General features: G+C 32.2%; 7 protein-coding genes and 1 pseudogene across 7 annotated transcripts; 5 read left to right on the forward strand and 3 right to left on the reverse strand.

Annotated features, from left to right (window-relative positions):
• Window positions 1–6,219: 6,219 nt before the first annotated feature.
• Window positions 6,220–7,343, reverse strand: LOC139882778 (uncharacterized). Its single transcript, XM_071867053.1, has 4 exons — window positions 7,014–7,343; window positions 6,877–6,897; window positions 6,374–6,522; window positions 6,220–6,289 (listed from the first exon to the last, which is right to left on the reverse strand). Exons 1-4 carry the CDS (start codon window positions 7,341–7,343, stop codon window positions 6,220–6,222), a joined length of 570 nt encoding a protein of 189 aa, XP_071723154.1.
• Window positions 7,344–24,814: 17,471 nt separating this feature from the next.
• On the forward strand, window positions 24,815–27,775 carry LOC139882771 (methionine aminopeptidase 1D, chloroplastic/mitochondrial-like). The gene is made up of 10 exons (XM_071867046.1): window positions 24,815–24,950; window positions 25,124–25,193; window positions 25,305–25,533; window positions 25,712–25,873; window positions 25,999–26,040; window positions 26,136–26,207; window positions 26,809–26,888; window positions 26,990–27,087; window positions 27,445–27,492; window positions 27,630–27,775. Exons 1-10 carry the CDS (start codon window positions 24,815–24,817, stop codon window positions 27,773–27,775), a joined length of 1,083 nt encoding a protein of 360 aa, XP_071723147.1.
• A 224-nt stretch (window positions 27,776–27,999) lies between these two features.
• Window positions 28,000–32,808, forward strand: LOC139882772 (uncharacterized). Its single transcript, XM_071867047.1, has 13 exons — window positions 28,000–28,022; window positions 28,683–29,022; window positions 29,126–29,227; window positions 29,586–29,666; window positions 29,858–29,967; window positions 30,052–30,187; window positions 30,365–30,463; window positions 30,748–30,853; window positions 30,957–31,390; window positions 31,464–31,640; window positions 31,742–31,939; window positions 32,314–32,637; window positions 32,716–32,808. Exons 1-13 carry the CDS (start codon window positions 28,000–28,002, stop codon window positions 32,806–32,808), a joined length of 2,223 nt encoding a protein of 740 aa, XP_071723148.1.
• Window positions 32,809–37,220: 4,412 nt separating this feature from the next.
• Window positions 37,221–38,378, reverse strand: LOC139882773 (F-box protein SKIP23-like). The gene has a single exon (XM_071867049.1). The coding sequence runs from the start codon at window positions 38,376–38,378 to the stop codon at window positions 37,221–37,223; it is 1,158 nt and encodes a 385-aa protein (XP_071723150.1).
• A 251-nt stretch (window positions 38,379–38,629) lies between these two features.
• LOC139882774 (uncharacterized) lies at window positions 38,630–41,424 on the forward strand. The gene is made up of 10 exons (XM_071867050.1): window positions 38,630–38,656; window positions 38,782–38,928; window positions 39,032–39,133; window positions 39,492–39,572; window positions 39,764–39,873; window positions 39,958–40,093; window positions 40,271–40,369; window positions 40,654–40,759; window positions 40,863–41,298; window positions 41,370–41,424. The coding sequence occupies exons 1-10, from the start codon at window positions 38,630–38,632 to the stop codon at window positions 41,422–41,424; spliced, it is 1,299 nt and encodes a 432-aa protein (XP_071723151.1).
• A 709-nt stretch (window positions 41,425–42,133) lies between these two features.
• Window positions 42,134–45,828, reverse strand: LOC139882775 (F-box protein SKIP23-like). Its single transcript, XM_071867051.1, has 2 exons — window positions 45,739–45,828; window positions 42,134–42,856 (listed from the first exon to the last, which is right to left on the reverse strand). Exons 1-2 carry the CDS (start codon window positions 45,826–45,828, stop codon window positions 42,134–42,136), a joined length of 813 nt encoding a protein of 270 aa, XP_071723152.1.
• Window positions 45,829–46,657: 829 nt separating this feature from the next.
• On the forward strand, window positions 46,658–49,136 carry LOC139882776 (uncharacterized). Its single transcript, XM_071867052.1, has 7 exons — window positions 46,658–46,883; window positions 46,939–46,995; window positions 47,086–47,331; window positions 47,440–47,558; window positions 47,665–47,901; window positions 48,030–48,633; window positions 48,733–49,136. Exons 1-7 carry the CDS (start codon window positions 46,658–46,660, stop codon window positions 49,134–49,136), a joined length of 1,893 nt encoding a protein of 630 aa, XP_071723153.1.
• A 176-nt stretch (window positions 49,137–49,312) lies between these two features.
• On the forward strand, window positions 49,313–50,384 carry LOC139882777 (uncharacterized; annotated as a pseudogene).
• Window positions 50,385–72,089: the final 21,705 nt, after the last annotated feature.

The following is a 72,089-nucleotide window of genomic DNA, read 5'->3' on the forward strand; positions in this document are numbered from 1 at the left end:
GGAACATTGTAATTAATAATTTAATATGAATAGAATAGGTTTTGGATGCATTTATGAAGGATTTGTATAGGATAAGGGTTATGTCTAAAATGATCTAATTACCGTCGAGTAAGACAGTTCAAGCGAGTTCCGATCAAAGTCTCATCGAGCTTTCTCCAGTCGGGCTCATTTGGCTTGGCCGCTGAAGGCCGATGGGACTACGTTAATCATGAAACCCATTTCCATATCAAATACAAAAATCAAACTAAAAAAAATATAATTGTGACCAAAAGAGATTTAGGTTTTTTTTAGTAGTTCTTGGTCTAAACTTTTGTGTAAACGCATGAGGCCCAAAAACCATTTATTCAAAATTTATAACTTTAACGGTAGGTGTATTGGTTTTGTAGTTAAGATGTTTTATTAATAATTTATTGAAATAACAATTTTTACGGAAAAATTTTATTGATTGAATAACTTTTCATACGATCTATCTATACTAATATGTTAATAGTGAACTCATTGATTGAATTAAAAAAAATAGTGAACCCATTGACTAAAGGTGCTATTTTTTTTATAAGTGGTTTATTTTGCAATTCAAAAAATAAAAAACAGTTCGTGCAATGCACGGGTCTTAAAAATTAGCGAAAGTTATTTATTGATTCTAAATAATTGTATATCAACAAATAACAAATTAATAATGAAATAAAACTTCAACAATGAAGCGATTACAACTCGAGTGCTCAAAGCACAATACAACAAAAATTAAAATGATAAAGACTAGTGGAGATTGCGAGAAACTTGTTTTGAATTCGTTGTTGCAATAATATATTCTAAACACCCTTAGAAAAATTGCGTAATCAGCAAGGCTTTGGAACTACGAGATTGCTCTCACAAGAACACCTTCTTCTAGAGTGGATCACAATCAAACTCCACATTTTACAATTTTGTCTGATGAATGTTGAAAGCGGATACATCCACCTATCGAAGATTGTGTCAACAACACGAATTTGAGATCTAACTATCTCTCGTTACAACACTACCCCTCAATTTTAGGAATGCATTCTAAGATTTTCTCTCTAGCATATCTCTTTAATTGACATCCAAACAATTCTACACTCGCACTTCTCTCAACTTTACACTCCAATAGTAGTTACTCACAATAATTGACTATATATGTGAATGAGTTGTGAGAGAATAAGTTTGGTTGGGAGACAAAAAAAAAAGAGGTTTCCAAGTACTTCGTTCAATAGAGTTTTCGCTCTAACTATGTTCTGTTCTGCAATTTGTAAATAAGGAGAAAAGTTCTATTTATAGGTAGAAAATATTTGGAGCTCGCACAATCTGCATCTTGGTGATACATTATGCTTGCTCAATGCTCAACCATGAATTGAGGAGTCAATATATATCATAAATAAATATGCAAATATTGGGTAAAGATTTTTCCTCAGAGAGAACTCGTTTGTTCGATCTTAATATGAATACTTTAAGTCCGTTGATCTTATGAAATGACAGGTTCTAGAATTTTCGGTGTATGTTGATGATGGTGCACACACATATCTCTAGTAATTTATTTATTATTAACACATTACTAGTTAAATTAAAGAATGAAAGTTTTTCATAAGTTGATCTTACAATATCTTTGATGTAAAATATTTCCAATGATATGAACTTAACTATACAAGATAATATTCTGAATGTGAAGTCAATTCTAATTGAACTGAAAACCAATCCTAAATCGAAACCTTCCAAAGTGGGAATCAAACTTGAACTGGAAATCAAACCCGATTTTTAAAATCAATTACCGAAATCTTAATTATTTCTAAGTTTTATAATCAAGAGCAGGGACGGATCCAGGAATGTAAAGTTGGGGGATCCAAGAAAATTATTAACGAATTTTAAGACCGAACAAGATAATATCTAATTTCAAATTTATCATATTTGTATGCTAGATTTTGGATGTAAACAACATATCGTTTATATTTTAATATTTTTAGATTTAATTTTTGAGATACAAAGTATGTAACGTATCGACGCAACTTTAGACGATGACAACCCCATTAGTTTAAGGAAAAAAAATATTAATTTTACCTAGAAATTTTTGACAATTATACAATCAAAATTTTAACTATTTATTTAAAAAATATATAAATTATTGAAATTTGAAATATTTAATATACATAAATAATACTCCCTCCGTCCGAAAATACATACATTTTTATTTATGTAAGCATGTATTTTCATACCGAAATAGTATTTAATAATTTTATACGTCTACACTAATGTAAAAATCTTTCTAAATTTATTAAATTTTGATATTTCAAAGGCTATATTAGTATGAAAAAATTAATTATTAAATATTAAAAAAAATTAGAAATGAAAAAAATATTTGTTCAAGTTTACACAATGAAAATAATATCAATAATAAAAAATAAATGATGTGTGAGGGACAAAAACCGAACCAGAATTATTAATTATAGGAACTATTTATTAACTAATAATAAAGATATTAAAGTTTGGGAAAAAATTAAATATGAATTGTTAGGGTCAGCAAGAATTGAACTCGTGAGCTGTTGGAAGAGTGACATGCACAAAACCACTAGTGTAAAAATATATTAATTTATTTATAATATGTTATCCTCTACATTTTCCCGACAAAATTAGCTCCGGCGATCGGAGATGGAGTACCATGGCCCCTGCGATACCTCTCTAAATCCGTCCCTGATCAAGAGTGACACTAATGCACACCATTTACCTAGATTTGTGCACTTACAACTTTTATCAGTTCAATCTTTCCTCTTTTATTTCTTAAATTTTGAGGATAATGAAAAACTATGGTTAGTGTCTTAGTGGAAGATATCCTTATCTATATTAAACTAGTAAGTTGTCGCTATATATATATACTTCTTCCGTTCCAAAATAGATGTAAATTTTTCAATACAAATTACATATAAAAATTTGTATTTATTTTGAAACGGAAATAGTATTTGTTATAACATATATTATGCATAGCATATCATCAAAAAAAAGGCATGACCGGGGGAAAAAGTTCCCCATATCACCACCTTATGAATATCTTACTTGAAGCAAAACATTATATAAGAATCTCAGACGAAAGTAGAGACTCATTAAGTCAGTATCTTTTTTTTTTTTATATATATAATATTAAGTCAGTATCTCAACCATATGAATTCTTTGTCTCACTCTACTCGATTTAGGAACTTGAATTCGTGAAAGAGCTTTAATTCTGAGCGAATAATTCATTAGTAATGGAAAATCTTTCCATTCCCAACCTTCAATAATCATAAGCAGGTTGTAAAATATAGCTTCTAACTTCTAAGACTTGAACTAAATTTCATGCAAAAGTTGTCATACCTTAAGCCTTTTAACTAAGTTTCATGCAAAAGTAAGTTCTACTTTCTCTGCTTTTTTTTTTTTTTTTTTTCCTCAATCAAATCCATTTCAAAGTAACAAATTTCATAAATTGATTGGAGTCAGAAACAATTAATTGAATAAAAGGTAGAGCTATTCAATGATAATTTTCTTCACTATCGAGAGTTAATAATTAATTTGTGATATATAATTGAAAAGATCAACCTTCAAATTACTAGAACTAATTGAGGCCTGATTTTTAACTGATGATTTTATGGATTTATTGAATTTTTTAGGTAAATAAATTCCTACTTATAGAGATTTTACTTGATGGATTCGATTAGTCAACGGGAGGATTCGAACCAATCATTCTATGGTAGGTGCTCTTAGACATGTATTATTATGTGAATTATTTGATCCATAAAAAAATATTGCTCCTACTACTATGCTAAGTTTAAGGCTATAACAATAATAATAATTAATCAATAAATAAAGAAGGCTATAGTAAGTGATTATTCCTCTCTTTATTTTCACTGCTTTATAGGTCGTTCGTACCCATCATTTTCTCTCGAGGAATCTTTAGTAGTAATTTAAATAAATATATATATATATGGGTCTTTAGCATAAAAAAGAAAGTTTAAATGCCACTTTCCCATAGCTTTTGGCAAAAGCATTTCTTTCATATACTATTCTCTTTTACGTGAAGTAATTTTTTCTTTCACAGTAGGATTGACGAGTTCTGAAATAAAGCTGGAATATTATAGACTATGTATGAGTAAGCATACATGCAAATAGCAAATGGAGTGAAACGATGGTAAATATTTTCTTGTTGGAAATACAATCTGTTAGTTTTGATCTTTTCGCTAACGGATTTGCACTTGCAAATATATACAACTAATTTTCTCTCTCTCTGTTCTGGCTACCTAACTATTATGACTACCATAACTCTTTGTATTAAATCACCATAACATGCATTTTTCCTTTACAAATTACAATCCTACATGACTATATATAACCAAAAAAGAAAAAGCCTTATGATAATGAGTTGACAACAACCTAGTACTATGTAATTAACTATATATTCACTTGTTAATTTTCTCTCTAGCATTGTTATTAATTAATTTGTTAAACAATGTTAGTTAATTCACAAATTACCCTCTCTTGACCCTAAATAAGGAAATTCTAACTTGAGATAACAAAGGAAGGAAATTTCTTTCATATACTTACCATTTACTAACATCTTTAATTGAGACTAGCTAGCTATTTTACCAACTTAAATAAAAATAGACTAGAAGTTAGTATTGCTAAGAAACTGAAAGTTAATAAATAGATTGGCATTAAACTATGTATATATACATATCATTCACCACCAAAACTGAAAGTCAAATACTTCAAGGCTACGAATAGATCAGATTGATATATGTAGCTTAAAAATCAATGAACAAGAATTGCTTAAGAATTGAGGATCAAATTAATATGAGTTTGTTATTATTCGTTCATTCATCCATCCATGTTCTACCTCAAAACATTCACATGGGGTGAAAGAAAGATAAGAGGCCTATAGCTATATATCTCGTTCGAGATGAAGACACGTGTCCCCTTTACTTTATAAAACGGCTTTGGTGCGTGTACCTGCACCCAAAAACCCAATCCTATTCGCAACAAAAACGGCAACAAGCCAACAACAACCCCACACACTACTACTACTACTCATTCACTCACTCAATTTATCACCACTTGTATATTTAATTTCCAGAATATCCAAAACGAATATTTTTGTAACAAATTAGCCAGCCAAAAAGACAAGCGAAAAAACAAAAAAGAAACTCTTTTATTCGAAATTAATTAATGCAAGTGAAAAATGAAAAATAAAGAAAGGATTAGTTATTATTACTGAATTGCGTGTATTTAAGTACACTGTACCAGAAAGAAGAGAATAGAAGAGTCTTTCGTTGGGTGCGCCAATTTATTATTTATCAAACGATAAACATGCGATATATATTTTGAAAATAATATTTTTAGACACTTAATCATAATTAATTAAAAAAATAATTAAATACAAGAGTATTTTGGGAATGTACATTCGGATATTCTTAATCGTATAATTAATACATATGTTTTTAGAATGGTACATCCGAAATATATTTAATTAAAAATATATTTAATTTTAATTAATTATATAATTAAATTAATTGTTCCAAAAATATCATATCAAAAACATGTATATATTTCGTTAAAAAGTTTTTATTTCATGTACACCTTTTAATTTTGAAATGTATTTTTATAATTTCCTGATCTTGTGTTTGTAGCCATTGCAGGCTTATTTTAGAGAAACAGACACGAATGTTTTGGGGATTTTTTTTTCCTTTTCTTTTCTGAAAAATCCCCACGACCGAATTGTAATTACTAGTAGTTAAATCAAATTCAAGCATAACCCATGAGAAATTAATACAACTATGGAAGTTAAAGTGTAGAAAATTAACAAAGTCGACAAAGAAAAAATCGTTTTCGATGAAGACAATTCTATGTTTTGCACTTTCGATTTGCAGAGTATGACGCGTACTAAAGAACAAAGTCTTTCATCTTCTTCTTCTTCAGCTAAGCTAAAAAGTAAGCTGTACTGTACAATAGTAAATTAATATTTAAGATAAACTAAAATATTGCAGTTTGTTTCTTACTTAAATAGAAAGGGGACCTAGTGGAAATTAACTGTGAACGAAGGAGAATGAAGAACTAGCTATATCTCTAATTAAAATTATTAATTAGTACCTAAAATGATAAATATCTTTGCAGAAGAGAGGCCATTGTTAGATTAATCTTCTTCATCTTCTTCGTTGCTAGCTTGTTAGATTTTTTATTTCTTCAATATTTTCATGGCCTCATTCTAACCCATTGGTAGCGTCCTTGTAATGGCTCGTCCTTAGCTATGTCGAAATTATACCTGCAAATGCAATTTTCAGTTGATTTTTCATTTTTGCATGGCTAAATAGAAATAGAAAAATTTAATTTGATTTCTGAAACTTACTTTTCAGCGAATCCTTTCTGAATGTTCTTCTCAGCTTCAGCGAAGAACTCTTCGATCTCCAATTTTGAAGGCATATTCATCTTCTCCGCCCCCACCACCGTTGATTTCCGACGGCAGGAATCTGTCTCCGCCATTGATTCCATCTTCTTCTTTTTTGATGAAGTTTTTGAATTGTTGTTATGAAGAATGTACGATTCTAATTCTCTGCTACTCCTATTTATAGAAGGAGAGAAAAAAAAGACACATGCGAGAATTGGCGTTTTAGTTAGTTATAGAGAGAGAAATTAAGTATCTGAGAGAGTGGAATCGAAATTTTAAAACCGAAAATTGAATTTTCGTTTTGAAATTCGAAATTTTCAATTAATTAAAGACGTGACAAATATAGTGCTATAAAATTAATATTAAATATATATATTCATTTATTAATTATTTATTTAATATTCAAACCTTTCTTCTTCCTCCTCTTCTTCTTCTCTGCAGTTATAATTTGTGGAGGTTTCAACTTCAACACAGTCATCATTGACCTGCAAAAAGTAACAGCAAAATTAAATTAATGCTTGTTCATAAATGCACACAGTTTAATTCAAGCAAAAAACAAAACGGAAATTCAATAAATTCAGCTTCGTACTCCATTAATTACCATCTCCAGATCTAGAAATTCAGTTCTCTCTTTCACTCGCTCGCTCGATCCGTTACTTGAGCAGCAAGAAACCGAAACAAGTTCGTCGCGATTATCCAACGTAGAGCAGCACGGCCACAATTTTTCCTCAGAATTGTGGTTCTTAACACCTATACCGCCGTTTCTCAGCTCAATACGCGACGGCGCTGCGACGGAGATACTCAATTCTTCGTCGCCGCCGTTTAATTTCCTCTTTTTAACTACTGGAGCCTGAGATTCTTCGGAAATCGGCGCCATAGCTAAAGCTTGTGACGACTTCGTCCTTGATTTGACGGTTAGCTGATGAGCCATCATCTCTGTCTCTTTCACTGAATAGCCGCCAAATCATATATACACTACGTCGCCATTGTTTTGGTAGCTTCTGAGCTCTTTTATGTCTGATCAGAGAGAGAGAGTGTGTGGATTTTTGTGTGCTAATTAAATCAGGATGACGATCGTAACGATGAAGAAGATGAGAGAGAGAATGCTGATGGACGGTGGAGATTGGATTTGGGTGAAATTTCGGTGTGGTCCCAGGGGCCGTTAAAACGGTGACGGAGGAGAATCTGTAACGGGGGAATTTGACGGCGCCGTTATGCAGATCGAGAGTGGGTAGTGCGGAATGATGTGCTAATTATTGAATGACACGTAGGACTTTGTTAAACGGTAGTAGTAGGCAGTAACTAACCTTGCAGTTAATTGTAAGAGTTTTTTATTTTATTTTATTATTTTAACCGATTATTATTATACCGTACAGCTGTACAGAAGAATGGTGGCTCAAACTAAATTGTTAGTTTAAGGAGTCAACTGATTTTCATTTGGCAACGCCGACTGGCGACTACTACTCCAGAATATTAAAAATCAGATTATGAATTTTATTCTTTATTCCTCTCGAACCTAAAAAATTTATGTATTTTTCATGGTTAATGTTTATTTACTTTCAATTTTAAATGGTGATCAATACATTATTTTTCACGTTAGTCCATTAATCAATTGGTTCTTGTGGAAAAATAAGCCTAGTTGTGAGATACAAGTACCTGCGACATTCCAATTTATATTCATTTATTTATTTTAGTCGTGGAATCTAGTTATAAAATATATCTCACATTATATTTATAATATTTTTTTCTATCCTATATTTTAACATATATTTGTATACTTTTATTAATATTTCAATATTATTTTTATATTTGAATAGATGTTATTTTTAGACTTTTCACGTTTACTAATATCATTAATTTCAATGTATAAATTATTTTTATTTTATAATTTTTATTTTTTTAAAAAAATTAAATTAACTAATTGTATATGGTGTAAAGTTAATGGAAAAAAAAATGCATCGATATTCTCAAAACGTCAACTATTTAAAGACAAAAAGAATCACCAAATACGTCATCTATTTATATATGAAAGACATAATATTTATCTTAAAGAATTATAGTTCATGTTATATCTTGTACAGATGGGTTATTAGGAGAGTGTTTCCTCAAGGATGTTCGCTCTAATTGTACGACGGTGATTGGAGTTGATTTCGATCGTGGAGGGTCGGAGGTCAGCAAAAACGGTTACAACCATGAGTAAATAAACTCAGTCTTTTATTAGTGTAAAAGTATGATGTCTGTACAATTACGAGTTTGTTAATATAAAGTAATAATATGTACAAATATATCTATTCTGCCCCTTAGACTTTTATAACATCTATTTACATCCTTTATACCAACACTCATAATACATGAATTGAACGATCTAAATACGAACTATTAACGCTTAAAAGAGCTATGGGAAAGTAGGCTTGTCTCGGACCCCTAACCTTGTTTAAGAGAATTGAGTTCCCTTGCCAACTAGCTAGCTCAAGCAACACCCGTTGGATATAAATTTATATTTTAACATTAAGCTAAAGAACACATAAGAAATAAAAATGAAGGTTAAATATTGAAGAACAGCTGGGTACCCCGTACACGATCGATTTAGGTAGGATGTTCGACCAAGTGAAATTATCGGTGTGCGACTTGAAGACATCAAAGATCCTCTCCACGACTAGGTGACTCTACCTAGCTATGTCAAAATTCATGTCATTACATTTGGTTTACCAACTTTTGGGATTGAAAGTTTCTAGTTTGAGCATTTAACCATATAATTTTTTGAATAGCGAGCGATGTATTAATTTGTTCTAATTGCACATTTAATTATAAATTTTATTGTCAAATCAACATCCGACACATGTCGGTTTATAAACGAATAGTAATTTGACCCATATATTTTAGAACTTTGATTTAATTATGTTTCAAGTTATAAATTTTAGTCAATGCTATTATTTTTTTATCCTATTCTAATCCGGAAATCAAAACACAATAATAATATAATGATTTCTAATAAAATTCTACCAATTACTTTTTCTTAATATAATAATTTTACTCATAATCAATTTCCTATCTAATACACATGTATTTTAAAATTTTGAGTTGAATAAGGTTTCAAATTATAATTTTAAATGAATGATATTATTATTTTTTTCTTATTCTTATTAGAAAATCAAAACACAATAAAAATATAATGATTTCTAATAAAATTCTACCAATTAATTTTTTCTAATATAATAATTTTATTCTTAATCGATTCCTATCTATTATTTAAAACTTATTCCTAATAAATTATAATACATTATATATATTTTGAAATTTCTTATTAAATAATTTTTTCTAATTAAAATTAATCATATTTTTTTCCTATTCTTAATTAAATGAGCATGTATTCTTTTTTCCTATTCAAACGTGCATATTATTAAAAGAAATTATTCCTAATCAAATTATAATATATATATTATTTTTTCTATTTTTTTTATTAAACTATTATTCCTAATAAAAAATCATTATATTCTTTTCTTATTCTTAATTAAAATGGACGATCTTATTTTTCAAACAATTAATAATTTTTTTAATTAAAATTCATTATATTTTTCTTTTTTCCTATTCCAAAATAAAATGGATAAATCTTCTTTTTTTCCTATTTAAACGGATATATTATTAAAAAAAATTATTTCTAATCAAAATATAATATATATATTATTTTTTCTAATTTTTTTATTAAACTAATATTTTTTTTATAAAAATAATTTATATTTTTTTCTATTCTTAATTAAAATGGACATGTCTTATTTTTCAAACAATAGGAACAACTAAATTGATTCTATACAATTATAAATTTTATTATGAAATCAAATCTTGATATGTAAATTTTATTTTTTTTCTATGTTTATTATTTTTGACAACAAAATAAATTTTTAATTTAAAATTATAGATTGTGAAATAAAATCAAAATAATTATAAATAATATAGCTTTAAAATAACTACATTCTATAAAATATTTGATATATATTTAATAATATTAATACAAATAATTATTATATAATTTATTATATGATATAATTAAATTATTAATTTTTAAAGGTTCCGTCCAACGTACGAACTCTCTGACTTGTTATAGACAATAGCAAGACTTAAATTTTAAATTTAATCCAATTGCAAATTTAATTACAAATTTTATTGTCAAATCAATATCTGACACATGGCGTTTTATTAACGAATAGTAATTTGACATATGTATTTTAGAATTTTGAGTTTAATTAGGTTTCAAGTTATAATTTTAAGTCAATGATATTTTTTTTTCTATTCTAATTAGTAAATCATAACACAATAATATCATAATGATTTCTAATAAAATTCTACCAATTAACTTTTCCTAATAAAGCTTTTGTTGTTGTTGTACTTTTTCCTAATATAATAATTTTATTCCTAATCAATTTCCTATTTATTATTTAAAAAATTATTCCTAATAAAATTATAATACACTATATTCTTTTTCTAATTTTCTTATTAAACAATTATTCCGAACTAAAATTCATTATATCAGTTTTTTCTATTCCTAATTAAAACGGACATGTCTTTTTTTCCTTTCAAATGGACATATTATTAAAAAAAATTATTCTTAATCAAATTATAGTGTTTATTTTTTTCTATTTTTTTATTAAATTATTATTTCTAATAAAAATCTACTATATTTTTTTTCTTATTCTTAATTAAAACGGACATATCTTATTTTTCAAACAATTAATATTTTTTTCTAATTAAAATTTATTATTTTTTCTTTTTTCTATTCTTAATTAAAAAATTTAGCTCTTCTTTTTTTTTATTCAAACGGTTATATTATTAAAAATATTATTTCTAATCAAAGTATAATATATATTATATTTTTATATTTTTTTATTAAACTATTAAACCTAATAAAAATCCGCTTTTTTTTTTCTATTCTTAATCAAAATGAGAATATTTTATTTTTCTGGTAATAGAAACAATTAAATTGATTAGATATAATTATAAATTTATATGAAATCAAATCTTGATATGTAATTTTTACTTTTCACTATGTTTATTATTTTTTAAAACAAAAGAAATTTTTAATTTTAAAATTTTTAATTTTAAAATAAAATCAAAATCAAAATAATTATAATTGATATAAATTTAAAATAATTATTTTTTATATAATATTTGACATAAATTTAATAATGTTTAATACGAATAATTATTATATAATTTTTCATATGGTATATTTAATTTGTTAATTTTCAAAAGTACCCACTAATTTGTATATGTTAATTATTACTATATTAAAGTAGACGTTAACTAATGAACAGAGAGATTTTTTTTTAGAAGTTAATGAACAGAGAGATTATATGAATGAGTAGTATTGGGGTGTATTAAGAGCATCCGCGTCTCGATTTATGTCACATCAGTATTACGTAAGTGATAAGAGAAAAAAATTGAGACTCACATATAATTGGAATCCTTCGCTCCACTGTATAATTTCAATAATTCAAAATTTAACATAAAATCTATTAATATTTAATATAATTAATGACATAAAAGATAATTTTATTGTTATTGCTCTATAGATAAAAATATAGTACAATAACATACACTAAAATTTAACCTCAATTTCAACAACAACAAGCCTCAATTTCACCACGTGGAGTCGGCTATATGAATCTTCCACTTTTAAGCGTAAGGACTATATGTATCTCACATGTCGTGTTCCGAAATATATATAATTTATGTAATACGATATATATAGGATATCATCTAATGAAATATACAAACATATATAACTAATATTAATCTATAACTAAAATATATAGCCTACAAATACTACAAATAAATCTAAACATAAACCTATCATCCCTAATTAAACTATATATGAAAAATCTACTATATGAATACTACGGTTCTACTCTCCTCTCTCCTCTATTAAATCTTCTAAAATATCAAATACCTCTAAATCTTTTTTAATTATCCTCTCTCACACGAATCTTTATCTCCCTTCTTCTTCTCTTTGTTCCTATATCTATATCTCACACTTTTTAATCCAAACATCTATAAATATAAATGATTTTAATTAATCTGGAATTAAGAAAAAAAATTGGTATCACGTCATTTGGAAAAGTTGTTTCGAACTGTATATGAATTAAAAGTGTGTATACAACTTTAAAAAAAAAAGTTGCATAGGATAATGTGTTTTTTTGTTAAATGAATTCAGAGATTAGTTTTGATGGGGTAAATAATTTCTTGGGAGGTCTCTGTTTCGAGGGATGGATTGAGAAATTATTGGAACTATCATATCAAAGTCTCTTAATTTTAGAGCAACTTCTTTATAGGTCTTAATCGTTTTATATCATAATTATCAGATTAAATGTGCAGTGGAGGAAAATAATTGGGACCTGATATGGTATTAAATTTCCACAATTTCTCTTTTCAAATCCCTGTTTCGAGAGACTAAAAAGTGAGTCCCAACTTTACCTTTTCCAATTTTAACCAATAAAAAAATAGTATAATATCACATAAATGTCAATCATATTTTTTTAATAATATTTTATAAATAAATAATTAAAATTGTATTTAAAAGATTGGGATCATGTAATGGAAAATATGGTCCCAAATTTTTTTTCTATTCATATTTGTGTGTAGTTAACTTGTCATAAATCGAAATTTTAAATCGAGATTAACGATAAGAATGCTCTTACTCCACTACAACTTTAATCCCAATTTTCATGAAATGAAAAGATTGGACCAATAGAAGAATTGCACTAAAGAAATGATCGTCGGTTAAAGTCCAGACCAATTTATCATAAAAAAAAAAAAGTCCAGACCAATTTATCTGTTGTTACTCTCGGAAACTACGAAATTAACAAATTGGCAAACTTTTGTGCCAGTCCAACAAAAGAATCCAGATCGGGATACTTTAAATATATTCCTTTTCATGCTTTTACTAATTGATTAATCAAATTAGGTACACGTATTATTTCTTTAAGTACATTTTATCGGATCTATATAAGTTAAATAACTTGTACATCGTCTTGACTCTGAGGTCGGGTCGGGTGTACTAACCGATCTGTTGATCGTCGGTGATGATCTGTACTCTGCATTATTGATTTGAAATCCATGATAGTAAGACAAGAACAAATAAATTCTTCTATCAGATTAAATGTATTCCCACTTTGGTGATTAGGGGTAAAATTTATTCTTACTTCAATCAAATTATAAGTTGAAACTCCATAATAAATAAAGGACTCTATAGAATTTAGTTCTAAACTCGGGATTTTGAATACTAAATTAAATGTGAAATCACTTGAATATTAACTATCGTTACTGTTTGTAGTTGATATAACTCAAAATATCGACTAGCCCTAAAGAGTTCAAAATCCCCCGGTTACACCTCATGCCAGAAAAGGAGCATTATCGCACAAAACACACATGCACACAAGTTGTCCAAAACTGGCCGGAAAGCTCACTGGAGTGTTACGTCCGTTCTATCCAAGATCTTTTGATAGATAAGAATACAGAAATATGGATTCACTAGTACACTTTGTACTCATACACTCACTCTAGCAATATTATCTTGTAATTAATCATCGTCTTGCGCTGAATAAAAAGCTACCATTTGACAACTTTTGTATTATCAGTGGTAAATATGGTTATATATTGATTGCCAGAGTTTTCACCATGATCATATATGCAATATTGCATGGAAGTGAAATGGAGACCGATCGAAAAATATCGAAAGGGGAGGAGACAAAGGACACATGGTCATTAAATTTAGGGCCATAACATGGAGTAGGTAACTTAATAACAAAATGAATGCTGTTTTCTATGTATATCTTATTTGCTCGAATCGATTTTGATATATATTTTGTCTCTCTTATCCCACCCGTGGGGCTATATATATATATATATATATATATATATATATATTCACAGAAATGGACCGCCACCCTTTAATTTCACCTCATCCATAACAACGGTTCTTAATTAAATACTAAAACAATTAATTAAGCTCTAAATTAATTTAAACAAAAGCTAGCTAGGTTCAAAATAGTAATACATATCCATCATTAGTAAGGGGATTTAAATGAAACTTGTAGCCATTAATTGATCACTGAATCAATTTCAGTGAAAGTATATACTTAGTTGTTTTAAAAATTCTAATTAAATATTCTCTCCGGTTCACTCAAGTGTCTCGTAATGAAATTTGCTTTGGTCCATTTCAAGTGTCGTTTTATGAAATCCATGTATATTTGAGCTATTTTTTTCAGTCTTATCCTTGCATTTATTTCAACAAATACTCAATTTTAGATAAATATTTATGATTTTTGAATAATAAATAATGGACAGACTAGTAATTTTTTTTATCATTAATTATTTTCTAAAAATTCGCAACCTTCATTACGAGATACTTGAAGTGGACTAGAGAGACTACAACATTAAATATTTATTGAGAATGATCTTTTTATGCTTATTATTTAGAGACAATAATATAGAAAAAAAGAATAATAATACGTATGATCTACAAAGCAAAATTTATTGGAGTCATGCTAAACACTCACCAATTTTGAACGTGTAATCGTCAGGTGTGTACGGTGTATATTAAAATTGGTGTGTATTTAGTTTCAGTGAATTTATTATCGAGTTGTATCTGGCCTCTGATATTTCATTTTTTGTAGGATATTTTTGTAGTACTAGTTTTGAGTGGAGAATTTGAGAAACGTACACTTTGTTTGTTCGACGCAAATCTCACTCACAGTCCAGGTTTGATCCAGATCCGAATAGAAACCGATTGGTCAAAGTCAGACCCAGAACCGGTCAAAATGTGAACGAGTGATATAGAACGATGACATTGACATGTTCCAAAATTCGACCCATATTCACGTCACGACCCGACCCAAATTTATTAAGGTTTGAACCCGACATTGACGGTTTGAACCCGAACCCGGAGCCGAACTGGCCCTTTGAGCACCACTTTCCCACGCACGCACGCACTACATGGACTTATGAACTTTTTTGCCTTTCTAAGCTTTGCTGTTAGAGATTTATCAAAAATAAAAAAACTTTTGTCACATATACAAACAAATTTATTCACAATTTTTTTCTTTAATATTCTCTCCGTTCTAAAATAGATGATAATATAAACATAATTTTTTTATCTTAAATTAGATATAAATTTTGACAAATTTAAGGAACATTAATTATGTTTTTCCATTATATCCTTACCACCTTCACCATTTTCACCCTTCCATGTACTCTCCCTCACTAACTTCATTCATATATTTTTATGAAAATTTTTTAATCCATATAATCATAATTATATTAAAAAATTAACTAAAAAATATATTTTATTAATTTAGAAATTAACATCTAATTTAAAACGAAAAGAATAATAAATTAAAGATTTGCCTATAGAGTGCAATAATATTGCACAATTTAAGCATTTAATATCACATCAACTATCCTTAAACAACTACAAAAGTTGATATACATCAATATTTTAACGCATATCTCACTAATTATAATCAAATATTTTACTCACCTATTAAATAATATAATAAAAAATAAGTTTAGTAATATAGTAATTGGTTCAGTTTAGATGGTCAATATAGAAAATTTAATTATACCTTGTACAAATAAAATAAAGTTATTGTATTTTAATTTAATTCCTTTATTTTTGTGTATAACAATTAAAATATAATAATTGAAGTAATATATGAAAATATTTAAATAATTTCAATTAACGTATAAATTGATGTTAGAAAAATTGAAAAGTACTTTAAAAGTGAACTTGTGAACATATATACATATATATGTTATTATCAGGCTAAAATATTTATTTAGTAAGACAAAATAATAAAATTGCTAAATTAATTAGAATTGGCTATACTAATTAGAGATGGATTAAAATTACTAATTTTTACATTATAGCTTGTACTAAATATATCCTAGTCGGATGATATTTAATGCTTAAAGGGTGTAATATTGTATTTTATAGAAAAATTCATAAATTTATAATTATTTAAAGAAGTAAATAACGTGAAAAATAATTTGTTGCTCTTGTAGAAGCAGCATTTTACTAATGTTGTTATCACCATTTAAAAGTTGCCACGTAGAAAAAATAAAAAATTTATAAAATTTTTAGTTAAGGGTTTGTTTGTTTCATTTTTACTTACGAGATTCATATTTAAATTTTATGATATATAATTTTATTACTTTATAACATCCATAATTTGATAGAGATAAAAATCATAGAATACGTGTAGTAATTTGATACGTTTCATAATATTAGATAATTCACGTAATGAGGTAGAATAATTTAATTCGATAATCCAATATCGCTCCAAACTAAATTACACAATAACATGAATAAATTTCATATACCCAAATAAAGATAAATCAACGTGATTAGAATTTAGGTTTCATATAAGAACCCTCATAATTTAAATTAATTTGTCTAAATTACATTTTCAGTTCCAAAATTTACATACCAAAAGCTCTCTCCGCAACTAAAAATTACACAAACCAATTCAAATTTACGGAAGCATAAATTACTCAGAAAGCTAAGAGAAGTTCTAAAGCTAAAAACCTACCCATAAACCATATTGTCACTAGAAAACCTTTGTCCGTCGCCGTGACTGAGCCGAGCCACCCAAACTGACGGACCCAGAACCATTGCTCGACGAGAAGAAGAAAAGGGAGCACCTGTTACCTTAAATCAAGTAACGACACCGTGAACGAGACTCTCTGCCGCCGTAAACCAGAGACGTCAACTGTGCCAATTGAGTCCGTAATCGAGGCCGAGACGAGGAGAGTTGCTGAGCCGAGTCAACCCCATCGACATCCACCCCTTTTCGCCGTGAACCGCCACCACCGAACCTTTGTAAGCGAATTTCGGCCATTTTACCTTTGCAAATTTAAAATAAAACACATGATAAGACTTAGAATTTAACGTAGAACATCATATATTAAAAGTAGAGTGAAATGAGTCGTTTTTAAAAATCGAAAACCGAACCTTTAGAGCTCAGATCCGGCCAAACGACCGTGATTTTGGACAAACCGACCCCACATTCATAATCACAACGTAAAAAGCTTTAAAAACATGTCGGAATTTCTCGAAAACGACGACGGAGGAGGGCAGTGGCCCCGTCGGTTTCTGAAAAATTCCAGCGAGTCCAGAGAGAGATTATGAACAGGAGAGAGAGAGGTGAGATGGAGAAGAAATGAAGTGCACCGATCCATTTCGTCTCTTTTATAATCGGTTTTTCGTAAAATGACTATTTTGCCCTCAAGTCTTTAAAGTAATTACAAAAATACATTCTGTCTTTGAAATAGTATAAGGGTAATTTTGTTTTTTCCGTGTACCGAACCTGTTTAAAGTCTGTCCGAACCTAGTTTTTATTCCAAACCTAATAAAATCATGTTTTGCTAGTCCCAAACCTACCAAATTTTTACAGTAGATAAAATAAATTTTCTTGAACATAAACATGTGAAATTTGAATTTAATGAAGATCAGATTTATTTTATTTTGATTTCTGAATTAATTAAAGTTAAAAGAAATGATTTAAATGTAACTAAGTGTTTTAAAAATTATTTAAAGTAATAATTCTGTTTAGAAAATTATGAAAAGATGATAGTATATTATTTTAAATGATGTGGAATATTATATAAATTTTTTTAAAATATTTTTCTATTATAAAAATATTTAATTGAATAATTGAATTAAAGAAATTAATTATAGATTATAATAAAAGAAATTATTTTAAGATAAAAATTAATATATAATGAAATAGATAAATGTTTTAAATTTAAATTAGGGTTATTACGACGAGTGTGACGCGTATAATTTAATTCGTGTAATTTCTTTCAATAAATGTAAGTATGTATGAAATTAATAATCGTTTTTCGATATGTTGATAAATTGCGACGATATTAGTACAGAGACAAATCGAGAAGCTATTTAAGGTGAGTGTTATTTTGATTTGCTCTATAAATATATTTTAATGATTTACGAGAAATATTTATTACTATGTCATATAAATTATTTTCCGATTATATCATCGCTTTATGATTTATTTAAATATATGACATAGATATGTAATATAGATTTAAAAACTGGAGAAAACCTTCATAAACCCAAAAAGCAAAGTTTTCTTTGCTTCTTAATGATTTAAAAGCAAGTTTTTGCTTTACGATAAATAATTAATGAAAAATAAGTTTTTGCTTTATTATACATATTATATATATACGAACCCAATAAACTAATGTTTTATTTAACGGTGGGATTCGGTCGACTTTGTGGCGACCCAATCCTTAATGAGTACTAGGTCCTTGTGATCCCGTTGTTGAAGGTCTGATAAGATGGTACGACTCCCATAGTATATCTACAATATTAGCTGGAGTTATATATGCGGCCGTGTTGAAGCGTTGACGGTAGATTAGGATACTACAGTAGGTCGCTCCTATTGTCAGTCATTCCATTATTTTCATTGATGGGTTCGACGAATTCTAAAAATGTATTATAATGATTTCTGTCTTCAAAAATGCTATTAACGATGCTATGCTTATTAATGATAAAATGATTTAAGGATAAAATGATTTAAGATGTTTATGATCCAAATGTACCCAACGTTTTATCTTGACCAATCTTACAATTAAATGTTTTTCAATGTAAAACTTCACTAAATATTATAGCTTACCATTTTCGAAAAATATATGTTCTTTCTCTTCAGGTTGAATTAATAACTTGGAAAGCGAAGTTTAGCGGTAATCATCATTGCACAATATCGAATAAGGTGGGTTCCGCAGCATTATGACTCTTTCTCGCTACCTTATAAGTATTGTGATATATTTAAATAATCTGTATTATGTTTTCCGCAAAAGACGTAACTTGTACAGTCATGTGTGTGGTCGACTTGACTTGGCTAAATGCGACTTGAGCTAATAAAATATTATGTTATAAAATAAGGTTAAGTTAAAGATACGGATAGCCGGCACCATTTCCGATAGGAGGAGGTGGTCGGGAGCAGGATTCGCAACTTTTTCTCTTAGGGTTCACAATTTCTCTATAGAATATAGTAATATATCTTTATTTTTATGAATCTCGAAAATCGATGAGTAAAAAATGTACAAACAAACATGACATTATAATAATCTTTTCTCTCTCCTAATTATCCAATTTTTATTTGTGGGTGCGGTAAAATGCTTCATAACGTAATAAATTGCTCACAATATTACTAACTAAAAATAATTCTCCAATTTGCAAAGATATAGTCTAATTTCTTTAAATTAAGAAAAAAATTGATTCGTTAGCGGAAAGCTCTACAACCAATAACTAAAAGTAAAAAGATATTTAATAATTATTATTTTTATGATTAAAGACATGTTTGGTCTATAATTTTTATATGTTTAATAATAGTTTTAATATAACATTATAAAATAATAAAATATAATTTTTTTTATTATTCTCTCCTAAAATAGATTGATGAACATTTAGTTGAAATATCTATATAAAAAAAAAAAAACTGAAAGCTAAACACATTTTTAGACATAAAAATTACAGATATTAAAAATTACTTCACTTCTTTTTCTTATTAACTAGTCAGTGAGTCCGTCCGTTGGACGGAAAAGTTCGTACCTTCAAAAATTAATAATTTAAATATATATCATATGAAAAATTATATAATAATTATTTGTTTTAAACATTATTAAATCTATATCAAATATTATATTCAAATAGAATTATTTTAACTTTATAGCCGTTATAGTTATTTTCATTTGATTTTAAAATCTACGATCCTATTAAATTTAAAATTTATTTTATTTTCAAAATTAATAAACATAGCAATACGTAAAAGGTATATATCAAGATTGACTTCATAATAAAATTTATAGTTACATCTAATCAATTTAGTTGTTCTTATTGTTTGAAAAAATAATATATGCACGTTTTATTAAAAATAGAAACAAAAATATAACGGGTTTTTACGAGGAATAATAGTTTAATAAAAAAAATTAAAAAATAATAATATATATTATAATTTAATTAGGAAGAAATTTTTCAATAATATGCGCGTTTGAATAGGAAAAAAAAGATGTGTCCGTTTTAATTTGGAATAAAAAAAAGAATATATAAATTTTATTATGAATAATTTTTTAAATAATAGATAGGAAATAGATTAGGATTAAAATTATTATATTTTTTCTTATTAAGAAAAATTAATTGGTGGAATTTATTAGGAATCAATATATTTTTATTACACTTTGCCTTCCAAATTAGAATAGGAAAAAAATATCATTGATTTAAAATTATAACTTGCTTCCTAATTAAACTCAAAGTTTTTAAATATATATGTAAAATTATTATTCGTTAATTAAACGCCATGTGTCAGATATTTATTTGACAATAAAATTTACAATTGAATTTACAATTGAAATAAATTGAAAAAATCTCTCTATTTTCTATAAGATTTTTTGACGAAAACTAATACACCATCGCAACGCTAAAATTTATTACTTAAATAATATTATTAATTTATGTATATATATTTGATTACCTTTATAATCATATTTTGGGATGAAAAAATTTATTAATTAAGCGAGAATATTAATTAATGGGATACTATATTATGATGTTCGCGTTTTCTTTATATATCTATTCTAATCAATATACTAGCAATTTATATACATATTTTATGAATAATTAATAGAGAACCGACGTACGTGTCAATGTCAACAAATTTAATATTCCTTTATTCTCGATATAAACCAAGCGATATTTCTTGCTTGTTGTTCATCAGTAGTCCTAGCCATGATCTATAACCTATTTGTCGCAAAAATGAATCAATCAATTTGTGAATTTCATTTTCACCTCCATCATTTTCTCTTTGTGTTTCCACACATTAGTAATCAAAATGGAATCCACAGCATTTTGTTTGCCATCTAGTCTTGCATTGCATTGATCACATTTACAAGAGTGAGTAATATTTTTTCCAATGAAACTGTTCTTCTTGCGTGAAAGAGATAGGAATATATTAAGACCTATCAACTAAAAAGCAGGCGAAAGTAAAGCAATCAATCTCTCCCAAAGTGATTGCAACCTTGTTGGTAAATTATACGAAAAAAGAAAATAAAAATAATTAGTGAATCAACAAATGTCCGCTGTGCCGATCAAGACGTGGTACAATGGTTAAAACGTTTTATTTTTCGAAAGATTATGGGTTCGATTCCTGAGAGAATGTGATGGATAGATTATTGTATTATTCATATAAAAAAATAATGTCCTCTTTAAAATGTGTTAAAAGATGTGAAACCTTATTAGTGAAACTTGCTTATCAATATTGTCAATATAATAAAATGTGTCATGTCAATATAATAAAATGTATTTGAATAAAATTATAAATGAAAAATACGTTTAAAATGTATTCTAATTTCTAACAACATCCTCAGAACTTATGTGTACTATTCATATTTTTTTAAATAATACTTAGATAGTTTAACTTAAAAATTTTTGGGATGCGAATAGAAAGAAATTTTTTTTAATGATGAGTTTCTAATAATTAATTACGGAAAGTTCTAGCGCTGATAATGACCAATTTTATTTTCAAATTAAAGGACCTAACATAATTATGAACCCATCCATGCTTTTAATTAACTAAAGATAAATTATAGACAACTTCACGTGGACCTTAGGTAGTGTGACACAGAAAACTATATAATATATAAAGTTTATAACATATGTAGTTTTCCTTCATTCCATTAATTTACACTTTTCTATTTGCATGGCAAACGTACGTTTCTAGCTTTAGTCTGAAAGTGTTTTTGCCTCTCATACTTTGTTTGAACCTTTTCTGCATATTATTTTCGGTCATTAATTAACTGTCATATTTTTTATATAAAATATTATTTTCGTTTTAAAATATATGTAAATTTTTGTAATATAATTTATATTAAAAAATTTATATCTATTTTAAGACGAAAATAATATATAAAAATTATGATATTTAATTAGAGATGAAGGTAGTATATATTAACTAAAAAAAGTTTCAAATGGGTGATCCATAGCTAATTAATACTTTCCTATCTAACAATACATGCTACTTTTCATATTATATCAAAATAAATTATTTTTATGTCTAATTTAAATTAAAATATGTTAAATTTTTTTCACCATCTAACTTTTCATATCAATTATTTAAAAAATATATTTTGAGAGACGGAATGAATAAATAACTTATATACGTTTATAAAAAGTTACATTTGGGTAAATTTGTGAGCATATATAGAATTAATTCAACGGAAAAAAATGGGTCGGATGCAAATTAGATGAGATTATGCCATCAAACTTGTTTAATTATTCCTAAGCCTTGGCCTGATCTTGCGGTTGTGGCTCACTACCTTCACTGATTTTTTTATTTTCTTTTTGAATATCTCTTTCACTGATATTATTTGAATATTTCTTCCGTTTTAGAAACTTGTCGCCCTCAAAAATCCTTTTTTCTTCGAGTTTGCCCTTAAAAACCTAATATAATCAGATAAATACTTTATTAAATTTTTTTGACCCAACTATTGAAAATGCTAATTCATAAGGAATCACTAAAATTCTATATATTTAAACTAAAATTCTATAATATAATTAGATAAATACTTTACTTGAAGGATTTAAAATTTCTCAGACATTTATAATAAAGTAATTTTATTTTTTATGAATCTAAAAATAACATATATCGAAAGGTATTAGCATGTGAAAAATACATACATACAAATATCATGTTATAGTAGCATTCGATCCCTACTAATGGACTTATTGAAGTCCATTATTGGTGGGTGCAACAAAAATGATGAATACATAATTAAAGAAATACATATATATTTTTTTTTCAATCACAATTTGATCAAATGGCTAAGACATTCTTCTTTCTCTTTAAAGTTGAAGGTTCGAATTTCGCTGAAAATATGTAAAAATATTAGTTCTTTTTTTTATATACGATCACATAATTAATTTGAATATGTATATATATATATATATTTTTGGAAGTACTTATGTAAGAAAATGGATTATTAACTGTTTCAATAAAAATAAGATTTAAGCATCAAGTTAGTGGTCGGGGGAATATTTCTTACAAGGTTACAAAAATACAATAACAATGATTGTCGACCCAAACTCCTAGAATTGCTAATTCAATTGTTAAAAGTTCAAATTAAAAAAGGCCAGAATTATTAATAGTATAGTTGTAAATTTGTAGTGTAGGGATAAATATATTATACATCTATGAACTTTTTATTTTTTTAACACTCGGCCAAAATTGAAAAAAAGAGCTTTAGATTTTGGTCTCTCTTTTAGGATAAGCAGTGCAGACTGCAGTGGTAAGGGGGAAGGAATTTCTTAAAGTTCTACGACTCTCCTCAAAAGGGAATGGGGGAAAAGAAAAAAAGATACTCAAAAAGAAAAAGAAAGGTTGAATGAAAAAAGACAAAAAAACAAACACAAATGAGGAATCTCGCTATATATATATATATATATTGCGGAGCAAGAAAAAATATTTCATGGGGTTAAAATTTTAAGTGGAAAAAGTAAAATATTTTTTGACGATTTTTTATCGTTCTTTTAGGGTTTGTCTTTATAATTGCACGACTGTTTTATTATAAAGGTGCAATTATATAATTACATAATTATACATTCGAATTATTTATGTCAAGTTTGGTTGTACACTTGATAAATTTATGAAGTTAAAATAAATTAATAGTATTATAAAAAACTATAAATTTATGTTTTGTTAATTTTTTAAACGTGAAGCCTCTGAGAGAAAGATATAATGCAGGGAAGCGGTATCTTTTGTCTTAATTTCATCCTGAAATATATAAAGATGCTTGAAGAAAATGTCACCAACATGTAAAAATGTCAACAACCTATAAAAATTGGTAAAAAAAAGTGTAGATGTACGTAGAACCATGTACGAATCCAACCACCATAATCGATGGTCCCATAAAAAGGAACAAAAGTCGAATCCAACCGAGTTATTTTGATTTCTTTTCGGTTGCAATATTTAAGAATGGGAGTAATGTTATTCTTGCAAAATTTTATAGTCAAATTTAACGTCACAATCTAAGTGTCAATAAACACATCAATTTATAAATGTGTTGAAAATTATATCGATCAATAATAACATTATACCTAAATTACAATATAGAATGTTGTATAAAGAATTTTATAAGAAGCACACCCAAAAAATTCGAACCGAACCGAATGGGCTGATAATATATTTAATTTGATTTCAGGCCCATATTTGGATATAGACTAGTAATAAAAAGGTTTGAAGCCCAAGGTCCACGAAATTTTCTGTAGATTTGATGAGAGAAAAATCTAGCGATAAACAACGGCCGGCACAGAAAGAGAGAGCTTGCTGAGTGAAAATGGCGACCGCTGCTTCGTCTTTGGAACCGAAACTATTGAATTCATTTGTAGGCTGCAGCGGCGGCGGAGGAGGAAGAAGCCACTTCATGAACACGGCTGCTCAGCCTCTTCACCAGCTCTTTCGTCACAATCCAGGTCCATTATTAACTTCCTTCAAGTGTAAATGTTCATATTTGAATTATAATGATTAATCATATTAGCTTAGCTAAGTTGAATAAGCTTTAGTATGATTGAGCAAGCGAGTTATCTGTTGTCATTTATTTATTATTATCTTGTTCGTTTGGTTGGTGGTTTCTCTCTACATACAGGAACCAAGCATTTGTCGATGCAATTATTGCGAACTTTCTCTGGTTTAACCGACCTCTTTTTCAATAGAAGGTATTCCAAATATGGCATGTTTGAGAATATAAATACTTGATTTATATGATATTATTGTGTAATCATGTCATATGGACTTCCATTTGATAGTTTTTGTGTTGAAATGAGCAGAGATGAGAATGAATCGCTAAACGGCAACCGTAAACGTTTAAAGCCTGGAAAATTGTCTCCTCGCCGTCCTGTTCCAGCTCATATAAAAAGACCTCCTTATGTAAATAACCCGATATCGCCTGGAATCGCAAGCGGACATGAAGTGCATGATTTGAAAGGGATTGAATGTATGAGAGCTTCTGGAAAACTTGCAGCACAGGTTCTTCAATATGCTGGGACTTTAGTTAAGGTAACCACGTGATGCTTATTTTTTATATAACTCTTAAGTGAAGTAAGCTAGATTTTTGCTATTCTGGATATTCTACTCATAACAGGGCATAGTCTAGTTAGCTTCCTTGAATAACTTATGTTATTGAGTTGATATAAGCTTGAGCTATAAAAAGTTTTGATTTTTCTTTTCTTGGCAGCCAGGTGTAAAGACAGATGAAATTGATGAAGCAGTTCATCAGATGATTATTGATAATGGGGCATATCCCTCTCCTCTTGGCTACGGTGGGTTTCCAAAGAGTGTATGCACATCAGTTAATGAATGCATTTGCCATGGAATACCTGATTCTCGTGCACTTGAGGTCCTTTTTAATGATAGTTTATTATTATTTTTTTTTATAAAAATTAATTCTTAGTTTTTTCTTTTTAATTTATGAAGTTGTTTACTTAATGCCTAAAGTCACTTGTGTTTCGTTTTCTTTTGCAGGATGGTGACATAATCAACATTGATGTCACTGTTTATCTAAATGTATGCACTTTTCATGGTTGTTTGTTACCTATTTCTGTAGTTTTCTAATAATCATTCTTTGTGGTCACTTATATAATACTACTCATGATGTGCAGGGTTATCACGGTGACACATCAGCGACTTTCTTTTGCGGGAATGTTGATGATGAAGCCAGAAACTTGGTGAAGGTATGTTAAACTTATTCTAATTGTGAAGTTCGTTCTACTCATCTGCGGAAGTCATGAGGCCAATTATCATAAGTTTTACAAATGTATTCGTAATTTCTATGTCTTTAGGCTAATTATCATAAGTTTTACAAATGTATTCGTAATTTATATGTCTTTAGTTTTATCATTTTTAGGTGGTCTATATGTTCCTTGCTTCTTCTAGAGCTAGAATTTTTTTCTTTGTCGTGAATATTTAATGAATGAAGTTTGTTTCTTTAATAAACGGAGGGTATGAAATTTAAATAGGAGGAGGTTAAAGATCAAAATAAACACTTATATTTTAGCTTTCCTTTGGTTTCAGTAAGGCTCGTCTCCGCTGAACATAACATTTTGTTTAGAAGGAAAGACAATTTTTGACAACTCAATGATAGCTATTGTCTTGTGTTGCATACTCACTTTAACATTCTTTTCTTTCATCTTGTGAACTTTGAGAAATTGTCTCATAAATTATAAATATTAGATGCAAGTGTTTTGTTTCATGATCATGTTACTGAATGATCTGTTCTGGTAGGCTTCTTGTTATTTTTCATGTGTAGAAGAATCATTTTGATATATACTCCAGGTAACTAAAGAATGCCTTGATAAAGCAATATCTATATGTGCGCCAGGAGTGGAGTACAAGAAAATTGGCAAAACAATTCAGTAAGGTTCTGTATGGTAGAACTTGAATTCTCCCATCTTATTCCCAGTTATTGTTTGACTACGACAGAATCCATGCTCACCCAAGATTATGCTTTCTGAAGTGACCATGCAGATAAACATCGTTATGGTGTAGTCCAACAGTTTGTTGGCCATGGGGTCGGACGCGTGTTTCATGCCGATCCAGTTGTACTGCATTACAGTAATTACTCTGCACCTATCTTTTTCTGCATTGATATATAAAGCTTACATGACTATTTGTTAGTCTTTCTGTGTTACTTTCGCATCTGTTTTTTTCTATGTACTTATGTCACCATTGAACATTCCAAAAACTGACTTTAATTTATCGAACTCAACATATGCAAGTATACATAATCCATCTCTGGATTATATATCTGCATTTTGTCCTACGAGTTGGACTTCAAGAATCCTGTATTCTGTTCATTCTTTTCCCAAGCTTTATACTCTTTGAGTCATCATCAACGGAGGACTTTGCTATATATTTTCCGAAATGTATTTCTTTATTTCAAGCTGATACTTGTAAATTCTGTTTTTTCAGGGAACAATGAGAGGGGTCGCATGCTTTTGAACCAAACTTTCACTATCGGTAATGTTTTGTCTCATATTTCTATGATATATGCATATGTTTTACTATAATTGTTCCAATGGTTGCATTCTTCTTGTTCATACCATAAATGGGTCGATTTTCAATATATATATATTCCCTTTTATTGAAATGTGCAGAGCCAATGCTGACAATAGGGAGCTTTAACCCGATCATGTGGGATGATAACTGGACAGTTGTTACGGAGGACGGAAGCTTATCGGCCCAGTTCGAACACACAATTCTTATTACGAAGGATGGGGCTGAGATATTGACGCAATGCTAAAATGTATCATTAGATTCCTCAAATTCATCATAACTGTAAAAGTAATATTTTTAGCCTTTAAAACTTGTTACTTCTTCTTCTTATTTTTTGTTTCTATTGAAAATTACTGTATTATTATTATCTTTTCATCAAGAGTCTTTGGGACAAATATTCCAATGAATTGAGTTTTCTAAAACCGCACGGGATAAGTCGACAACGACTTTATTCTATTATTGTTACAAAACATGGAGAAGATCGAAGAACAAACGTAATTATAGTTGGTAACTTGTTGTAATCAGTCTGTCATTCAATGTCTACTACTGACTGGTTAAAATACCATAAAATCAGATTTTATTATTTAGCTAAATTTCGTTTCAATTAAATTTTTATTTTTCTTAGTAGAAATTAAAAATTAAATTATAATACTGTAATTTATAAATTAAAATAGTTAGATTTAATTTTTAAAATATATATTTTGCATAAAAGAAAAGGAGTGGAATCATTCAACAAAGATTGAAAAACATTACTAAAATTATATGGAGAAATTTTTACATGCACCTTGTAACACGTCATCTTTATCCACTCTATAATATTTTAAAATAAATTCCTCTCTCAAATGAATTACCATATCACATATGTTTGTAGTAAGAAGATAAAAGTAAAAATCTAGAGTAGGGTTCAAAGAGAAACATGCAAGTTCTTTATTGTTTGTTTGTACGGTGATGTAAACGAAATTACCTAACACGTGGCGGAAATATGAGCGTCCTAGATAACTTTTGTTTCTTTCTCATTTTGACCGCTCATCGCCGCTTTTCCTGGGCTTCGAACAAAAGATCTCAACACGTCTCTTCTTCTCCAACCAAACAAACAAATAAAGTAAATATATATATATATATACACATATTATTAAAACAATCTTTTTCCCGAGAAAATCAAAAATGGACTCTACGCCTGTGAACTGGGAAGCTCTGGATGCTTTAATAATCGATTTCGTCAAATCAGAGCGTCTCATAGAAGACTCCTCATTAGCTTCATCATCTCCACCGTTATCTTCTTCTTGTTCCAATTCATCTTCGTCTCCTTCAATCACTTCTCCTCCTTCTGCTTCTTCATCATCATTATCGTCTTCTTATCATTCGAGGCTCATCATTCGCCATATTAGACGGTCCTTAGAGGCTGGCGACATTGACGCCGCCGTTGATCTCCTCCGGTCACACGCTCCTGTCATCCTCGACGATCACAGAATCCTCTTCCGACTGCAGAAACAGGTGATTATAAACCCAATACATGAAATTGAACTGATTATATGGGTACCGTTAGTTTTTGATTGGTGAATTGAGATTTTTTTCGCCGTTGTCTGGTTTTTTCTAGAAATTTATCGAGCTGCTGAGGAAAGGAAGTATAGATGATCGTCACTCGGCGATCAATTTCTTGAGGACGGCACTTGCTCCATGTGCTCTTGATGCTTATCCGGTATGCCACTATTCTCATTTTCCAGTTTACTTTTATCATCTTGTATTGAAATACAGTGAGCTAAATTACCTGGGTTATTACTAGTTCTATACTTGTTTGAATGATATTGTTGAAATTTGGTGGCACCCATATCCTTTAATTGGGAAATGCCCCGGCTGGGGAGAATGGGGATTTATCTTTATTTTCCACATGGCGAAAACCAAACGCAATGGAGTTTATATAGTAGTATTTTTATTTCTTAACTTGAAGTTGTTTGCTGTTTCATTGTTTCAAGAGCTCTATCATCTTTCTTCTAATATCTGAAGTTACCGTCTTCTTGTTTTGGTTTTAACTCTCTTTTTTTTGTCTTGTCTTCAAGGAAGCATATGAGGAATTCAAGCATGTTCTTCTTGCTTTCATATATGACAAAAATGATCCTACATCTCCAGTGGCAAATGAGGTACTATGCCACCTTTATCTTTGTTTATATAAATAATCAATTGAGAATGTGGATATAAATCCGTCCTCATTCATGGCATTCAGCGAACTAAAAAGTTGACAGTTGTCATGAGCATGTATAACGTGAGACGTTCTATGAGTAGAGTGCTTTGTCCTTTTTCTAAAATAGATAGCGTGTTGTATATTTTTCAGTGGGCTGAAAAAAGGAGGTTTGACCTCGCTGGCTTGTTGTCCTCCGTCTTAAGAGCTCGTTTACATGCATATGATCCAGTCTTTTCCATGACGTTACGTTATTTGATAAGGTAATCATCTTTCAACATAAGTCATTTTGTGAATGTATAGTTGTGTGCGCTTATTTCTCACTTTGGTCTGCCTGATCTGTGCAGCATACACAAATGGTATTGCCTTCGTCAAGGGATTTGCTCACCCATTTCTGATCTTACTGAAAGATTGCTCCTGGAAGAACGTGATCCTCCTGCTACACCCGAGGAAAGTTTGTATGAAGCACCTCCATTTGATGAGGTAAATCCCTGGAAAGAAGGAGAAAATGAGATTTCTCGATATAGTATTTTTATTATCAACGGGTATCATGTGAAAATAATGCCACTGAACTTACCTTCATCCGATGATGCCAAGCACAAAAGAGTCTACTGCTTTTTATTGTTTGAAGAATTTAATCTCTCCTGTGTAATGTTTCAGGTGGATGTACAAGCCCTCGTACAAGCTGTAGAACTTACAAGACAGGGGGCAATAGATAGCTTGAGATTTGCCAAGGGAGATTTGTTTCAGGCATTTCAGGTTATTAAATATTTTCCATTTGGGCTTTTACTTAATAATTCTTTCTGTGATGTTTTGTCGAGGAGGCTTGAGGCTCTTATGATATAAATGTGGTGCCTTTGATGTCCACTGTTTAAAATTACAGAAAGTAATCCAAATTCATTTGTGAACCAACTCCAACCTAGAGTTGCATCCTTGGTTTGGCTCGTCTTTCCTCCTTTTCCCTGGGAATATGTGCTTGTGTGGCAGCTGCAGCAGTATGTTTTCCAACAAAATATTTACCCACGTATTTTACATTTTTGCAGAATGAACTGTGTCGAATGAGACTGAATGTTCCCATGCTTGACGAGCTTGTTCATGAATACTGTGTTTATAGGGGAATCGTGGACTTTGGTTTTACAACCTCTTCTGGTAATTATTGTATATGTTCTCATCATTCTTGATTGCTCCCCCCCACATTTTTCAATGGTGTCTAAGCTAGTTGTAAATTTGATTGTCTTGTTAACCTTTTCAGCATCTGCAGCACATATTTATTCTGAAAATCCGAAAGCTACCCAGCCAGATATTGCGGTTTGCTCGTCAATTAATAGCACCATTGATTTGGATCTCGGAATTAATAAACATTCCGACGGTGAAGCTTCTATCTGTAACACCCATCTGAATGGGTCACATGGATGTAACGCAGATGTGACTAGCACACAGGGCACCGATGTTGTTCGATATGCCTGTGAGTCCACAGAAAACCATGAAGATTGTAGCACGAGCTGGTCCCATTGGCGTGTAGATCCAAGCATTCTCCAAAGAAACCGGAGCCATGGATCTGGGGAAAGGAACAAACGCAAGAGATGGAGGGGGAGAGACGACGACCTTGGTACTCCTGACCATTCTTTTCCTGGATACAACAACGGGGAGATTATGTCGAATACAAATGTAGCAAAAGAACAAGAGGTGTTTGTTATTTGCTAGCCATTCAATATTATTTCTATTGGTATTTGATAACTAAAGGTGGAGTGTTATACAGGATTATGGAAAACAATGCCCTCTTGACATCAACAAGAAGGCGGATAAATATGAATTGCTGCTTTGGATGAAGGATTTAGCTAGTAGAGGTATGGCTGCAGAGGTAGTCGAAGAAGTTAATGCTTTAGATCCAAACTTCTTTGCCCAGAATCCTACTCTGCTTTTCCAACTTAAGCAGGTAAATGCCAGCATCGTCATACTTCACATGGATTGGAAAGTCTGGAAGTTAGTTTTCATGCTGAGTTCTGATGATTGCACAACTTATTTTTAATGGTTCAGGTTGAATTCCTTAAGTTGATGAGCTCCGGTGATCATTCGGGTGCTCTAAAGGTTGCATCCTCCCATTTGGGTCCATTGGCAGCTGGTGATCCTAACTTGCTAAAGCCCTTAAAGGAGACTTTATTGACGTTGCTCCAACCAAATGAATACGATTTGGACAGAAGCTTGCCATTACATGCACTAGCTACTTCCCTCCAGGTTACAATTTTGTACTTTAAAAAGATTTTGATGCTCGTCTCTTTCCATTCATTTTATGAAGTTGAAAGTTTTTGCAAAAGTATGACAATCAATAGATCTCTATAGGTAGCAATGAGTGACGCTATAGTATCATGATTGACGTCACTTGTATAATATATGTATTGTAACATAGTTTGTGGTGGTTGTGGAAAATAATGCACGTGCCTGATGTACTCTGAACTGTCGACTTTACGAATTGAGCCAATTTTCTCTGTCGGCTTTTGGTTTGCACATACTTGAGCATGTTTATTCAGATATTTGAGATTCTCTCTACATATAGCATCCTGTTTTAAACTTAAATCCATAGATTCTTATATATGCTATCTTTGTTATAGGTTGCAATTGGTAAAAAGCTTGGTATCGAAGAACCGCAGCTCATAAAGATTGTGAGAGCTACCCTTCACACACACAATGAGTGTTTTAAACTTCATATGTGCAAAGATAGCTTTCAAAGTATGTTGCAGATTGATTCATTGAGAGAAGGAAATGCAACTTTGCTTTCCTCCATGTCAAAGTCGATCACAGATAGTAGCACTATTAATGCTTCTTCCCAAGTTACAATATCTTCAAGCACAAGGACACCAGAAGATGGTAGTAGCCCTACTCAAGTGTCTTCTGGAGATCTCGGCTGTGATGAAACTGCAATACTCAAAGTCATGGTCAGTTTAGCATATTTTCACTTTTATTAACACAATCCGGTCAAGTCTTGATATATTTCGACTTTGGGATGATTGCAGGAATTTCTTGCTTTGCCAAGAGCTGATGCCATCCATCTTCTGGCTCAGTATAACGGAAATGCTGAAACTGTCATCCAACAAATCTTTGCATAGGCTTGTGAACTGAAAACTGATTTATTTGTTTATTTTATCCCTGAACAATTTTTTCATTCAATTTACGTCCCATTGTACATTCCCATTCGCACCTAAGTACATACCAATACTACCTTCTCCTGTAAATTTAAATGGCCAGAGTGTGGACATCTCTGTTGAGTTTTGTTGGTATGTAATCGAAACGATAGCCGAATAGCTAATACGACAAGTTGTGGCAAACTATAGAAAATACCAATAGTATGAATTAGTTAGGTACTAAGGTTGTCGTTTGAAGCTTAATTCTTTGTCGAAATAATTACTGTATGTAGCTTAAACTTGAAGCTACATTCATGCTATGGAGATTTATATGGTGTTTAATTTTGGAAAATGAGCGTACGTGTTATATTCTATTTGTTAGGCACGGCATGGTCTTGAGAGAAATCGATCCAACAATTAAAACCAATACCAACTAATCTACTTCATAACTTAAAAAAAACAAAAAAAAAAACTAATCTATTTCATGTAATAGTGGCCCATTTTGTTTTATGATAATAATAATTTATAGTTACTAAATTTAAAATGAACAATTAATATGTGCCATACTAGATGTTTTGGTCACAAAATGATTGTGAAGCTAACCTCCTCTAAATTCACAAAATATTTGTCTTCATCTTCTATAAATAACAACTAGTTTTTTTCATATCATACGATTTTCAATTCAATTAATTACAAGGCATATAGAGCTAGCTATAATGAATAATCGAGCACAAGCACCTCCTGCCGTGGAGATGGTGGTTTGCAATATTTGCAACCACAGCTATCCCAAGGACAAATTGAAGACCCACAAACTAGAGAATCATCTTTTCAAGTCTAAGTGTGGAAAGGAGAAATTCAATTCCCTAAAAGAGTGCAATGAGCGCTCATTTGGCTGCAAGGAGTGCCAGAATATCAAGTGAAGTGATCAAGTGAAAGAATGAGAAGATCTTTGCAATATTTCCCTTCCTAATTTTTTTTCCCTAGTATCTATGAAGTTAAAGTTAAAATTAACTTAATAAAATTACAAAGGTTTGATGAAACTGAGTTATGATAATATGTAACATTATATAGTTGGTACCTACTATGGAATGTTTGTGTGGTCAGTGTTATTTAGTTTAATGATCAAAGTGTAAGTTTTTATAGTTGAAGGACCTATATGTATCCATTATTTTTATAGTTACGATGTGATCAACAAGACAAGACGAGAACAATGAATGGTACGGATTCGAACCCACGTCTAAAAAGTTAAAACGAACTCAGTCTATGACTGACAGTAAATAAATAATTGACTCGTCACATGCAGTTTTTTTAACAACAAATTCAATGTTTCAGGTGCTATATTGGGGTCATTGAATTTTAATGCTATATGTGAGTCATTGAAGTTCAGGGTTTTAATGGAAATCAAGAAACAGACTAAACTTCTAGCATATTCAACAATTGGTCCTCCAACTTAACAAGTCAAGGCTGACGTCCTGACCATGAACAAGTAGAAGCATTTTTATGTTTTGGTCCTTCAACTTCTGTTCCTTTTATATTGACGACCTTGACATTATTTACCAAGCAACCTAATAAATTCAAATGATACTTCCGAACAAGATAGCCTTCTTAGAATCCCTGCAACCTACTTTCAAAAAAAAAAAAGAATCCCTGGAACCTCGAGTCAATAATTCCGGCATTGACCGGTGATGTTGGACTTTGACCGGCATTGACCCACGAGGTTTGACATTGACCATTCTCACCACAAATTCTTCATTTTCCTGTTTTAAGGACATTTCCAAAATGAAACCAAATTTAAATAGCCATGGGATCATCATACTAATTAAGGTAATGATAGATTCGGAAATTGGCGGTGATGGTCCGCCGTGAGACCCCTTTTCAATGGATGCAATTAATGGTCACGTTTTGACTAGCAAGAAAAATATATAATAGGAACGGAAAACAATATATAGCATAGATCATTCCAAGCAAAGGGCCGTAAATATTCATGAAGATTGAAGTTAGAGGGCAAATTAAAAATTTAAACATCTTCTATTTTCTTCATATTAATAATATAAATAATAATGGTTTATGTAGCGCCCACTTTCTAACCCCATGTGTCGGGAAGGAAGTTGGTGCCACTTGTGCTACGTGCTGATAAATAAAGTACATATTAACAATAAAGTATTCATATTATTACAATATGACACACATAACATGGTATCTGTTTAGCGGAAACATAAAACATAATATATTACAACACACTATTATGAAAACGACGTGATAGAGCCCTATATGTCAGAAAATGCCACGAGCCCCACCTTATTCGGATAGTAGGATAACACCTGAGATAGCTGCTACGTACTAGATAGTACTACTGATCAACCTGGAAAAATTAAATTTTCGTGGAAAACGTAAGCTTACGCTTAGTGAGAAGTACTATAAGTTCATTTAGTTTTTATACGAAAATATACTGAAATTACTGTAAATTAATAAACATACTGATTTAAGAAAACATAAATTATAACTATGCACGAGATGTTCGAAAATACTAAAATAATATCTGAAAATATCTATGAACCCATATCAGTGAAAAACGATAGGAATTACTGATGTAGACGCGTTCTACATAGTAATCCCTTGCCTACCATGTGGTATTCAAACGCATACCGAAACCAATCTAGACATGAGGCCAACATCTAAACTGGCGTACCATCTACGCAGACCTATAAACGAGGAATCACCTGAGAGGACCTAGTACTATTGATAATAAAAACGTGTGTAGCTGGGTTCGTATATATACTTATATAATAAATCTGTAATTATATATATATAAAACATGAACATTAATTACTGAATGCATGAGTTTTTTTTTTAAAAATCTGAATTTTATTTTGAAAGTCTCCAGGCCATCTACGACTATATAGTTTTCAAAATAATTATGTCAAATATTTAGAAATCGTAAAATCATAAAACATGCAATAAAGGGTTTGGCATAGTAATGAAAAACATTATATATATATATACTTGCAACATACTGAAATGAAACTATAATACAACTCACAGTTTTTATCGTAACCGTATTCCTTGTCTCGATCCTCGCGAACTATCGACCTAACGATATCAATAATTTCATTAATTCTAATGGTTAACGTATAAATAAAATTATATATATACTATCATACGTCTAACGTTAATATTTTCTATATACTGAATTATTTAGATTATTTATTTATTTATTAACATGAGTTATATTTCAATTTAATTTAATCTAATCTTTATTAAATTAATTCCTTATGATTTATTAAAATACTTATGCAATAGAAAAATATTTTTCAAATGTTACAAAATATCCCAAATATTAAATAATAATATTATGTCATTTTATATAATTTTATAAATTAAAACGGAGCTTAAATATTTTTAAAAAATATTTAATTACATTTTTATCATTCTTATTAATCCAAAATTGTAAATAAAATAAATCTGTTTTCCAAAAATTCTGAATTTTTGATATGTTGTTCAAAATAATATAATAAACTTACTTTAAAACTTCCATAATTTTTGGATGAATAAAAATGATTTTATTTGGTTCGGAAAATAATTATATTACTTTAATATTAATATAATAGCTGTTGTGGCAGATTGGTATTGTATGTTTTCTCTACTGTTTTAAGTCAATTAGATAAGCTTGGTTGACTTGTTTTATTGTGTTGTAGGAGATGTCAAAAAGAGATGAAGCTTAGTTAGCTTTCATGGACTGTTTGTGGGACATTTTGGAGAGGATGAGGCTGCCGGCTGGTAAGGCTGCCAATGGAGATATTAGGTGTAGGTGTTATTAGGAATTAGTCATGTGTAGTATTAGGGTATAGTACATATGGTATGTAGTAGTAGTTTTAAGGTATTTTGACAAGTATGTTGTATGTAGTATGTAATAGTAGTATAGGTATTTATATACATGTATATGTAAAAGATTTCATATTTGTATATAGTATGTATTATTCATATATATAGTTGTATGTATAAGAGACTTGTGATGGCTATTGAAATTGTACCAATGGACTTGTAATTATTTTTCAATAGAACAATTCCTAAGTGAACATCTATAGTATATATGTAATTCCAACACAAATTTCTATTTAAATTTCGTTATTTAAAACCGAAACTTGACACGTAAGTAACGAAATCAAAAATAACATTTGACGTGGAAGTCAAATGGAAACGTGCGTTAAAACGATAGTATTATTCATTCGAAAATCGATTACACGTCGACATCAAGGCGCGATTATCAAAAGGCGCGATTATCAAAGTCGAAATTTTCTAAGTCGTTACAGTTTATTACAAGTTCCTTAATAAAAAAAAGGTACTAATTAATTACTCCATATAAATCAACTTACAAAATCTACTCAAATTAATTTGGACTAAATATACCAAATTGGACTAGAAAAATAAGAAAGAGATTGACCACTATAAAAAGGTTCTATCTTTTTATCTTCAAAGTTGTATACACCCATGTCCGAACCACTACCTCTTTTTTCAGTGTAATTCAGACTATAATCATCGGTAAAATAAATGCAATTGCCTTCGCATCCGTTCATATTTGATGCGGATAAAGAGAAGGAAGCGCTCTGGCCGACGAACAATGCATGATCATCCAAACTCTCAATCTTCACGAACTCATACCCAGTTTCTTCATCCTTTATCAATTTCAGTACTTCAAAAGATCTTGTCATTGTCTCTGGATGAATGGTTCGATCATAACTATAACTACGACATATCATGAGTAGTTCTCCAGATAACTCGACAAGGTATTTTGTAGATAACATATCTAGGTAGCTTGGAATATATGCCACATGTGTAACTATCGAAACATCCCGATCATCAATACTGCAAGCAATAACATCATAATGAGCGTTAACAGCATAAAATCTGTTCCTACAGTAAATAATGTCTGAAAATGGACATCGCCGTACATATGATGGCATTACAACATCAATCCAAGCTTCGTGCCCCGATCTAGTGAAAGTCAAGAAACCGTATTCACCGTATATCATCATAACAACACAATTTGGATTATAATGCTGAGCTTCTGAATTCCAAGGATTTGAAGAAACAACAGCCTTATGGATTGCAATTCTGCGAATCTTCTTCGGCTTACAATGATATGGATACATCGGTTCAACAAACGCGGTTTCAGGAGGGAGATTTACTAGACGTTTAGAGAATGGATTTATGAGCTTAATTTGCAAGTCAAGACCTAACGTCAAAATCCAACCGAAACCGACACCGTGACATCTTTGGCGATTAGTTTGCGGCAAATTCATGTAATAAGTTTTTCTATCTAATAAACTGAAAAAACCTCGTTTATTGTTACCTTTATTACTATAGAGACCAAATTTACTTCTCTCGGCAAGCATAAGCAAAGGAATATCGGGGGAAGTTTTAACGTTACGGAATAAATGAACAGTAGATCGCCACGACTTGCAGACAGCCGCAGCTGCAACGAGATCGTTAGCTAATATCAACCGTTTCACTATGCTTAGAAGAATGTCCGACGGAATATTTGCCCACATTTCCATCTATAATATGGATCGACGACGCGATACACAATGTGCATATACAAATTTATCAAGAAATTAAAATATATACCGATAGTGATTGTGAAGTTTGATTGATATAAAGAAGATTGAAGCATGAATTTATATCGAAGAATTATATAGAAATAGGAATTTGACTGTTGCCAAATACTATTAGGAATCTAGAATATGGCTAATACTATCCAAATCCTAATATGAATAAGATTTTTAATTAATACTATCCAAATCCTAATATGAATAAGATTTTTAATTACTGCTCCGTAATTAACAAACCTAATTAATTGTCGGAAGATTCGATTTTTATTATTAGTTCAAAAAAAAAAATTGCGTCTTCAGAGTGTCCGTTAGAAGACTCGTTAACTTTTGGAGACGATATCTCTAATAGGCGTCTTCTTATCATTCAAGGCTCATCATTCGCCATATTAGACGGTCCTTAGAGGCTGGCGACATTGACGCCGCCGTTGATCTCCTCCGGTCACACGCTCCTGTCATCCTCGACGATCACAGAATCCTCTTCCGACTGCAGAAACAGGTGATTATAAACCCAATACATGAAATTGAACTGATTATATGCGTACCGTTAGTTTTTGATTGGTAAATTGAGATTTTTTTGGCCGTTGTCTGGTTTTTTCTAGAAATTTATCGAGCTGCTGAGGAAAGGAAGTATAGATGATCGTCACTCGGCGATCAATTTCTTGAGGACGGCACTTGCTCCATGTGCTCTTGATGCTTATCCGGTATGCCACTATTCTCATTTTCCAGTTTACTTTTACCATCTTGTATTGAAATGCAGTGAGCTAAATTACCTGGGTTATTACTAGTTCTATACTTGTTTGAATGATATTGTTGAAATTTGGTGGCACCCATATCCTTTAATTGGGAAATGCCCCGGCTGGGGAGAATGGGGATTTATCTTTATTTTCCACACGGCGAAAACCAAACGCAATGGAGTTTATATAGTAGTATTTTTATTTCTTAACTTGAAGTTGTTTGCTGTTTCATTGTTTCAAGAGCTCTATCATCTTTCTTCTAATATCTGAAGTTACCGTCTTCTTGTTTTGGTTTTAACTCTCTTTTTTTTGTCTTGTCTTCAAGGAAGCATATGAGGAATTCAAGCATGTTCTTCTTGCTTTCATATATGACAAAAATGATCCTACATCTCCAGTGGCAAATGAGGTACTATGCCACCTTTATCTTTGTTTATATAAATAATCAATTGAGAATGTGGATATAAATCCGTCCTCATTCATGGCATTCAGCGAACTAAAAAGTTGACAGTTGTCATGAGCATGTATAACGTGAGACGTTCTATGAGTAGAGTGCTTTGTCCTTTTTCTAAAATAGATAGCGTGTTGTATATTTTTCAGTGGGCTGAAAAAAGGAGGTTTGACCTCGCTGGCTTGTTGTCCTCCGTCTTAAGAGCTCGTTTACATGCATATGATCCAGTCTTTTCCATGACGTTACGTTATTTGATAAGGTAATCATCTTTCAACATAAGTCATTTTGTGAATGTATAGTTGTGTGTGCTTATTTCTCACTTTGGTCTGCCTGATCTGTGCAGCATACACAAATGGTATTGCCTTCGTCAAGGGATTTGCTCACCCATTTCTGATCTTACTGAAAGATTGCTCCTGGAAGAACGTGATCCTCCTGCTACACCCGAGGAAAGTTTGTATGAAGCACCTCCATTTGATGAGGTAAATCCCTGGAAAGAAGGAGAAAATGAGATTTCTCGATATAGTATTTTTATTATCAACGGGTATCATGTGAAAATAATGCCACTGAACTTACCTTCATCCGATGATGCCAAGCACAAAAGAGTCTACTGCTTTTTATTGTTTGAAGAATTTAATCTCTCCTGTGTAATGTTTCAGGTGGATGTACAAGCCCTCGTACAAGCTGTAGAACTTACAAGACAGGGGGCAATAGATAGCTTGAGATTTGCCAAGGGAGATTTGTTTCAGGCATTTCAGGTTATTAAATATTTTCCATTTGGGCTTTTACTTAATAATTCTTTCTGTGATGTTTTGTCGAGGAGGCTTGAGGCTCTTATGATATAAATGTGGTGCCTTTGATGTCCACTGTTTAAAATTACAGAAAGTAATCCAAACTCATTTGTGAACCAACTCCAACCTAGAGTTGCATCCTTGGTTTGGCTCGTCTTTCCTCCTTTTCCCTGGGAATATGTGCTTGTGTGGCAGCTGCAGCAGTATGTTTTCCAACAAAATATTTACCCACGTATTTTACATTTTTGCAGAATGAACTGTGTCGAATGAGACTGAATGTTCCCATGCTTGACGAGCTTGTTCATGAATACTGTGTTTATAGGGGAATCGTGGACTTTGGTTTTACAACCTCTTCTGGTAATTATTGTATATGTTCTCATCATTCTTGATTGCTCCCCCCCACATTTTTCAATGGTGTCTAAGCTAGTTGTAAATTTGATTGTCTTGTTAACCTTTTCAGCATCTGCAGCACATATTTATTCTGAAAATCCGAAAGCTACCCAGCCAGATATTGCGGTTTGCTCGTCAATTAATAGCACCATTGATTGGGATCTGGGAATTAATAAACATTCCGACGGTGAAGCTTCTATCTGTAACACCCATCTGAATGGGTCACATGGATGTAACGCAGATGTGACTAGCACACAGGGCACCGATGTTGTTCGATATGCCTGTGAGTCCACAGAAAACCATGAAGATTGTAGCACGAGCTGGTCCCATTGGCGTGTAGATCCAAGCATTCTCCAAAGAAACCGGAGCCATGGATCTGGGGAAAGGAACAAACGCAAGAGATGGAGGGGGAGAGACGACGACCGTGGTACTCCTGACCATTCTTTTCCTGGATACAACAAGGGGGAGATTATGTCGAATACAAATGTAGCAAAAGAACAAGTGGTGTTTGTTATTTGCTAGCCATTCAATATTATTTCTATCGGTATTTGATAACTAAATGTGGAGTGTTATACAGGATTGTAAAAAAACAATGCCCTCTTGACATCAACAAGAAGGCGGATAAATATTAAATCAAGAAACAGACTAAACTTCTAGCATATTCAACAATTGGTCCTCCAACTTAACAAGTCAAGGCTGACGTCCTGACCATAAACAAGTAGCAGCGTTTTTATGTTTTGGTCTTTCAACTTCTGTTCCTTTTATATTGACGACCTTGACATTATTTAACAAGATATTCTTAGAATCCCTGGAACCTACTTTCAAAAAAAAAAAGAAAAAGAATCCCTGGAACCTCGAGTCAATAATTCCGGCATTGACCGGCGATGTTGGACTTTGACCGGCATTGACCCACGAGGTTTGACATTGACCATTCTCACCACAAATTCTTCATTTTCCTGTTTTAAGGACATTTCCAAAATGAAACCAAATTTGAATAGCCATGGGATCATCATACTAATTAAGGTAATGATAGATTCGGAAATTGGCGGTGATGGTCCGCCGTGAGACCCCTTTTCAATGGATGCAATTAATGGTCACGTTTTGAGCAAGAAAGAATATATAATAGGAACAGAAAACAATATATAGCATAGATCATTCCAAGCAAAGGGCCGTAAATATTCATGAAGTGTTAGAGGGCAAATTAAAGATTTAAACATCTTCTATTTTCTTCATATTAATAATATAATAATAATGGTTTATTACAAGTTCCTTATTAAAAAAAGGTACTAATTAATTATTCCATATAAATCAACTTACAAAATTTTACTCAAATTAATTGGACTAAATATACCAAAGTGGACTAGAAAAATAAGAAAGAGATTGACCACTATAAAAAGGTTCTATCTTTTCATCTTCAAAGTTGTATACACCCATGTCCGAACCACTACCTCTTTTTTCAGTGTAATTTAGACTATAATCATCGATAAAATAAATGCAATTGCCTTCGCATCGGTTCATATTTGATGCGGATAAAGAGAAGGAAGCGCTCTGGCCGACGAACAATGCATGATCATCCAAACTCTCAAACTTCACGAACTCATACCCAGTTTCTTCATCCTTTATCAATTTCAGTACTTCAAAAGATCTTGTCATTGTCTCTGGATGAATGGTTCGATCATAACTATAATTACGACAGATCATGAGTAGTTCTCCAGATAACTCGACAAGGTATTTTGTAGATAACATATCTAGGTAGCTTGGAATATATGCCACACGTGTAACTATCGAAACATCCCGATCATCAATACTGCAAGCAATAACATCATAATGAGCGTTAACAGCATAAAATCTGTTCCTACAGTAAATAATGTCTGAAAATGGACATCGCCGTACATATGATGGCATTACAACATCAATCCAAGCTTCGTGCCCCGATCTAGTGAAAGTCAACAAACCGTATATCATCATAACAACACAATTTGAATTATAATGTTGAGCTTCTAAATTCCAAGGATTTGTAGAAACAACAGCCTTATGGACTGCAATTCTCAGCCTTTGGTGAGCCTAGTTTTTGAAACCAGACCAAGTTACATGTTACTGTCGAATTTTATTTTTGATCGCATGTTACCTTTATTTTAGTTATATACTACGTATTATCAGAAAAAACTATTAAGTTGTAAGTTAATAGTTAGATTTTTGGAATGAGTTGTAAGTTAGATTTTTCACTATTAAGTTCATGTTAAGACTGTTTTCACAATTTGTCAAATCCTATATTTGATTGTTGGGCCAATGGATTCCATACCTGATTTCTTTTCATTATTTATTTATGTTAATATGTGTTTGCAAGGCTCTCTTTTTGTTTAAAATTTTTTTCTGGTTGTTGGTCACCCTATTTCCAATCATACAGGGGGATATGATTCAAGCCGATATCGTTCAAAAACTTTTTCCAAGATTTCGTGAAATTTTAAAGGAAGGGAAATGTTACGTCCTGTCTCACTTCAAATTTTCCGCTGGTTTTAAAAGTTTTTTTTTTTCACCGGTAGGTTTCGGCTAAACATTTGTGTTTCTGATAATACTGACAATGCTACGTTCATTCTTTTTGAGCGTGAGGTTGTCTTTAATATTGGTAAAATTATAGAAGAACTGAAAGAGACTCTGGTATATTTAATTAACTTTTCCTTGACTTTCATATGTTATTTTGTTGGATTATAAACTTATTATGTCTTTTTATGTCTTCTATATAGGGTTTTCAATGGGAAACATTTCCTGTTCAATTCAATGTTATACTTCAAAAAAAAATTATTTTCACCATCAAGAAGAACAACTTTAATATTGACAGGAATAGTCATGTTTATACCGTCATTAGGATGACAAATAGTAATGAGATTCTGGCTAGGAAAGGGTTGCCACTGCTTTTGATAAGGTTAAATTTATTCTATTATTCTTTTGTTGTCACATGTATTCAAGATTTATTCAAATTCATTTCTTCTCTTTACTTATAAGTAATATGAACTCAAATCTATTTTGATTATTTCATTACCATAGGGATCAACAAGTGACGCTGAACCTGCTAAAGCCAGAAGATTGGATAAATATCCAAATATCTCACAGGTTCGCATTTAATTTTTGTATTTACCAATGCTCTAACTAGGCCAAGATATCTAGGATTCCTGCAATAGGTGCAATCTAATACAATTTTCTGTTCATGATATATACATTAGCAACCTGCTCTGTTGCTGCCTTTCACATTTTTCTCATTAGCTTCTAATGGCCACCAAGGGCAATATTATGTATTATTAAACAATCTTTTTAGATGTAAAGAAATTTTTCTTATTAACCAACCTTACTGATGACAATGGAAAAGATCATACCCAGAGATCAATAGAAGTTAGTACTATTTAAATAAATGCTGAATTATTGATATTTCTATTTCTGGTGTACTTGATCGTCCAAAATAATTGTCCAAAGTGAAGTTGGAGCTTAGTTTTGATGAAGATAATTGATGTGCCAAGAACAAAATTTACGTGTCCAAGATAATTGATGTGCCAAGAAGAAAATTTACGTGTCCAATATTCTCTTTTGTTTAAGATAAAATGTGTGTCTAATATTAGCATTTGTTTAAGCTAAAGTGTTTATATATATTATCTTTTATGTTTTACTTAAGTTAAAAAAAAGCATCGAAATTTTTCCTTATTTAATAATGTAGATTCCCATACTAGCATTTGTTTGAACAAAATTATTTATATATGATCTTTTATGTTTTTCTAATATTTAAATGATTTTTCCGTTTCTTGGAACATAGGTTATCATCAAGGATGATACTTGGCTGATGGAAAAGTTCCCTCATTTAGCATACATGTTTGATGACAAATCACATGTCCTATTTATAGGATATTTTTGCACACTCTAAACAATCACCCTAGATTTCAGTATTGTGGGCAATGTCCTAACTGTATTTTCTTTCTTTCACATGTCACTGCATGGATGGTACTTTTTATTTTTCTTCATTTTGTAACGATTCTTCCATTCATAGTTTCAACTTCATATTTACGGCGAGTTACCTAGAATGGCATAAAGTATACATTTAAAATGTAAGCAAGAATTTATACTTTTTTACATATCTGTATCATCCACATCAAAAGTTTCAATAAACCAAAAGTTTTAGTAACTGTAACTATAGCATATATACAACATCACCTAACCTTATGATGATGTTTTGGAATATCGGTTCCCGTCTTCTCAACTTCTTTCAACAATTTTGTTACCGATATTGTACCACTTTTGGTCCTGGTGAATCCTAGAAATAATTTATGAAAAGAACATGAAATGATGGCCAAAAAAATGTGAAAAAGTTAATATCTAAAATAAGAACTTTGAAGAGAGATGTCATTTTCTGCTCATATATATATATATAAATAAATTAAAAAATCAGCTACTAGAGCATAATTTAACATAAAACTGACAGCATGGAGATAACAAGAAATTGTGCACGCTTTACCTCTTCATTGTGTGCAGCTTTGACATTCAGCTCCTTCCTATCATGGTCTTGTTGAAGCTGACTTACTTATACATATGGGAGGAAAACTAAATTAGGTATTATGTATTGAACCCGACAAGTGGATTTATATGTTAATTTTCAAAGACAACATCAATGCATAGTGTCAAATAACAAAAACATGAGATTACAACTCCAAAATCAGAGCCTTGACAAATAAACATAGAGCTAAGATATGATGACAATGGTTTCTCTACAGCTTGTTTAGAATATATGGAAGACTTTCACATTGATTCAAAAAAATTTGAAATATCTTTCCCTCAAATAATATCTGTATTTGTTATACTAGTAAACCTGGACAGTGCAATAAGATTATATGAAGCAACAACTTGCAACATATGCACACATGACAATTTCAATAATTCATTTCAAAGTTTGAATAATCAAGTACCACAGTAGCATGCTCCTCTTGAATATGCAGTAAATGCTGCCTTGACTCTTCTTTGCACATTGCCAGTCTATCATTGTAACTTTTCTCCATATCTCCAACAACCTTGTCTGCCTAAAATTGGTGCTAAAATGTGGCTGGGTGAACGGCTGGCAAGTAGTCCAATAAATAATCCTACTTTGGGTCTATGCTACCTTAATGGTAAAATCAAGCTTCCACTTCTTAAAGAACCTCCACTCTATTTGAAGAAACTTTTTTCAGAAAAGGTTCAGACAGCCGAATTTTTTTTTAAAGAATATACGTTTCTACAATAGCATGTTTGCATTCACATCTATGGGAGGTAAGTAGGATAGATAACTTCAGAAAGGCTGTGGACCGTATATCTTTAGACTAAATGGTCAAAACGTTCATAGAATTGGCTCTTTGTTACCCTGTCGCGGTTCAACACCAAAATTTTCTCAACTTTATATTTATGACACGCAAAATGAAACTTCCAATCGACTCGATGCAATGAGGTATAATCTTCAATATCATCTATTATTTGATTAATACATTTACTATATTTATATATATACAATACTAACATATTTTGTTATTTTATTTTTCAAGGAAATACATTGATCCAAGTAAAATGAAGCCAGCCATTGTTGATGGTTTAAAAGATATGCTAGATGAGTATAATCCTATAGCAAATAAATTTCGTTCCGCTCGCGATAAGTATGAAGAAAACGAGAATGTCAACATAAATATAAAGCTGCGAGCAACTAGAGAAGGACTTGGAAGAATCTATAATATTCCCACAGTTGATGAGGTAGCTGCAGTAATTGTAAATGACATCGGTGATCTGGAATCACCAAGAGACATAATTGTTGAGAGTAAGGAAGGTTGGTTGCAACGTATTACTTAATTACATCCATTATATATGCCCATGCAGTACCCTCTTATATTTCCATATGGGGAAGACGGATTCAGAGAAGAAATTTTGTACGTCGATGAAGGTGGGGATGAAAGAAAAAGGAAAAAAATTACTGTAAGAGAATTTTTTGCTTATAGATTTCAATGGCGAGTAGGTGAAGCACCAAACATTTTGAGGTGTGGAAGATTAACCCAACAAATTGTTGTGGATGCATATGCAACTTTGGAGACTGGTAGAGTATTGTATCCTCGCCTAAATAAAAAATTTACATGATGTTGTTGCTGAAGGAGAGGCACAAGCTGCTAAACTAGGAAAGCGTGTTATCCTACCATCATCATTTGTTGGTAAATTTCATCACATTCCCTTCTAATAAAACTAAACATGTTTTTTTTTTTAAAAATTAAAATCGACAACTAATTTTATTGGTCTAAAAGGAGGGGCGATGTATATGATACAAAATTATCAAGATGCCATGATGATTTTCAAATTGGTTGGATATCCAGATTTATTTATTACATTTACTTGTAATACAAAATGGCCAGAAATTACTAGGTTGTGCAAGGCTTCTAGAACCAATGTGGAAGATAGGCCTGATATCTTAGCTAGAGTCTTTAAAATGAAATTGGATGAATTTATCAGAGATGTGAAGAACAATAAAATTTTTGGAGAGCTCAAAGCATGTAAGTTAACTTTTTTATTCATCATATATCCTAAAGTCAATTATTAATTTAGCATTACATACTTACTAACAAAAAGTTCATAATTATTCATATATAATAATCTTACAGATGTCTATACCATTGAGTTTCAAAAGAGGGGACTTCCTCATGTTCACATGTTGGAAAAATCTTCTAAGTTTGAGTCACCGGAAGATATAGACCGATACATATTTGTAGAATTGTCTGATGTAGAAACATAGCTAGAATTATATGAGGTTGTTAGTAATCCATGGGCCTTGTGGAAAGATGAACCCATAATGTGTGTGCATGATAGAGAATAAATGTTCCAAACAGTATCTAAAGAAATATGTTGCTGTAACAAGTGTCGGTCATGATGGTTATCCCGTATACAGGAGGAGAAATGAAGAGAAAGTGGTGAAGAGAGGTGAGTTCCTTCTAGATAATAGAAAAGTCATCCCATATAACCCTTATCTTATGATGAAATACAGAGGTCATATAAATGTTGAACGTTGTAACCAAATAAGGGCTATCAAGTACCAATTCAAATGCATTAATAAAGGGAATGATAGGGTCATTGCATCATTGAATAGACTGATAAATATGAAAATGAGGTCGTTGATGAGATCCAACAGTTTTTTGATTGTAGATACATCTCTCCAGTTGAGCCTATGTGACACATTTATAAGTTTGAAATTCAGAAAAGAGAACCAATTGTAGAGAGATTGTCTATACATTTAGAGAACGAACAACTTGTATGCTATGAGGAGGAAGAAAGGATAGAAAATATTGTCAGAAGGAGTAGTGTTATAATTACTAAGTTCACAGTGTGGATGGAAGCAAACAGAATTTATCCAAATGCAACATCATTGTATTATTCACAGTTTCCTTCAAAGTTTGTTTGGACTTCAGAAGAGCACATATGGACACCAAGGAAACAAGGTTTTTCTATAGGGAGAATTTACAACATACATCCTAAGGTTGGTGATAAATTTTATCTTCGTATGTTGGTTAACAAAGTTAAAGGAACTACTTCATTTAAGGATCTGCTGACATTTAATGGGCGTACATATGACACCTTTAAAGAAATTTGTTCGGTTATGGGACTTTTAAGAGATGATGAAGAATATATAGATGCAATTTTGGAAGTCTCATATTGGGGTTCTGCTAAATATGTGAGGAATATGTTTATCACTTTGCTGGTTTTCGATGAACTTACCAATCTCGAAAATGTATGGGAAAAACTTGGCATTTATTATCTGAAAAACTTGCGTCATACCGATATGTCTATTATGCAATATGAAGGTAAATTTTTCAATTAATATTTAATTATTTTATGTAAAAAATAGTTGAATTAAGTTTTATTTTAGTTCTAAATCTGATTTTATTTTTTAAAATATGTAGAATGTTTCCTATGTGAAGACATTTTCCAGAATTTGCTTGTGCTTGAAATAGAAAAGGGATTAGCACATTTTGGAAAGAACCTTTCTGATTATCCTTTTCTTCCCAGTGTCTCCTCAATTGATTTATCTCACCAATATAACACTTTGATCAGAGATGAGACTTCTTGTGACAGAGATGAAATGACTCGACAACATAAACAACTGTTAGAGAGTTTGAACCAGGAACAAATGAATGCATTTCAAATCATCGTGAATGCTGTTAATGAAAAAAATGGTGGAGTATTTTTCATTTATGGATATGGTGGAACAGGAAAAACACATTTATGGAAAACTTTGTCTACAGGTTTACGTTCTATAGGAGAATTATGTCTAAACAGTGCCTCAAATAGCGGCGCTTTTGCTTGATGGAGGGAAATCTACACATCCATTGTTTGGCATCCCTTTGGAGATCACAGAAGAGTCCATGTGTAATATAAAACCAGGTAGTCCTAAGGCAGAGTTAATAGTTAAATCAAAATTAATAATATGGGATGAAACTCCGATGGCACACAAATTTTGTTTTTGAGGCACTTGATAGAACAATGAGAGACATCATGAGGGAGGTAAATCCTAATAGCGAGGAGGAACTCTTTGGTGGTGAAGTAATTGTTTTTGGTGGTGACTTCCGACAAACTCTTCCCGTCATTCCTAAAGGAAGGAGGGCTGATATAGTTTTTGCCTCACTTAGTTCATCTTATATTTGGCCAAAGTGTAAAGTCTTGCTTCTAACAAAAAATATGAGATTGTTGTCAACAGGTTCACAAAAAGAGAAAGCAGAATTACACGACTTCTTGAAATAGATTTTATAATGTCGGAGATGGATAAATAGGGCCAAAAGGCGATGGAGAGAATTGGATTGACATTCCAAAAAATCTGATAATTACGAAATATAGTGACCCTATTGCAGCTATTGTTCATCTTACATTTTCAAGATTTTGTGATAATAAGTTTGATGTCACTTACTTGAAGCAAAGATCAAGTTTAGCTCCTACAATGGACTCTGTGCAACAAATCAATGAGTTCATGTTATTCCTTATACCTGGCGAATCATGAACGTATTTGAGTTCTGATGGTATATGTCCTTCCTCTGAAAACACTGATAAAATGGGGCCTGAGTTTCTAAATACAATCAAAGCATCAGGAATCCCAAACCATAAGTTAACAATCAAGGTTGGAGTTCCAGTAATGTTACTAAGGAATTTAGATCAAGGAAGCGGCTTATGTAATGGAACAAGGCTGTTAGTATGTCGGTTGGGCACGCGAGTGATAGAGGCTAATATTATATCAGAAGTCAATTATGGAGCAAGAGTGTACATTCCTAGGATGACATTAACACCAACAGACACAAAGCTGCCATTTTTATTGCAAAGGCATCAATTTCCATTGGTTGTTTGTTATGCAATGACTATTAACAAGAGTCAAGGCCAAACCCTCTCCAATATCGGACTTTATCTTAGAAAACCGGTGTTTTGCCACAGCCAATTATATGTAGCGGTTTCGCGTGTTAGAACAATGGGGAGATTGAAGATATTAGCTCATGATGAAGAAGACGAATTGACCAATAAAACAAAGAATGTGGTGTTTAAAGAAATGTTTCATAATCTCATTCCATAGCTCAACCCTATAAAAAAGGTTTGACTCCTCCAACTGTATCTATCCCATCTTCATGATCATATAAGATTGCATGATTAATACAAATATTTCGATTACATCTATATATAGATTTTTATTAGTAATTTAAGATGTCTCAAGAAATATTCTTTTATAACCTTTTACAAATGGATTTCACTTGATATAGTATTATCACTCCAAGTGAAAAAAAATACTCTTTCCGTCTCAAAATAGATGCAAATTTTTACATGCAAATTGCATTGAAAAATTTGCATCTATTTTGGGACGGAGGTAGTATTAATATTATACGCTTTCATATGATACAGGTGTTATTTATCTTATTCAAAATTAGAAAACAATGAAAGAAGGGATAAAGAAGTTCGTCCAATTCCTTACTTCCCTTTTACAAAAGAACCAGGTTTGATTATGTTACGAATGTTCATATTACTATTCTTAAAGATCAATGATTACATCCCTATAACATTGGAAAATAATTCTTGCATTGTTTTTCAATTTTGATAGCAAAACTGTATCCATGCATACATGCATTTTTAAGCAATCTAATATTTTCTAACAGGAGGACAAAATATTCAAAGATATCAGACATGGAAAGCTGAACATTAAAACATAAAGAATACCAAGACGTTGTTGAATTTCAAGGCATTAATCAAGGAACTCTCAAGTGTTTTGTATTTTCTTTTTTTCAAACATATATATATATATATATACTAGTGTAAGTCGTGGGCCAATTTATTATCGATGGTCTAATTTTTGTTAAAAACTCGTCGTGAGTGTGTGTAATGTATTGCGATTGAATTTGTCGAATATCATAACAGGTTTACGGAAATAATGATAGGTGCTCGAGCAATTTTGAATAAAAAATATATAAACGAACACAATTTTATTGGAAGAGAATATAATATTTACGCTGGATCGGAAAATTTTCCTACAAATGTAGCTCTATATACACATGATATTCGTGACAAATGTCCACGAGATGAACATTGTATTGTCGTCGGATTTTTCAAATCTCGAACCATTCGCCGTAGATCTAAGCGTAATATAAACTTTGAGGATTGTTCGGCACTTAAGGAGAAAGTTGCGGCAATGGTAGTGCCACCATCGGTGGTTGCCAGATTCTTTTTTTTTTTAATATGGCCGTACATGTTTCGACAAGATGAACGTCATGTCTTTGTCGGATTTTTCAAATTTGAAACCGTTTGGTGTGAGTCTAAGCTTAAAGGTGTGGCCTAATTAGAAGACAAACTTTGAGGACCGTTCGGAACTTGAGGAGAAAGTTGTGGGAATGGTAGTGCCTTTGTCGGTGGTCCCGGGATTTCGGGTTTTATTACATGGCCGGTGTCGTCTCGATGAGATGAACGTCCTATCTTTGTCGGATTTTTCAAATTTCAAACCGTTTGACATAGATCTAAACTTAAAGTGGTCGCCTAATTAGAAGACAAACTTTGAGGGCCGTTCGGAACTTTAGAAGAAAGTTGTGGGAAAATCTGATTTTTATTCAAAATTCGCTCAGTTTTTTCAAAAATTCATAAAATATTTATACGAAGTCGGAAAAATATGAAACGATTCTCATTTGATTGTAAAAATACGTGTCTACATTTTTGTAGTGCTATCAATATCATAAATCGGCTTCAATTTATAAATATGGGGTTTCAAAGTTTCGAATTAATTTTGGAGGACAAAGGGAGAGATTGTCACGTGACAATCTCTGATTCGTTCGGGCTGAAAGTAAAGCTGAGGATGAGGGAGGGTAAAAAAATAATTTCGCATTAATTTTACGTTTTTGCCCCCGAACCCATTCTCTCGGACACATAAGAACGAGGATAAGAAGGTAATTTAGCAATTTTTTTGGTTGTTTTTGCCGAAAATGGACAGTTGAATTCGTTTTTCTGCCAAATTTGGCCAAATCCAACAGACAAAATCGATGAACAGTAATTTTAATAGGAATCTGAATGTGTTTTGGGCATGGCCGAAAATTTTGACCACCCTCACTTATTTATATTTTAACCTAGTATCAAAATATATACATCTTTATCATTATATTAATTCTAAAGATCATTATATTAATTCAGTGTAGCTCACCGAAAAATAATATTCATATCTGACCTCATGATTAACATATCTCCATTATAACTTCTCAAAAAATAATTATTTCATTAATTGTAAGGATAGGGGAGTAATTTAAAGTTTCTTATGAGTATCTTCTTTATTATATGATTATTATATTAATGAAACAGTAGACATGAGATAAATTATTTAGCTCAGTGCCATATAATTTATTTATTAATAAACTCACCGATTCATGCACCACTAATTACCTATATATAAACAAACCAATAAACAGAAAATAAAGAAATTCATCCTACATGGTATAACTTAATTTTATCAAAAAATCAGGTTATACTTATTAATATATACTCAAAGGAATATTAATTAAATTATCTTCCTTTCAGATACTAATACTAATGTATAACTTATTTCTTCTACATCATTTAGTAAGCATGAACACAAACTATAGATACACAGCTTACTATTACATGTCACAATTGAAGAAAAAAACAGGTTGGATACTCAAGAAAAATAGAAAATATACTATTTAAATCTCGAGGCAAATAGTATTAAGGTATTTGAAACCAAACCAAAAATTAGAAGTCAAAATTGAACCCGATCCTAACTAGAAGTTAACAATTCCTATTGCGACATCTTCTTATCCAAGTTAACATATATAATTAATTAATACTGTATATAAATAATTATACGAAATCTTTTTATCCAAGTCATCTCTAAAAATAAGCTACCCTATCCAATACGTTGTGACAAAAATGAATTACGTTCTTTCATTAACAGATTTGACAACTAGGTTAAGAAAAAATAAAGATGTTATATCATGGTTCTATTTTTTCCGATAATTTTCATATTAGTTATTGATCGTCAAATTGGACGTATATATTGAACTCATTGAATCAGTACTGATTTTCCATTGATTGTTGCTCCTGTAGTGTGATCTTGGAGGTGTAAAGACTATTCAGTGTGATCCGGAGAATCCCTCCGGGAGTCGATCGTAGACGTAATCATTCTGTAGGTCTACGACAACACGAAAATTTGTATGCATATGCGTTATCTTACAATTCGTTCATCTTTAGATTTTTTATTCCTGAATTTGATATTCTATACTATTAGTAATAATTATATTACTGATAAAATTACTACTTTATTTATTAAATGAAGTCTATGCGACGTCCACGTTATGAATTAATCACCAAAAAGTAATGTAACATCCCTATGACTCTACCTCATTTTTTTTTTTGTTTTTGTTTTTAAAGAGGGAAAAAAATGGTTCAAGTCGTTTAAGGAGCCATATGAATGAAAGTGTAGTTTAAGAACCGAATTCGTAGAATCAGGATATTTGTCTATAACTGTTTCGAACTGGATATTGGCTGCCGGACAAGCGATCGACGAATTACATATCCATTAGTTTATGGGTTCAATTCGTTGATGAATCCGCTATATCTCTACGTGAGAACTCATATATCAAACCTAAAATTATTTACGATTGTATTTACATAAAAAAAACGTAGCGTCTTTTTTTCCACTTGACTTTTCCTAGTCCTTTATGTTTTTCATTTTTTTTAAATATCAGTAGGGAGTTTCATTGTAAATTCGAAAAAGTTAAAGGATACAAAGAATTTGATAATCGTCCCAGTTTATTCGTCTTAAGGTTAGCGATCGAATGGGCTAATCGATTACTAGATCTAGGTACATATTGAAATTTACAGGAAACAAAATTAGCCACTAAAGTTTTAATTAAGTCAATTACATTCCTACAAATAGGGATGGCAATGGAGCGGATTCGGGGCGGATTGTAATATCTCCACCTCCGTATCCATTTAGAATAATCACTATCCGTCTCCGTCTCCATATATGTGATGGATAAAAAATTACATCCGTGCCCGTATCCATGCTGGGCATTGATTTGTTTATTCATCGGTTTTTCCGAAAATTTAAAACTAAATACATAAAAGATTAAATAAAACTAACCGAAAAATAGTTTATTTATTAACCAATGATAGCTGTATTATCTGATAGTTATACTAAACATTTGTAAAATAAAATTGATATAACTTAACAAATTATCGAAAATCGATATAGCTATCTTTTATTGGATTTAAAAAAAAAATATTTATATCTATTTTATCCAAACAGATATCCATGGATACATCCACGAATAAAATTTTGTATCCGTCCCCGCCTTCATTTATGAAGTGGATAAATTTTTCCTATCCGTCACCGTATCTATGGAAAATTTCACCCTCCAAACTCGTTCCATGATGAATAAAAATTAGCAGATCTCCGCGGATTCGGATAGAATTGCCATCCCGACCTACAAAACAAAAAGCAAGGATCACTTGAGTGGATTGCGTTGATGAAGATGAGAGCGTCTGATTCAACGATGATCCAAGTAGCACCGATTGAGATAGCTAAAGAAATTCCTATATGTATTGTAGCTGTTTCACCTAGCAAAATGTCCATTGATCCTGAATCAAAGAAGGATTGGTGAATAAAAGGGCCAGCGTTGTGATCGTGAATGACAGCTCCAAGACCCTAATGCCTTGATGTTTTGAATAGAGCAACATCACAATTAATTTTGTAATCATGGAAGGGAGGAGACAGTCTGGCTGAAAGAGTATTCCGGTTCTGGTTTGAACCCTGTTTGATACCAGCAGTTGTCGTACAACCCAAAAATCATTCTGAATCTATTTAGCTAGAATGACACTTGAGACAGGGATATAACAAGTAGAATAATTCCAAGTTTTGTTTCTGTTCTTCCATATCAACCATAATAACACACATAAAACTGACCAATCCTTAACATTTGGGAAAGATGACATCCGATCAAACCAGTCAAAGAAAGATTCATTTATCCATTCTACAAGTGATAGATTACGTAGGAAGCAATACCAAAATTTTTGAGATCAAAGGTAAGTAAGGAAAATATGTGAGGATCTATTGCCACTAATAAAATGACTAATTCTATAAAAACAATTTAATTATTATATTGTCGTGACATATTTACCCTCCCCAATCTCAACTGTTAAAATTATATTAAAGTCGTCTTCATTTCTTTAAATTTTACTCTCTTTAAATCCATCTCTTCATCTACAACAAACATTTATCTCGTTAAATCACCCTCTCTCTATCCTGAATAATCTCATCATCGACAAAATATGTCAACCCTCACTAATTTTAAGTTTTGATAAGAGATTCCAATTCATCTAGCGGTATACACTAAGTAGTTGTACGGTTCCCAATTTTGATACTTTCGATCATCCCCTAAATATCATATATGGAAATTCAAAGACACAACTGTACATTACACAAGTTTAAATCTTCAAAACTTTTTTTTAAAAAAAGTATAATCTTTAAACCGAAATAGGGAGAAAACCTTTTTTGTACTCATTCATAATCCAACATAAAAAATTTATGCACACAACACCCACAACAAATGAAGCTAAATAACACATGATAGCACATTAAAATAAGATTTTATCATAATTGCGGTAAGCTATAGTGTGTGCTTGAACATAGCAACAACGAGAGCGATACTTTTCTAGCTTTGGAAGGAGACGATCATATTAAGATAAGAGCGATGTCATTCTAAGTTGGGTTCAGAGCTATTGTAAACGTGATACATGAAATGTTACTAGGGTGGAGAAGATGACCGAATCAGATCTAGATTTGATCGACCTTCGAATTTTATCCTACTGCCATTTCGAAGGGGAAGGAGGTTAGTGAACCGATTTAAATATTGGTTCTCAGTAAACCAAAATCGAATGGGTTGGTTCCCTCTTAAGGATAAAATAATTAAGATCTAGTAGAATCAATTTTATACAGAAGCCAACCACGACGTGGTCGAATGCTTAAAGCATCCGTCTTTTTTCTTGAGATTGAAGGCTCAGATTTCATTGGGAATATTTCAAAAAAAATTTTACACAGAAAGATAAATATGTCATGATAATATCTTATAGTCAATTGCAAGACTTTTAATTTTAAATTTGTTTAAATTATAAAATTGCAAATTCAATTGTCAAATCAACATCCGACACATGGCGTTTTATTAACAATAGTAATTTGACACATTTATTTTAGAATTTAGAATTTAATTAAGTTTCAAGTTACAATTTTAAATCAATAATATTTTTTTTCCTATTCTAATTAAAAAATCAAAACACAATAATAACATAATAATTTCTAATAAAATTCTACCAATTACTTTTTTCTAATATAATAATTTTATTCTTAATCAATTTCCTATCTATTATTTAAAAAATTATTCCTAATAAAATTCATATATTCGTTTCTCCTATTCCTAATTAAAACGGATACATTTTCTTCTTTCCTATTCAAACGAACATATTATTTAAAAATTATTCCTAATTGAATTATAATATATATATTTTTTCTATTCTTAATTAAAACGGACATATATTATTTTCAAACAATACGAACAACTAAATTGATTAGATGTAATTTTAAATTTTATTATGAAATCAAATCTTGATATATAACTTTTATCTTGTGCTATGTTTATTATTTTTGAAAACAAAATAAATTTTAAATTTAATAGGATTGTAGATTTTGAAATCAAATCAAAATAATTATAACTGATATAAAGTTAAAATAATTTTGTTTTAATAAAATATTTTACATAGAGTTAATAATATTTAATATAAATAATTATTATATAATTTTTTATATGATATATATTAAATTATTAATTTTTAAAGGTACAAATTTTCTGTCAGAACCCACCGATTTATAATGATTAAATTATTTTCATGGCAATAATCATTTTGTTAGTGTCAATAGAGACACCCCGATTTTATATATTTTTACTTACGGTGTCCAAAATGATCTTAACTTATATGAATAATAATTATTCGGCCCAGCTGGAATTTATTATTGTTCAAATCCATTTTTAAGTGTCATTAAATTTAAATAATAATATTTAGGACTCGTTCGTTTGAAGGCCTACGTGATGTCTGGCCTTACTTTTTGTTGCTTAATAATAGAGTTTGTGTTCGGTTTGAGCATTTGTACAGTACTATTTTTATAACCATGGTTAATTTATATTTTTTTATTTCTAACTAGAGTTAGTGTCAAAGTTTGTCTTTCTTTTTTTTTAAGTCAAAGTTTGCCTTTGGAACAGCCAGACCTTATCTTCTTAATACATCCATCGTCTTCAATTTACAAAACTCTTCTCCATTTCTTCAAATTTCACTTCTTTTTCAGTTAAAAATTTATTTCTTCTTCACTATCTCCCATCTTCTTTTTCAATTGAACGGAACCTTATTTTTCACCATTTGACCCATCATTTTCAACAAAAATTTGGTCTATTTATCCTTCATAATTGTTCAAATCTTGAAAAATCAAGGTATGTGTGTTATGGAATCTGCATTTTTCGTCCAATTAGTTTATTGTATGCTTGTTTTGTTCGAATTTCATCTAATTTTATGATTTATATATGATTGTAGAATAGATCTAATTTTAGGGTTCATATGTTTATAGAAGTTTTCTCTTGAATTCTTTTTCAATTGAGTTTTGGATTGAAGTACAAAGATGCAAGTTTGTCTGTATTGATTTTTTTTTTCACCGTCATATTTTTCTTCGGTCAGAATAGGAAAAAAAACTCATGAAATTCGCCTTAAAATCTTTGAAGTACAAAGATGTAAGTTTTCTATTTTTATTAATTAAAGCTATGAAGAAACGGAAAGCTGAATTGCTATGGCATTTTGTGTATGAGTTGCTGTTTTTTTATGGGAATGAGCTTGCAAAATAGTTTTAATCTGTGATTGCAGCTCAAGTAATTTAGAATCAATTGGTGTATTGGTGTTTGGAATTCAGAGCTTCTTCATTGTCATATTATACAGCTCTCTAATATCTTAATTTATAGTGACGTATCTCATATTTCGTCTACTGTGGTTGCTTGTCATAGATTTGCCGGAGAATATTTTAATAGATCAATCTGGCAACGGAATCAACACGAAGCAGCGTGGTATGTATATTTCTTATAATGCACTGTTACGTTACTAATAACGAAAATCCTCACTTATGTTATTCTAGTTGAGCCCTATAATTTGGCACTAAAACGTAGATTAATTACTGGAGTTTATAAAGTCTATTTTAAGATAAGAATCTTCTTTTAGGGTTAAGATAAGAACCGGCAGGTCACAGTCCTTAAATTGATAAACAGGCCATGAACCTATTTTATCTGGTTCAGGGAAGGTTGTCCGGTTCAATGCGGTTTAAAGTAGTATAATGAATGGGATTATTGTTTCATTCGATTGAAATTTCATAATAAGAAATCTGAAATAGAAATAAGACATTGAAAAGATGTACAAGCCTTGCTCCAGTCCAGTAAACATCCGATGCTGAGTTTAAAATAAAATAAAATCTGATGCTTTTTTAAATTCATTTATTAGTTATACTTGAAAACATCTGATGCTTTTTTTCTGTGTTTCAAAATTGAAAATTTAGGGTAGAAATTAGAGTAGATTAGCCATAATAGAGTGAATTTGGTTTACATTAAACATACTATCACCAATCTCGGATTGAATACTTGGGGTTATGTATTGTATAACAATCTATTATCTCTAATGATTGCACCTTTCTTTTGGATATTGATTGGAGAATATGTTGAGGTCTTTGCCGCTTTGAGAGTTAATAGTGGGAATTGGTTTGAAGTGAGTGCCTTCTCAGCAGTATCTTTGTCCTGTGTATTTGGTTTGGCCAGTGAGTGCCTTCTCAGCAGGTCAATTTGGAAATATATTGAAGTCTAGCTTAAGATTACACTTCTGATGTTTATATATCATTTGCAGACTCCTACTGCATCATTGAAGATGACATCTTCTGCAAAATGGACCGATGAGACAACGGGAGTGTTAATCGGACTGTTATTTGAATTTGCTAAGCAAGGATGGCCATTTGAACATTATGACAAAGAGAGGTGGACCTCACTAATTGCCAAACTCAATGAACTATTTCAGACTAACTATACCAAACAACAAATAATAGGGAAGCGTCGAAGGCTCAAAGAACAATATTTTAAGTTTCTTAATGACTCTACTCAATCTGGTTTTGGAAAGAATCCAACAAATAATAGAATAGATGTCGATCCTGATGTTTGGGAAGCTTTTAAAGCTGCTGTAAGTATCCCTTAATCATTAATTTTAAACTTCTAAACTTTATTAATACCATTTGGAATTAGAGATTTTGATTATACAGGTAGTTTAAAGGTGCTGAAATGTTCTTTGATTCTTTTCCCCCAAATCATAGCATATCATTATTAATACTGTATTGGAATTAGAGATTTTATTGTTAACTGATGATTAAACTTCCTTTATTGTTACAGGAAAGCAGTACTCATGCTGATTTGAATGAGGAAGGTAATGATACTCAAAAAATTCCTATTATGTATGAACAAGAGTTTGAGTTAATTTTTGGCAAGAACTATAAAGTTGGGAAATTTGCAAGAAGTTCATACAATTCGAGTAGTAGTTTTATGGATCTGGATGCTGATGATTCTACCCCACTCCTTACACAACCCCAATCCGAAGATGATGCCTCGCCTACAGTATTGCGTAGAAAAAGAAAGAGTAATGAAGGACTCTCTCAGGGGCACTCTTCTAGTGGTAAGAAGGTACGTTCAGTAGATGAGACAAAACAAATTTTAGACAATCTATGTGATAGTCTAAACATGTCTGTAGAGGAATTGAAAAATTCTAACATTGATTTGATCCAAACAAGAGGTCAATCTGTTACTAGTCCTTTAAAAGATCAATCCAACATTAAAAATTCTTGCAAAATTTGTGTGGAAGAGTTGGAAACACCGGCAGAAAATTATGGTTTAGAGGATGAGTGTTATTTTGCTGCAGTAACCAAATTTGAGAGTAGTGCAGAATCTAGGGAGATGTTTATGAATATGCCTCAACAAAGGAAATTAAAGTGGTGTAGGACTTTGGTATAAGGATTGTTGTGGAGGCAATTATTAGTCAGCTAGTGTGGAAATCAGGTACAATTATGTTCCTTTTTTTTATAATTACAATTATTTTACATGTTGATTATCTTTTAGCTATAATTATTACAATCATTGATAAATTTTTACTTTCTTTCTTCATGCATAAATCTTCTATTCAAGAATTGCTTGTAGTTGATGAAAGATTGTCATATGTAATAACATTAGTTTTATATATGTATTAGGAGCAATCTGTAACGTTAAAACATTATAATTATATTATTAATTCTTACTGAATTTATTAGATATAATGTATTATAATTACTTATTTAATTCATTACATGTAATGTTAAAACATTAAACTGTTTAATGAGATATTTTGGATTTACTTTTATTTAGAAAACACGATGCTGAGTGTGTTGCAATTTGAGCCAAATTTTGTTTTGCAGCTTTGGTTGGTCCACTTCTGATCATCTTATATTCTTTCTTACTCCCAAATAAAATTCATTTTACCCTTCTTTATTTATTCATTATGGTTTATCATTGCAAGCATGACTTACTAATGTTGAGATCACTGCTTTAAGCTCATAGGAAGAATAATATCGTACCTGAGCCTGATAACTGAACCAGTAACAATTTACAGATTCATAGTGGCTTGAACATGTTAGATTCTTGAAGTCTTCTTTTTCAAAAAATACTCATTACATTCAGACTTCTATTAGTCTTGTTTTTCAAAGAGTACTCATTAGATTCCCTTCAAACATTATATCCAATATTCGGACTTCAAATTTGCAATATTTTTTCCCCAAATCATAGCATATCATTCTATCTATAAAAGTTGAACAGAAGTAACTATCTCTAAAAATAGAAGAGGAGCAAAGGAAAAATACAGAGGAGAGCAACTGGCGAAGAAACCAAGCCACGGAGAAAGTCGAGACCCTTTTTTCTTATAATACAGTAAATCAATTTACTGTCAAAGTTAAAATCTCAAGAAGATACCAATAATAATTATAAATAGTATTTTCATCATTCAATAAATCCGCTGAAATTAATATTTTTTTAACATAATTTTCTAAGCATATACTATATAATTTTTATATATTGCAGTATGGATGGAGATAATATGGATTATGATTGTAGTGTTGATGAGCTTATTCAAATGGATTATAATATTCATAATGAAATAGAAGATAATATCAATGACGAGAATGATGATATTATGATGGATGATTTTAATAGTGATCCCCAATATTTGAACGATGAAAATATTGAAGATCAGAATACCAATCTTAGTTCGTCCGGACATGAAGTTAATGATAGGATAAGGAGATTTAACATAAAGAGAAATTGCTTGCTACGGTTGGTTGGAGCAACGAAAATTGCTTATACACTATTAGAGTATTTAAAGAAAACGAAGAAGAAGATGACAACTTGTAGAGATGCTTTTCAATCGGGACGAAGATTTGTTTATGAATTGCTCCATGGAAATGATCAAGGATTGTTCGAATATACACGGATGACAAAAGGATGTTTTATTGAATTTTGTAACCTTCTTAAGGAGAGAGGTAATTTAAATGGGACAAGAAATGTAGAGGCGGAGGAAATGGTTATGATATTCTTGATAATCGTTTCACAAGGAACATCAAATCGAATAGTTGGACGCACTTTTGCCCATTTTGGAGACACAATCTCAAGGCATTTTCGTAAGGTTCTATTATCGGTCATAAACGTATCAAAATTGCTTATACGACCACCAAATTTTGATGAAATTCCAAGTAAAATACGAGAATCTAAAAGATTCTACCCATGGTTTAAGGTAAATATTCAATTTTTATGTTTATTTTGATTTTTAGTTGTATTAAATAAGTAAAAATATTACGATATATAACACTAATTAAGTTATTTCTATTTTATTGTTATATAATATGTAGGATTGTGTTGGTGCTATTGACGGAACTCACATTCCCGCTATTGTTCCTACAAAGGAATCGGTGCCATTTCGTGGAAGACATGGTGATACTACACAAAATGTCATGGCTATGTGCTCCTTTGACATGCGTTTCATCTATGTTGTTGCCGGTTGGGAAGGTAGTGCGGCCGACTCAAGAATTTTACGTGAAACGATTACAGCTCCCGATTCTACTTTCCCCGTTCCACCTGTAGGTGAGTCAAGTTTAATATATTATACTTAATATGTATAGATATGGATTTTATTATTTAACAATTTTTTCAGCCGAGTAAAAATTAAATTCTTTATAATATTAAACCTTAACTTTTTGCTAACTTGAATATTTAGGAAAATATTATTTGGCCGATGCTGGGTATGCAAACAAAGATTACTTCCTCGTTCCCTATCGAAATACAAGATATCATATTAGTGATTTTGCCGGTGATCTCCTCCCCCTCAAAATGCAAAGGAATTGTACAATAAGAGACATTCATCACTTAGGACGACAATTGAGCGATACTTCGCCGTGCTTTAAGAACAGATTTAAAATCTTGCAATCTATGTCAAGTTATCCATATACTCGACAGGTTCACATTGTTTTAGCTTGTTTTGTATTGCATAACTTCATTTGGATGAATCAAATGAATAAAGACATGTATTGGGATGTTGACTTGGACACGGACCTATACAACATAAATGGAGCATCTCAAAGCCAACAACATGGAGAAAGCTCATCCAACCGACATTCACTTCAACATAGGCCGGATATAAATATTTTCCCTGATGCATTAAGTGATTCAATGTGGAATCAATTCAACCAACAAGAAGATCAAGATTATGAATCCAATTAATGTATAATTAGAATGTTTATTTATTAATTCTCTAGCCTACTATTTTATATGGACTTCATAATCTATTTAGACAAGGTTAAGCTGTAATTGCGGTTAACAGTCAAAAATTAAACTGTTATTTATTTCCAATTTCCTCATATCCATCCATTCATCAATTTCCTTTAATTATAAAATGTTAACTATAGTTAAGGAGAGTTATGAGAATTATTATTTAATTATAAAATGTTAACCACCACAAAAAAAATTATTATTATTTTAATCTAACTAAAATAAATCTTTAAACATGAAAAAGCATTGAAAAACAACAAAAAACAACAAAAAGCAAGACAACTTGGAGTAAGGACGAAAACGAACGCACCCTTAGATTCTGCACATAAAATAAAATGAATAAATCTTATGTTCAAGAAGAATATTCTGGCACTGTTATTTCGTGGTCGCCATTTGATTTAGCATCAGACCTAATTCAAAAGTCAAAACTAATTAGGGCTTTCACAGTCACATGAGCTTAAGATGCATATATATACATATAAAAATGAGTATTAAAACTTATCTATTATAAAATAAGGAAGCTTCTTCTCTGCCTATCATTTTTTTTGGTAAAGTTTAAGTGAGAGTCATGCAATGATCCCCTTCGCTTCGCAATGAAATGTAATATTATACCGACTAAAAGTAATAGACTACAAACAAACACGTACTTCTTTTTGACATGATGAAAACTTACGGATCTCCGATCAATGCTTCCTTTTGTAGAACTTGTGAAGTAGTCTCAAGTCAATTAGTCGTTCTATATTTTGGAATATGTCGCTTGTTGTTGCACTTGCGGTTCTTCCAATACAACATCTTCGTTTTTCGGTGCCTCTTGTTCCACTTCATTTGGTGGTTCTTCCAACACAGCAGTTTCGGTTTTTGGTTCCTTTTCATTTGGTGGTTCTTCTAATAAAACAGTTTCGTTTTTAGTGGCGAATTCAGGAAAAAGAATTTGAGTGTTCAAATTTGCAAAAACTAAATTGACAATAATATCCAATAATTTATATTCTCACATATTTATTTAGTATAAATAATCAACATTTAATAATTTAGATTTAGATTTGGACTTGATATTAATATAACTATTGGTAAAATTAGTAGCGGAGTCGGACCCGAAAGTAGTGGGTTGAAGATTAAATTTTAAATTTAAATATTAACGAGTTGAAAAAATTCGAGTCACACCGCAACTTTGTGGGACGAAATCAAATTCAAGTCTATCAAAATTATTAATAAATTATTTTGTAAAATGACACTTATTATCTATCATTATTATTGGATCCTGAAATATACTTATTTTCTATAATTATCCTTAAACTTTTAAGTTGTAAACTATTTTAGGGATTCAATTTTAGGGGCAATTTGAACTTTTTTTTCTAAAAAATGGATTCATATCCCTCATCACCTAAGTGTAGCTCCGTCTAGATCCTAAAGACAACCACCAATAAAATACTTGCAATATAAATTTATATATTATTTTTTTATCAAATATTTTGGAAATCTACTATATAATTTTTTTTCTCAAGACTTTTGGGTGTTCAATTGAACACCGAAGCCTTCTCGTGCCTTCGCCCTTGTTCGTTTTCATGTTCCCGTTGTTTCTCTTCATTTGGTGGTTCTTCCAATACAACTTTGTCTTCCGAGTGAAGGAAGATGATGAAGCCTCCCTCATCGACAAGTGCAACTGATTGGCCAGATGGATTAAACAATCCTATCATGAACTTGACAGGAGGCTCAGAATAAGATGTCACTTTCTCCCCCTTCTCAATATCCCAAATGATGGCGCCATCCTCCGCGCAACTCATAGTGAGTCGAGGGTCAATTAGATGTATGTCCAATGAGGTGATATAATTTGTATAGCCTGACAATGTATGGGTGAGTTTACCAATACTGACGTCCCATGCACAAATAGTAGAATCTCTGGTCCCTCCTATGATGCATTGTATCATGCATTGTATTTGGGGGTAACACAAGATTATATATTTTTCGTTCTTGATACGACAGGGATTTTTAGGCAATTTGGACTGTGGAGTCGTAGGCGACCTCGGCTTAGGACATACCCAGTACATGTGTGGTTTCAGCCCCTCTGCGAGGCCATGAGCGCCCGGGGGCACGAAGACCGTCGGCCGCGTCCTCCTTAAGAGGCCATGAGCTCCCAAAGCCGAGGAGTCTTATGGTCCCCACTATGCATACATCGCTTTCATAGTACTGTGTACTCCAGTAAGCCCTAAAAGCTCTCTTATATAAAGATCCATCTTAGATGTTTTAAAGGGACACAAGAGACATCTAGTGAACACACTAGGGCAAATTTCCCACTCTAGAAAAAGGACAATTCCCTCTCTAGATTTGAGTAACTCCACGAGGCCTCCGGCTTTATGGTGAGCCTTGCATGTCAGCTTTAGGCCGTAGACGTTCAAATACTTCTCAACCCCCATTCTATTCTAAGTCACTTAAACCTCATCAAGACTAATCGGAAGAAGGCGCGTGCTATCCACTACTAGTTTTCTTTTTTTGCATTTAGTCTTCATCGAGTTTCTAGATTCAAAAGCTATAGTTTTCTTTTTGGGTAACTTCCTTCATAAGTTTACCGAACTTGTTACTTCAACCTTACCAACATGCAGACCAAATCAGCTGCTGCTCGGACTGGCATTGAAACAGACGCCGAGCAAGAACAAGCTAATACAGGAAATGGTCGCAGTCGAGGAGGAATCCGGCGCACCGATATGGTCATTTTCCAAGACCAGCCCTTTTCTCTTGAAGGAGATGGTTTTGAACCCACTGCTAATCGTCTGCCGAAAGTCTCTAATCAAGAGCCAAATCAGTCTTCTCCACCGCTTGTACCTGTCGAGCCATTCTCAAAGGTGGCCCCTCTCGCCGCCAAGGCCATTCTCACCAACCGGAGGCAGATCTCAGCGATATGATGACAAACCAAAATGACCGTAGTCTAGTACTTCCTGCAACCAATCTACGTGACTCGCTCATGCGGGGTAGGGAAAAAGGGAAGCAACTTCCCTCGAATCTTGATGCATATGGCTGAGAGCGCTATGCAAAAGATATGAGGGAGAGGCTGAGAGCCAGGTGCCGACAACGTCAAAGCAGCATCCTTAATGATCCTCGTAACTACTGGAACTTACCCGCCGATGAGGCCGAGAGCCGTTCAGCTCACCTCTTAAGAGAGGATCGACACAGTGATAAAACGCAACAAAGCCAAGCGGATCTCTCCGCCGGCCACTCCTGCAACACGGATACCGTGAAATGGATGATAGAAACAAAGGTGGCTCTAATCAACATGGTCACGCTTCATTCTGCACGTAATCCACAAGTGCAAAACCAAGCTGCTCAGCTCTTCGGAGCAAACCCTCATTCATACCGTCCACATCAGGCGGACCCGTTGCCAGCTCACCATGCCTACCATCTGTCTATGCCGCAGGCCCCAGTCCTAAATATTGTCCAACCTCCACAGCTTGCCGGTTATATACCCGCATATAGAGCCGTTCTGAACTATGTCATGGCTCCTTCTCCTTTCGTACAGAGGATAATGGACAAACCACCTCTAGAAAAATGACAAATGCTAAATTTCAAGAAATTCTATGGGGAAAGAGACCGTATGACTCATGTGATTACTTTAGATGCGGCCATGAACCTCCACGCCGTACCGGATGCTATCCGATGCCGAGCTTTCTCAATTACGCTCGAAGGCGTCGCCCAGATTTGGTTTCTAATGCTCCCGACAACGTCGATTTCTTGCTTTGATGAACTCGCTGCACTGTTCGTCAACAGGTTCGTAGGAGGGCAGCTCCAAGATAAGAATTAAATAACCATCCAGAAATGCATGTAAAGAAGAGGAGAAACCCTACGATACTACTTCAACCGCTTCCAAAAGGAATGCAATGTGATAGGCCAAGCTGTGAACATCGTTCTGGCTTCGTCCGCTCTCATTAACGTACTACCAGCAAATCTTTGCAGGCTCGACCGACAAAGAGGAAAGCCAAACTTTATGGCAGAATTGGCTGATATAGTCGGCAAAGAAATGAGGGTGGAAGATGTCTTGAGGGACTGCAAGACCGAAAGGTTCCACCACCAGGAAAACAAGCCATTTAATAGACACCAGACAAATGATAAGAAGAGAAGCCGAGACAATAGAGACCAAGGCCGTGAGGATCACAACAAGAAGGTCTCGTGATACACAAACCATACTTCTCTCAATACTTCTCGAAGCCGTTTATTAATGGTCATTGAAAAGTTTGATCCGACAGTTATCAGATATCCCAAGTCGATGAGGCCGGATTCATATCGAAAGAACAGTGACCAATAATGTAATTTCCATAAGGACTACGGTCACACTAGCGAGGATTGTAAACATTTGAAAGATGAAATCGAATACCTCATCCAGAGAGGAAAATTAAACAACTATGTCAAGAAAACAAATGACAAGGACATGAACGCCGATCGTAAGAATCAAGACGGACAACGCTGAAGAGATTATTACCATGATGACAAGAAGGTTGAAAGGCAAGATAAGACTGCACCCCCTGGCTCCTCCAATGCCGGCAAGGTGGAGGCGTGATACACATGATCTACGACAGGGAAGAAATGACCATGAGCAGGAGTAGGGGTGTAATTTTCGGTTCGGTTCGGTTTTTTGACGGATGACAAACCGAACCGAATGTGATGGGTTCTGATCGGTTTGGTGCAATCAGTTTTAAATATTTGAATTTTAACCAAACTGAACCGAAAAATTAGGTCTGGTTCGGTTCGGTTTGGTCGGTTTTTCATTTTAATAATCAGGTCCTTCAAAAATAAGAAAAAAATAAAATTTAAAGGCAATATATTGATCAAATGCACAAATTAGTCCCTAAAAAAATATTGACTTCCAAAAAAGTCCAACAAAAATCTAGAAATCAATAAAACAAGAAATAAAAGATGAAGAACGAACGATACAAAAGTTAAAGTCTTCACAAGTGAAGTCTAAGTTCATGACTTCAATAATTTGCACAAAATGAAGCTTCAAGTACCCTTCATATACAAAAGATTCATTATTCAAGTTTTATTTTGCAGTAGAATGCAAACGATCAACTTTGTTTGTTCGGGACAACATCTAAAACAGTAAGAACTTGTGTTAGATACTTAAATGAAAAGAATTCGATAATAATAGAAAATGAAATCAGAATAAAGATAAAATTTTACCTAGAGTTATCTTAGAAATTTCTTCCATTAGTTCTTCAACTTCCATATTCATTGGCTTTGATCTGAACCAATTTTGACAACAAATGAGGCCTTAAATTGTTTCGGGATCTATTGAACTGCGATATGGATTAATCACACGTCCTCCGGTATTAAAGGTTGATTTCGATGCCACTGTTGAGATTGGCATAGCCAAGAGAACTCTAGCTATTTTAGCCAAAGTAGGAAATCTGGTGGAGTTCACCTTCCACCAATTCAGAACATCAAATTGGGAAGACATTTTTTCTTGATCCTCAACAAGGTATCTTTCTAACTCATTTTTTTTGTCTCCATACTCTTCGCTGCCATCATTTCTCTTTCATACTCCATTGCCTTGAGCTTCTTTGCATCTAATCCTTCTTGAACATTTTCATCAGTCACATTTTTTTCTCCACGTAAACTAGAAACATTTTCAGTGCTAGAATCAAGAAAAAAATCTGTAGTAGTCATATAACCTTTCCAGGTTCGTTTCGGTCTCTAAACTGATTTTAATAATTGAAGCTTCATCAAGTTTAACTTTCCTCAAATTCCACTCTACAAACTTCAATTTATAACGTGGATCAAACACAACAGCCACAAAAACCAGCTTATGACACTTTCTTGCTTCCCCCCAATACTTTTCATGCTTAGCTATCATTCTCATACCCATTTTTTTCAAAACAGAATCTTCGCTCTTAGACCATTCATTCAGAGCTTTCAAGATAAGACAATGATCATGAAAATAAGTTGACGAGGTCACATATTTCGTACCAAAAATAGAGTTAGTCACAACATAGAATAATTTTAAAAACTTCACAAAATGCAGAGCATTCTCCCAATCTATACTTTCAGGTGTTCCCTTCTTAATCTTAATCTTGCCATTAACATTAACAGTAACTAAATGGTCAGCAACATAATCTTTATCTTTGTCCTCATACCTGATAACTGCTTTCTGAAACTTCAATGCACTCTCCAACATGAGATATGTGGAGTTCCACTTGGTAGAAACATCCAAATGAAGCATGGCTTTGGTCGAAATCTTGTCCATCGCTGCACACTCCTTAAACAGTTTCATTCTTGCGGAGATGCCTTTCACATATTTGACGACATTTCTTATTCTCTGAACGGACTCATGCATATCTTTAAGGCCATTAGAAACAATAAGATTTAATATATGAGCTATACATCTATTATGAAAGTGATCTCCATCTAGAACAATCCCCCAAGTGAGCGACGTCGTCCTCGTAGTCCTAGCCTAGCTGCCATAGAGCGAGACTATGTTCTCCCATTGGTTATCCTACATACCTATAAAATTATACTAAGTCCGGGCATGAGGTACTTTAGTGGACATGGGCCCGTGATCATTTTAGATACCTCGACCTGGCACAAATGCGAAGCTGAAATTGGGAGGACAAATGAAACAGACGGAATGGACGACTTGATCACCCGCCCTTTTCGATCTTTTTCACTTAGCCGACTTCAATTATAAGCGAATTCCGGTTGCAGAATCGAGACATTAATAGGTTTAAGTCGTCAGTTAAGAGCCAAGCTCATGCCAACGCCGACGCCTACTATTGTAGAGGCCATGCATAAAAATTTCCTGCCGAGCCCGTATGACTTAAAGGTTGAGATGTCAGTTAAGAGCCAAGTCCACCCCGACACTTTCTGTCATACATGTCTCATAGGATCTTAAACAACCTTCAAGCCATGAGGATCTAGCCATTGGTTAAGAGCCAAGTCCACCCCAATGTTAGAAGCTAGTTAAGAGCCAAGTCCACCGGAGCGCAAGACGTCGGTTAAGAGCCAAGTCCACCCCGATACTGCCATGTGTTCGAAGGGTCCATACCATAAGGATCTAGATGCTGGTTAAGAGCCAAGTCCACCTAAGTGCTAGACGTCAGTTAAAAGCCAAGTCCACGCCGGCGCCTCCTTTTGATTGGAGCAAGAATCACCTAAAGGCTTAAGCCGTCGGTTAAGAGCCAAGTACACCCTGGCGCCTCCTAAGGTTCGAAAGGTTTAAGCCGTCGTTTAAGAGCCAAGCCCAAACCAGCTCTAGATGTCAGTTAAGAGTCAAGCCCAAACCAGCTCTAGACGTCAGTTAAGAGCCAAGTCCATGTCGACGTTCCCTTTCGTCTGGACGATGCAAATTTCGGCTGAGCCTAAGTAAAACAACTATGAATAAGTCATCGGCTATGAGCCATGGCCACACTGACGCTTCTCTTTGTTTGGGAAAAGCAAGAATTTAAAGGCCTAAAAATAAAAGGTCAAGATGTTGGTTAAGAGCTACGGCAACGCCGAACACTTCCTTTTGTTGGGGCAAAAAAAAAATAAAAATAAAAGGTCAAGGTGCTGGTTAAGAGCCACGGTCACGCCGAACACTTCCTTTTGTTTAGGCAAAAATATGAAGAATGAAATCACAACTAACAGCTAAAGCCAAATCAACGATAAATTCTAAGTCCAGCAAGTAAAGCTCTTAGGCCAAAGGACAAGACGTTGGCGAAGAGTCACGACCACATCGACGCCCCTTGTGTTCGGGCCAAGATGGGATAAAGTCGTCGCCTCACCAAGATGGAGTCGACATCCTCTGATCCTCGAACAAATGCGAAGAGTAGCAAATAACGAACCAAGACTCGAACAAATGAGCAATCAAGAAAAGGAATAAAAAGTCGGCTAAGAGCTATGACCACACCGACACTCCTTGTGCTTGCCCTAAGAGAAGAACTATCCAAAATCAGCAAGGCTAAGCCATCGTCGAAAGGCGAAGGCTCGTTTTGGTTGGGACAGGCATGACACGGAGTCACTAGAGGCCGAAGGCTAAAGACACATTCATAAGCCATCCTCGGACAAACATTTCAAGCAAAATAATAGTAGAAGCATGCAGATGAAGAATCAAAGCATCGTAAATTAAAAAGAAAAATATTCGTAAAGACAGTTGAGAATTTTTTAGCAAAAATTACAACGACACACAGGCCGAAAGAAGTCCGTTCGGCCTTCGGTGCAGCAGGGGCCGGGGAATCCAAGGTCTTTTCACCCTCCTCATCGCCTTCCTCAGCTTGCTTCTCAGCCTCCTTCAAGACGGGATTGGCCATGGGACATAGTGCTCTCCTCTCCCCGTCGGGGTCTTATCTCTTGAAGGATCAGTGACTCAGAGGTCGTCTTTCTGCTTAGCGGCACTTTGCCATAGCCATGCTTACGACCTTCGGCGGCTGCGGCAGGGACAACCTTCTAGTACTCCTCCATGTTGTACCCTTCGGGTATGTCTAGATCTATCGGAGAAGGCACGCGACCGGACGATCTTCGGCTAACGGTAACCTTGGGCTCTTTCTAGCGAGAAGAAGAAGTGGATTTCTTGGAGGATTGCTTGCCGAAAGACATAATTGAGATTAAGAGAGAGAGATTGAAGCGGCAACGAAGTCCGAAAAAGGATAATTGAGACAAAAATAGAAAGCTTAGATCGATCTCGGTTAAGCAAATTCAAAAGAAATTTTGGCAGAGCTCGATTAGGAAATATTTAGGAATGAGGAAGAAATGGATGAATGAAGGCTATTTATAGAAAAGGCCTTAACACGGACATCAAAGCGGCACGTACCAAAAGTCCGAAGGCGAAAAGACATTTCACAAGCTTAACAGGCGACACGTTTGTCTAGCGT

This window comes from Rutidosis leptorrhynchoides, unplaced genomic scaffold (assembly GCF_046630445.1).
Source record: "Rutidosis leptorrhynchoides isolate AG116_Rl617_1_P2 unplaced genomic scaffold, CSIRO_AGI_Rlap_v1 contig307, whole genome shotgun sequence".
NCBI lineage: Eukaryota > Viridiplantae > Streptophyta > Magnoliopsida > Asterales > Asteraceae > Rutidosis > Rutidosis leptorrhynchoides.

What these genes read in the sequence shown, in the direction of transcription:
- LOC139882771 (XM_071867046.1), top strand. Translation starts at nt 24,815, where the DNA reads ATGGCGACCGCTGCTTCGTCTTTGGAACCGAAACTATTGAATTCATTT. An exon ending in ATGTCACTGTTTATCTAAAT is followed by an intron (nt 26,041 to 26,135) that starts GTATGCACTTTT and finishes CATGATGTGCAG; the next exon opens with GGTTATCACGGTGACACATC. An exon ending in AAAATTGGCAAAACAATTCA is followed by an intron (nt 26,889 to 26,989) that starts GTAAGGTTCTGT and finishes TGCTTTCTGAAG; the next exon opens with TGACCATGCAGATAAACATC.
- LOC139882774 (XM_071867050.1), top strand. Translation starts at nt 38,630, where the DNA reads ATGAATAAGATTTTTAATTACTGCTCC. An exon ending in TGGTTTTACAACCTCTTCTG is followed by an intron (nt 40,760 to 40,862) that starts GTAATTATTGTA and finishes TAACCTTTTCAG; the next exon opens with CATCTGCAGCACATATTTAT. An exon ending in GTAGCAAAAGAACAAGTGGT is followed by an intron (nt 41,299 to 41,369) that starts GTTTGTTATTTG and finishes AGTGTTATACAG; the next exon opens with GATTGTAAAAAAACAATGCC.
- LOC139882775 (XM_071867051.1), bottom strand. Translation starts at nt 45,828, where the DNA reads ATGGAGAAAAGTTACAATGATAGACTGGCAATGTGCAAAGAAGAGTCA. An exon ending in AAGAGGAGCATGCTACTGTG is followed by an intron (nt 42,857 to 45,738) that starts GTACTTGATTAT and finishes TTCAAAAACTAG; the next exon opens with GCTCACCAAAGGCTGAGAAT.
- LOC139882773 (XM_071867049.1), bottom strand. Translation starts at nt 38,378, where the DNA reads ATGGAAATGTGGGCAAATATTCCGTCGGACATTCTTCTAAGCATAGTG.
- LOC139882772 (XM_071867047.1), top strand. Translation starts at nt 28,000, where the DNA reads ATGGAGAAGATCGAAGAACAAAC. An exon ending in ATTTGTTTCAGGCATTTCAG is followed by an intron (nt 30,464 to 30,747) that starts GTTATTAAATAT and finishes ACATTTTTGCAG; the next exon opens with AATGAACTGTGTCGAATGAG. An exon ending in CACTAGCTACTTCCCTCCAG is followed by an intron (nt 31,940 to 32,313) that starts GTTACAATTTTG and finishes TCTTTGTTATAG; the next exon opens with GTTGCAATTGGTAAAAAGCT.
- LOC139882776 (XM_071867052.1), top strand. Translation starts at nt 46,658, where the DNA reads ATGCCCATGCAGTACCCTCTTATATTTCCATATGGGGAAGACGGATTC. An exon ending in TTAATAAAGGGAATGATAGG is followed by an intron (nt 47,902 to 48,029) that starts GTCATTGCATCA and finishes TTTGAAATTCAG; the next exon opens with AAAAGAGAACCAATTGTAGA. An exon ending in GTCTATTATGCAATATGAAG is followed by an intron (nt 48,634 to 48,732) that starts GTAAATTTTTCA and finishes TAAAATATGTAG; the next exon opens with AATGTTTCCTATGTGAAGAC.
- LOC139882778 (XM_071867053.1), bottom strand. Translation starts at nt 7,343, where the DNA reads ATGGCTCATCAGCTAACCGTCAAATCAAGGACGAAGTCGTCACAAGCT. An exon ending in TCAATGATGACTGTGTTGAA is followed by an intron (nt 6,523 to 6,876) that starts GTTGAAACCTCC and finishes TCATCAAAAAAG; the next exon opens with AAGAAGATGGAATCAATGGC. An exon ending in CAGAAAGGATTCGCTGAAAA is followed by an intron (nt 6,290 to 6,373) that starts GTAAGTTTCAGA and finishes TTGCATTTGCAG; the next exon opens with GTATAATTTCGACATAGCTA.